This window comes from Ranitomeya variabilis, chromosome 3 (assembly GCF_051348905.1).
Source record: "Ranitomeya variabilis isolate aRanVar5 chromosome 3, aRanVar5.hap1, whole genome shotgun sequence".
Classification (NCBI taxonomy): domain Eukaryota; kingdom Metazoa; phylum Chordata; class Amphibia; order Anura; family Dendrobatidae; genus Ranitomeya; species Ranitomeya variabilis.
This window is the reverse complement of record NC_135234.1, coordinates 722,102,122-722,174,210: the sequence shown is the minus strand read 5'-3', so window position 1 is coordinate 722,174,210 and position 72,089 is coordinate 722,102,122. Positions and strand designations below refer to the sequence as shown.

General features: G+C 44.6%; 1 protein-coding gene across 6 annotated transcripts; it reads right to left on the bottom strand.

Moving 5' to 3' along the window:
• Positions 1-23,845: 23,845 nt before the first annotated feature.
• On the bottom strand, positions 23,846-63,681 carry C3H11orf65 (chromosome 3 C11orf65 homolog). 6 transcript variants are annotated; one of them, XR_013224080.1, is made up of 10 exons: positions 63,609-63,680; positions 62,688-62,830; positions 59,020-59,112; positions 56,900-56,953; positions 43,957-44,166; positions 42,813-42,946; positions 39,470-39,640; positions 30,827-30,882; positions 25,175-25,337; positions 23,846-24,277 (listed from the first exon to the last, which is right to left on the bottom strand). XR_013224080.1 is itself a non-coding variant. In XM_077298344.1 (9 exons), the coding sequence occupies exons 2-9, from the start codon at positions 62,790-62,792 to the stop codon at positions 24,180-24,182; spliced, it is 921 nt and encodes a 306-aa protein (XP_077154459.1). In that variant the 5' UTR covers positions 62,793-62,830; positions 63,609-63,681; the 3' UTR covers positions 23,846-24,179. The 6 variants fall into 6 exon arrangements, 5 of the variants coding, with proteins under 5 accessions (XP_077154459.1, XP_077154456.1, XP_077154458.1 ...); XM_077298344.1 differs by lacking the exon at positions 25,175-25,337 and having other exon boundaries at positions 63,609-63,681; XM_077298341.1 differs by having other exon boundaries at positions 23,846-25,337.
• Between the last annotated feature and the right edge of the window lie 8,408 nt (positions 63,682-72,089).

Sequence of the window (72,089 nt, the reverse complement as noted above, 5' to 3'; positions counted from 1 at the left end):
GATACTGGAGTTTCCGTCTGGAAACACGAGAGTCCAAGATCTTTTCCACAACGTACTCCAACTCACCCTCAACCAACACCGGAGCAGGAGGCTCAACGGAAGGCACAGCTGGTACCTCATACCTGCGCAACAATGACCGATGAAAAACATTATGAATCGAAAAGGATGCAGGGAGGTCCAAACGGAAGGACACAGGGTTAAGAATCTCCAATATCTTGTACGGGCCGATGAACCGAGGCTTAAACTTAGGAGAAGAAACCCTCATAGGGACAAAACGAGAAGACAACCACGCCAAGTCCCCAACACAAAGCCGAGGACCAACACGACGACGGCGGTTGGCAAAAAGCTGAGTCCTCTCCTGGGACAACTCCAAATTGTCCACCACCTGCCCCCAAATCTGATGCAACCCCTCCACCACAGCATCCACTCCAGGACAATCTGAAGATTCCACTTGACCGGAGGAAAATCGAGGATGAAACCCCGAATTACAGAAAAACGGGGACACCAAGGTGGCAGAGCTGGCCCGATTATTGAGGGCGAACTCCGCCAAAGGCAAAAAAGCAACCCAATCATCCTGATCCGCAGACACAAAACACCTCAAATATGTCTCCAAGGTCTGATTAGTCCGCTCGGTCTGGCCATTAGTCTGAGGATGGAAAGCAGACGAAAAAGACAAATCTATGCCCATCCTAGCACAGAATGCCCGCCAAAATCTAGACACGAACTGGGTCCCCCTGTCAGAAACGATATTCTCCGGAATACCATGCAAACGAACAACATTTTGAAAAAACAGAGGAACCAACTCGGAAGAAGAAGGCAACTTAGGCAAGGGAACCAGATGGACCATCTTAGAGAAACGGTCACACACCACCCAGATGACAGACATCTTCTGAGAAACAGGCAGATCCGAAATAAAATCCATCGAGATGTGCGTCCAAGGCCTCTTCGGGATAGGCAAGGGTAACAACAATCCACTAGCCCGAGAACAACAAGGCTTGGCCCGAGCACAAATGTCACAAGACTGCACAAAGCCTCGCACATCTCGTGACAGGGAAGGCCACCAGAAGGACCTTGCCACCAAATCCCTGGTACCAAAGATTCCAGGATGACCTGCCAACGCAGAAGAATGAACCTCAGAGATGACTCTACTGGTCCAATCATCAGGAACAAACAGTCTACCAGGTGGGCAACGATCAGGTCTATCCGCCTGAAACTCCTGCAAGGCCCGCCGCAGGTCTGGAGAAACGGCAGACAATATCACTCCATCTTTAAGGATACCTGTGGGCTCAGAATTACCAGGGGAGTCAGGCTCAAAACTCCTAGAAAGGGCATCCGCCTTAACATTCTTAGAACCCGGTAGGTAAGACACCACAAAATTAAACCGAGAGAAAAACAACGACCAGCGCGCTTGTCTAGGATTCAGGCGCCTGGCAGACTCAAGGTAAATTAAATTTTTGTGGTCAGTCAATACCACCACCTGATGTCTGGCCCCCTCAAGCCAGTGACGCCACTCCTCAAAAGCCCACTTCATGGCCAAAAGCTCCCGATTCCCAATATCATAATTCCGCTCGGCGGGCGAAAATTTACGGGAAAAAAAAGCACAAGGTCTCATCACGGAGCAGTCGGAACTTCTCTGCGACAACACCGCCCCAGCTCCGATTTCAGAAGCGTCGACCTCAACCTGAAAAGGAAGAGCAACATCAGGCTGACGCAACACTGGGGCGGAAGAAAAGCGGCGCTTGAGCTCCCGAAAGGCCTCCACAGCATCAGGGGACCAATCAGCAACATCAGCACCCTTCTTAGTCAAATCAGTCAATGGTTTTACAACATCAGAAAAACCAGCAATAAATCGACGATAAAAGTTAGCAAAGCCCAAAAATTTCTGAAGACTCTTAAGAGAAGAGGGTTGCGTCCAATCACCAATAGCCTGAACCTTGACAGGATCCATCTCGATGGAAGAGGGGGAAAAAATGTATCCCAAGAAGGAAATCTTCTGAACCCCAAAAACACACTTAGAACCCTTCACACACAAGGAATTAGACCGCAAAACCTGAAAAACCCTCCTGACCTGCTGGACATGAGAGTCCCAGTCATCCGAAAAAATCAGAATATCATCCAGATACACAATCATAAATTTATCCAAATAATCGCGGAAAATGTCATGCATAAAGGACTGGAAGACTGAAGGGGCATTTGAAAGACCAAAAGGCATCACCAAATACTCAAAATGGCCCTCGGGCGTATTAAATGCGGTTTTCCACTCATCCCCCTGCTTGATTCGCACCAAATTATACGCCCCACGGAGATCAATCTTAGAGAACCACTTGGCCCCCTTTATACGAGCAAACAAATCAGTAAGCAGTGGTAACGGATATTGATATTTAACCGTGATTTTATTCAAAAGTCGATAATCAATACACGGCCTCAAAGAGCCGTCTTTCTTAGACACAAAGAAAAAACCGGCTCCTAAGGGAGATGACGAAGGACGAATATGTCCCTTTTCCAAGGACTCCTTTATATATTCTCGCATAGCAGCGTGTTCAGGCACAGACAGATTAAATAAACGACCCTTAGGGTATTTACTACCCGGGATCAAGTCTATGGCACAATCGCACTCCCGGTGCGGAGGTAGTGAACCAACCTTGGGTTCTTCAAAAACGTCACGAAAGTCAGACAAGAATTCAGGAATCTCAGAGGGAATAGATGATGAAATGGAAACCAAAGGTACGTCCCCATGAGTTCCTTTACATCCCCAGCTTAACACAGACATAGCTCTCCAGTCGAGGACTGGGTTATGAGATTGCAGCCATGGCAATCCCAGCACCAAAACATCATGTAGATTATACAGCACCAGAAAGCGAATAACCTCCTGGTGATCCGGATTAACACGCATAGTCACTTGTGTCCAGTATTGTGGTTTATTACTAGCCAATGGGGTGGAGTCAATCCCTTTCAGAGGTATCGGAGCCTCCAATGGCTCCAAATCATACCCACAGCGTTTGGCAAAGGACCAATCCATAAGACTCAAAGCAGCGCCAGAGTCGACATAGGCGTCCGCGGTAATAGATGACAAAGAACAAATCAGGGTCACAGATAGAATAAACTTAGACTGTAAAGTGCTAATTGAAACAGACTTGTCAGGCTTCTTAGTACACTTAAAGCATGCTGATATAACATGAGTTGAATCACCACAATAGAAGCACAACCCATTTTTTCGTCTAAAATTCTGCCGCTCGCTTCTGGACAGAATTCTATCACATTGCATATTTTCTGGCGTTTTCTCAGTAGACACCGCCAAATGGTGCACAGGTTTGCGCTCCCGCAGACGCCTATCGATCTGAATAGCCATCGTCATGGACTCATTCAGACTCGCAGGCACAGGGAACCCCACCATAACATCCTTAATGGCATCAGAGAGACCTTCTCTGAAAATCGCCGCCAGGGCGCACTCATTCCACTGAGTAAGCACAGACCATTTGCGGAATTTTTGGCAGTATATTTCAGCTTCATCTTGCCCCTGAGACAAGGACATCAAGGCCTTTTCCGCCTGAAGCTCTAAATGAGGTTCCTCATAAAGCAACCCCAAGGCCAGAAAAAACGCATCCACATTGAGCAACGCAGGATCCCCTGGTGCCAATGCAAAAGCCCAGTCTTGAGGGTCGCCCCGGAGCAAGGAAATTACAATCCTGACCTGCTGTGCAGGGTCTCCGGCAGAGCGAGACTTCAGGGACAAAAACAATTTGCAATTATTTTTAAAATTTTGAAAGTGAGATCTATTCCCCGAGAAGAATTCAGGCAAAGGAATTCTAGGCTCAGACATAGGTGCATGAACAAAATCTTGCAAATTTTGTACCTTTGTGGCGAGATTATTCAAACCTGTAGCTACACTCTGAAGATCCATTTGAAACAGGTGAACACAGAGCCATTCAAGGATTAGAAGGAGAGGAAGAGAGGAAGGCTGCAGTATAGGCAGACTAGCAAGTGATTCAATTAAGAGCACACTCAGAACTAGAGGGGAAAAAAAAAAAAAAAAAAAAAATTGTAGCAGACTTCTTTTTTCTCTCCTTTCTCAGCCAGTAATTTAACCCTTTTTTGGGCCGGTCAAACTGTCATGATTCTCAATGGCGAGAGAACATAGCCCAGCATATATGAGAACTAGCTCTTGGAAGATGGAAACTATACTGACCATGAACTAAACCTGCCGCACAACTAGAAGTGGCCGGGTAGCATGCCTACGTTTTTTTATCCCTAGATGCCCAGCGCCAGCCGGAGAACTACCTAATCCTAGCAGAGGAAAAGACAGTCCTGGCTCACCTCTAGAGAAATTTTCCCAAAAGGCAGACAGAGGCCCCCACATATATTGGCGGTGATTTAAGATGAAATGACAAACGTAGTATGAAAATAGGTTTAGCAAAATCGAGGTCCGCTTACTAGATAGCATGAAGACAGAAAGGGCACTTTCATGGTCAGCAGAAAACCCTATCAAAACACCATCCAGAAATTACTTTAAGACTCTAGCATTAACTCATAACACCAGAGTGGCAATTTCCGCTCACAAGAGCTTTCCAGACACAGTAACGAAACAGCAGCTGTGAACAGGAACAAAATGCAAAAACACACAAGGACAAAAGTCCAACTTAGCTGGGAGTTGTCTAGTAGCAGGAACATGCACAGAAAGGCTACTGATTACATTGTTGACCGGCAAGAAACTGACAGAGGAGCAAGGTTATATAGCGACTCCCACATCCTGATAGGAGCAGGTGAACAGAGGGGATGATGCACACAAGTTAAATTCCACAAGTGGCCACCGGGGGAGCCCAGAATCCAATTTCACAACAGCTTGCCTCTCAGGACCAGAGATGTTAAACATCCTTGCTTTCGGCAATTTGGCCCCTGGTTTAAACCTAATAGTACAGTCATAGGAGCGATGTGGTGGCAATTCTGAGCAACCCTTCTCTGAGAACACATCCGCGAAATCCAGCAGTGACTCAGGAATGCTAGGAGTCACAGCGGACACACATGTGGCCAGACAATTCTCCTGGCAGAATCCGCTCCACTGGATTATGTCCTGAGTTTTCCAGTCAATCACCGGGTTGTGCATAGATAACCATGGAAAACCCAAAACCATTTGTGCAGGAAGATTACTGAGTACCCTACATGTAACCTGCTCGAAATGTAGGACCCCAATATGGAGTTTCACCTCAGCCACAAACTCAGTAATCTCCCCCTGTGGGAGAGGAGCAGAATTGATGGTGACCACCCGGATAGGATGAGGCAGTTTTTCGACTGTGAACTCGGCAGTGCGCGCAAACTCCTCATCAATGAGATTAGTGGCCGAACCACTATCCACAAAAACAGTGATTGGCAGCTCTCTGCCAGCGACCATAACTCTGGCAGGGAGCATACATTAAGAGACCACAATGGAAGATATGCATAAGCTCAGATTAGCCTCTTCCACACCCTCTGAGCTTAGTAGTTTTCCTCCGTTGCGCTTTTCTTAGATAACAGAGGACAAGCATTTACATAATGCCCTTTTTTACCACAGCAAAAACAGGCTCCCTGCTTCCTGAGCGAGGGGGCTCGATGATGTGACACCCCTGCGATTTGCATAGGCTCTGTGGGCTCACCTGCAGCAACCTCACGTGCACCTACGCCCTCCCCCATAGGCGGCGTCTCTTGCACCCCCTGACACAAACGGCGATCAATGCGGACAACAAGACTTATAGCAGACTCTAGAGAAGCAGGAGTCTCATACATCAGGAGGGCTTGTTTAACCCTTCTCGAAACCCCCCCCCAAAAAAAAACTCTCCACTGAGTTAAATGCAGCTGAATCAGATGGTAAAGAAAATGCCCAAACTTGGGGGTCTCCGTTCAGTAAGGACAATACCAGGCCCACACGCTGAGCCTCATTACTGAGCCTCACATGCTGAGCCAATTACATTAATTTGCAAGCTGCATGAAAAACAACAAATTTACTGCATTCCCCAGCAAACCTCTAAGGTAAAGGGATCTTTGGCTCTGCAACTCTACCTGCAGTTTCAACTTGCACATTAGATACTACTAGACCCTGTTGCTGAACCGCCCCCTTCAACTCAGTGACCTGTAAGGACAGCGCCTCCAACTGGTGGGTTATGGAAGTCATGGGATCCATGGAATACAAAATTTTGGGACCGATTATAATGTCGCGGGGGTACTGGTTAGACTAAGGCTGATTACCCGGGCTCCTGCGATATCCCTCAGACTAGGGAAAACCCTGTCTGTCCCTCTCCCAGAATTTACACTAATGGTGTGCTTGTCTGGGCCACCAGGCCTGACCCTGACTCCTGTTTCAGCCCTATGCTGAAACCTCCACCCGCCACCCAGTGATTAGACCACACACCAACCTCAACAGAAAGCACAGACCGGGAAAACTAAAAACGCACCACGCCGCAGACACACAGGAAAACACTATAACGTACACAGGGCAAAACAAATACAAATATAGGAAGGAGAAATATGACAAAGGATAATACACCACCAGATACGATATTTCTACTCCAAGACCACCTCTCCAGACCGGAATCACTAGGCACGAGGCACAAGCTATAATCGGCGACGCCCAAAGTCCAGCAGAACTATTTAAAGGCAGTGGGCATGACCCAGCCTCCAAACCGAGTACCAGCTAAATTAACCCCGGACAACCTAGATAAAATCTAGTCAGCGCCACTGAGCGTGTAGTGGACGAATGCGGAATTACCGGTGTCTGTCGGACGCCCTAGTGTGAATAGCGTCTGACATGACACCTAATGACAGACAAGAAAAACTGATATTTTTCAAAATTCATTTTTTAGTGAAAGACTTTATCATTCTCAATTACAAAAATGCAAAAAAGAATAATAAACAGGACAATATCAGTATCAATTTATCATAGAATATGAGTATAACGTCCAATAATACAACAAGTTATAGGAAGAAATAGAAGGGCAAGGTATCAATATTCCAATTATGAGGTTACTAAAATCAAATGGAAACCATAGACAGTGCAGCCAGGCACGGACCAACGCAGAGCATAGCCAGTAAAGAGAAAACTGATATTTTTTATTAATTACCATAAACTTATTTTCTTATTGCGTTCAATGGGACACACAGAACTTACCCGATTTTTTTTCATCTGTCCTGTGTGGTGTTCACTCTCCTCAGGGGAGTATTGTTCCCAATAGATCTCTGATATTTTGTTGATTTTTAGTGTCGGCAATCATTCTCCTTGCTACAAGGTTATTAGCTCAGTGCCTGCAGAAGGGGTAAACACTTTACTGATTCATGCCAAACTCCAAATAGCAGCAGCTACAACCCATGGTCTTTGTGTCCTCCAATGAACATGACAACAGGAGGATTTTACTGTAATAAAAAAAATCTATTTTTCTTGCACAACCTTAATATTTTCATATGGGGATATTGGGTTATAATTCAGGTGCATGGTGCAAGGTGGCTATGACATTTTCCTTCATAAACAAATATTAAAGATCGTTATCAATGTTGAGTCACAACCCTAATCCCAGTGATGTAAATTATCTTTAAATTAATTGGTTTTAGATCCAACCTTGGGAAGAGAGAACAAAGCATTGACAAAGTATGAAATCTAACCATGCAATGCGTCCATCTTACCCATAACTGCACAACCCTGTGGTCTTATACATAGAATGCATCCATTTCTATTCATAATGTTTCTGCTGCAATATCACACATGAAGTAAAGTCTAGCACATCATCACATCCACTTGCTGACAATGTAGATGACACTTCATATATCTCTTCCTTATGCCACAAGTGTGAATTGGTTATAGGACAGGTGGATGTTTCCTGAGCTTCTCTCCTGTCACATATTCAGGTTGATCCCAGCGGGAAGTATGAAAACTTGGTGACAATTACATCTTTCAAGCCGAAGTTCCGCTTGGCTGGGGGTGTGAGCCTTCCGAAAATAATTGACTGTGTGGGTTCAGACGGGAAGGAGAGACGACAGCTTGTCAAGGTTCTGCTTTTAACCTCGAGTCCCAGCTCCGAGCTCCCAGCATTTTATTAGCAGACTGAAGTCCTGTCTGACTACAGAACATTCATTTGTACAAATTAACAAAAATTGAATAGGATTTAGGAGCTGTCATGATAATCTCTTATCAGTTTTGCATTGGGATTGTAAGTGTATTTGTACAATGGAATCAGAAATGCTCTCGACAATTTTCAGTGGTGTCTATTACCGGGTTCTTTTTGGGTAGTTACCTATTGATTTAGCTCAACTTAGACATGTAGATAACCCTGCATATGAAATGTGGTTGGCAGCACTCTACTTCGGAGGGACAGAGTCCAAAATCCAAGGAACCCACTTGGTAATGACTCAAATGTAAAGATGATAGACAGAGTCCAAAACAGGTAGTCGCTTGTCAAAACTTAATGTTGTCTGCCATGTACAAAAATTGTGACAAATGTTTGACAAAGACCTGTAATAGCAATTTTTGTATATGGCAGAATAAAATAAGGTTTGACAAGCGGTCATCTGTGTTGGACGTTATTATCTCTACATATAGATAACCTTGGTTTGGCTGCAAAAAAAAGTGTTCTCTTCTCATACAGTGCTAGTGGTACCGCGTAGCACTTATCCAACCTTTATGGCAAGACTATGGATGTTTATACCGCCTCTTTACAGCACATGACCCTTAAAATGGCTTCAATTTATGTTCCTCAAATTGATTACTATTCTTATTGTTAAACATGCAATTAAAAGGCTCTTAAAGACTATCATGGTGCAGAGCAAATCGGCAGTGGAGAATAGAATGGAGGTATATCCTCTTTAGCGATGACCCCACTTGTCTCTTGAACGCACTCATAGCTGACAACACCATAAAGAGGCCTTCCAAGCAAATGTCAAATGTCACAGGCCACATGTTGCTTGTACTGCTGTCAGCCGCCTGTGTGGTCTAAACACGCTAGCATGGCCTGCAGTGACTCTGGACTTGTCACTTATCGAGCACATCTGAGACTTCATCGGCCGACATTTGCCAAAAGAGTGGCCAGCAGCAGATCTCGATGATTTTAGTGTCCAAGTGAATTCAGTGCTTTAGAATATCTCTGTCATGGCGGTAACTCACACGCCCCTTCAGGGCCGCCCTACTCACCATGGTCACCGTGCAGCTTCTCCCTGTGTCAGGTCTGTGAGTTTTGCCTTTTGCAGCATTCCTCAGCACTGCTGCAACAGCATGTTGGTTCCATTTGGCCTTAGGGGGCATGGCCGGTCTCTGCAGGAATTTAACCCTGTTCTGTCTTGAAGAGATTTGGTCCCCCGGCCTATCCCATGCCAGCAGGCACCATATTAGACAGCTCCTCCTACCACTACTTGCCCGAACACTGGTTCCTAGTTAGTTTGCCTGCTAGCATCCCGTTTGTGTTTTTGTTTCTCTTGCTATTGACCCGGCTCTTATACCAGTGTAACCTCTTCGTTCCTGACCTCGGCTACTCATTCCGACACTATGCCACCTGCTCTGACCTCAGACCACATCTTTGTCTTCGCCCTCCTGTACCTTGTACACACGCTTCTGACCCTTCGGTTAGCTGTTGCAGTCCTGGGGACTGCCCTGGAATGGTACCTAGTGTCTAGCAGGTGCCCGATCTATCCTTACCACTATAGGCTCTAGTGAAGACCCGGTAGACACCTAGTCATGACCCTCCACTGTAAGACCACCCTATATCGCAGTGGGTGTACACCCACCAGCGTTACAATTCCTCAGTCAACCATTAATAACTTAATTGGGAGAAGCCAAGGCATATTAATCAACATGTTTTGAAGGCTAGAGGGATCCGGCTACCATACATTATGCCACCCCAACGCTATTTTTGAGTATTCCGTAGACCTGCCGCTAACACTCACAAAGGTTATCATGGTGCAGAGCAAGATTGCAATAGAGGCTGGGATGGAGGTCTTTCCTCTTCAGCGAAGAGTCACACTTTTGTCTTGGATGCAATAATAGCTGGAGATTGGTCTGGAGACCACATGAGCACCATTGGACCTACTCATGGGAATATGGTGTGGATTGCTAGTGCTACTGTGAGCAGCCGGCATGCCTAAACATCCTACCATGGCCGCAACTCCTGATTTCTGTCACATTCATCACGTCTGAGATGCCTTCAGTCGGCAATTCTAAAGGGAGCTGCTGATAGCAGATCTTAATGATTTGCCAAAGTACATTCAGTGTGGAAGAACATTCCTCAGACAACCATTAATAACCTCATTGATAGCACCCAAAGCGTGTAATTGTGTGTATTTCTGTATGTGGTACTTGATACCGAATAAATCAAGATATTTATTTTGCTCCCATTTTGTCATCATTTGCATATCTATCCATCTTGTCATTTCCAAAATTACACAAATTTTCCTTCTTGATGTTGCAATTTCAATGTTGAGGAATGTAAAAAAAGTATAAGTGATTTAACAGTCAAGCTTTCTCTTCTTCAGATTCATATTATTGACATAAGGGGGCAGCATTATACTTCATACTACTAGACGATAAGAAAATTCATCCGATTTGGGCCACTTTGCTGAACCAAAAATATGGTTTGAAGCAATTGACATCTCATTTAAAGTGCATTACTCCCTGGGGAAGGAGGAGGGGGAGAACACTGTGCTCAAACACTAAGGCTATGTGCACACGTTCAGGTTTTTTCACGCTAAAAACGCTATAAAAACTCATTAAAAACACATGCATTATGCATTCTATCATTTAGAATGCATTCTGCATGTTTTGTGAACATGGATACGTTTTTTTTCGCGAAAAAAACGCATCGTGGTAAAAAAATTAGCATGTTCATTAATTTTGCGGATTTTCTGCGTTTTTCCCGCAATTCTATGCATCTGGGAAAAAACGCACAAAAACCGCATGCGGATTTCTGGCAGAAATTTCCGTTTTTTTGTCAAGAAAATTTCTGCAAGAAATCCTGACGTGTGCACATACCCTCTAGCCTCAATTCATCCCAGTTGTCACTCCAGTTTTCAGAAGTAATTTACTCTTTTTTAGTGGCTTTAGTATTTGCCCCTCATTCTCTGTAAGTTAACTGAAAAAAATGAACTGTGCTACACCTTGACATGGTGGGATGGCTTTTACGCTTTTTCCCCCCCAAAAACAGGAATTTACTAAGTACCCTACGTTATTTACAGGCACTATTGCTTTTACTTATTTACTTACAGCAGAGTAGAAGTTCATTTTGTTTCTGTCTTTGGTTTAATTCTAAGTTATCTTTCTTTGTTGAGTCTTTTTTTGTCATTGACAACTTTGCTTATTCAGATATTTTTGGACAGATTCATGAAATGCAACTTTTAAAAAATTTGAATACCAACAACAATGAGAACAACTGGGTGTCTATAGTCTCTAAAAAATTAAACTTTAGTGAAAAACATCAATTATTATTTATTATTGTAGCACCATTTATTCCATGGAGCTTTACATGTGAGGAGGGGTATACATAATAAATACAAGTACAGTAATCTTAATCAATACATGTCACGACTGGTACAGGAGGAGAGAGGACCCTGCCCGCGAGGGCTCACAATCTTCAAGGGATGGGTGAGGATACAGTAGGTGAGGATAGAGCTGGTCATGCAGCGGTTTGGTCGATCGGTGGTTACTGCAGGTTGTAGGCTTGTCGGAAGAGGTGGGTCTTCAGGCTCTTTTTGAAGGTTTCGATGGTAGGCGAGAGTCTGATATGTTGTGGTAGAGTTCCAGAGTAGGGGGAATGTGCGGGAGAAATCTTGTATGCGATTGTGGGAAGAGGAGAGAAGAGGGGAGTATAGAAGGAGATCTTGTGAGGATCGGAGGTTGCGTGCAGGTAAGTACCGGGAGACGAGGTCACAGATGTATGGAGGAGACAGGTTGTGGATGGCTTTGTACGTCATGGTTAGGGTTTTGAACTGTCTTTGGGTAATGGGGAGCATGTGCAGGGATTGACAGAGGGGAGAGGCCAGGGAATAGCGGGGGGACAGGTGGAATAGTCGGGCAGCAGAGTTTAGAATAGATTGGAGGGGTGCAAGAGTGTTAGAGGGGAGGCCACAGAGCAGGAAGTTGCAGTAGTCAAGGCGGGAGATGATGAGGGCATGGACTAGGGTTTTTGCAGATTCTTGGTTGAGGAATGTATGGATCCGGGAAATATTTTTGAGTTGAAGTCAGCAGGAAGTGTTAAGGGCTTGGATATGTGGTTTTAAGAGGAGATCAGAGTCAAGGATTACCCCGAGGCAGCGAGCTTGTGGGACTGGGGAGAGTGGGCAGTCGTTTACTGTAATGGGTAGCTTCATTGGGGGGGGTCGCGTGAGATGGGGGAAAGATGATGAATTCTGTTTTGTCCATGTTAAGTTTTAGAAATCTAGCGGAGAAGAAGGATGAAATAGCGGACAGACATTGAGGGATTCTGGTTAGTAGGGTGGTGATATCTGGTCCAGAGAGGTAGATCTGTGTGTTATCAGCATAGAGATGATACTGAAAGCCTTGAGATTCTATGAGCTGTCAATTTAAAATCATATGATATTCTAGAAGAGTAAAACAATGGTTGACCACATAAGCAATAGCATTGTTAGTCACAAATAATTAGAGCTGAAAAAAAAATAGTCTAGAAATTATTTAAATTGTTACATAAAAGACATCAAACACGAAGGCTAGTTGGCCTCATATATGTACTGCATAATGCAGGTTGATAGCCTGTTCATCAATTGTATAAGAAGACTTGTGCATTGGAAAATGACCAAAAATAAACAGGTTACATGATGCTCGTGTGAGATGCAAAAACTTGAAAACTCGTGTGAGATGTGGTCCAGGTGCCCCAGCATGATTTACACCATAGATAGATTGGTTTTTTTTGAATATTCTCCAGAAAAAAAGTACAGTTGTGCTTCAAAGTTTACATACCCCTGCAGAATTTTCGCTTTCTTGGCCTTTTTTAAGAGAATATGAATCATAACACCAAAACGTTTTCTCCACTCATGGTTACTGGTTGGGTGAAGCCATTATTGTCAAACTACTGTGTTTTCTCTTTTTTTTTTTAAAAAAAAAAAATCTGTTTATTAGATTTTCCAAAACAGTACAAATCATACCATTCCAATAATAATACAGTAATATGGCAGTTTTAAATAACAATGTGACCTCAATATCCCTCCCTCCCCCCCAACAAAAAGACTCCCAAACTCTGCTTGCGCTTGACCAAGAAGTGTCTCATGAAACTGGTGAATTGCCACCTATCCTTTGTAATAAATACCATTGGGTATTTTCAAAATGTGCTCTCAGTTTCTCCCTAGTTTCTAGAGGGAGCGAGGGAATAAAAGTAGCCCACGTGGAAAAGAATTTACCCACCTGCTTCTCTCTATTAGTCAGTGCGTCCAGCCACTCCATTCTGAATATAAACTGGATTTTAGTGCGGATGAAAGGAAGTGAAGGGACCAAAGGGCTCAACCACTGGTGTAAGATGCTCTTTCTAGTCGCTGAGGCCCAAATCATAAGTGTTGCCTTAATGTGTTTGGGCAATTTATGAGATGTCTCGTCTAGGATATTAAAAATGGCCCATTGTGGAGTGAGCGTGAAGTTTATTTTACAAATATTCTGTAATTCTTTGTGTACCTCTCTCCATAGTCCCAGAATTTGCGGGCAGCTCCACAGGTGATGGTAAATATCAGTGTTACGAGTCTTGCATTTAGAACACAGGTATACAGTGGATGGGGACATCTTAGATTGCAAGCATGGTGTAATATAGGCTCTGTGTAGTATTAAAAGTGCCATGTCCGTGTAGCTACTGTATGGCAGGGTCTTTCTCTGTGACATAGTAGCCTCAAAGAGATCTCCCACCTCCAAGCATGGCATGTCCCTCAACCACCTCGCCACTCCCGTAGTTTTCCCTTCCCCCACCCCCTTTCTACGTAATAATGAATAGATGTTACTTATAGAAGCCGGGTTAGATTTTGCATTTCGAATAAACCCATCTAGATTAGTTCTCCCCACCTCCCCCCCCCCCACCCCGACTGACATTTCTGTACCAAACTGCGTGCCTGGAGAAATAAGAATGGTCTATTACTAAATAGTGGGAATCGTTGTGACGCCGTTTCAAAGGATAATATTGAGAAATTAGGATCCATGAGATCCACTACCTGCCCACAACCCTGGGAAGCCAGAAACTTATAAAAACCCCGGATTTCCCAAAAAGGACTGGAAAGGGGACAAACCATGCTTTAAATTACAAATTTTCCTGCATTGTTTCCAAGTCTGCAACGTCTGCCATAGTGATGGGTGTTCATGTATCCCCGTTGGGAGATCTTCCCCACTTAGATGTAACAAGGCCGGTAACAAGATATGTGGGAAGAATTGTTGCTCTAATTCAACATTTGCAAAGTGGGAAACACCCCTAATCCAATCAATTGCATATCTAAAATTAGCCGCTAAATTATATCTTCCCAAATCAGGAAAATTAACACCACCCTCCAATCTCGTCGCCTGCAATCTTGCAAGACTTATGCGTGATCTACCTCCAACCCCCCAAATGAATTTACGAAAGTTTAGGTTCAATAAGTCCAGATCTGATCGAGTCAGGAGAAGGGGCAACGTCTGAAAGGTGTATAGCAATTTAGGAAACACTACCATTTTAATTAAATGGCATCTACCAGAAAACGACAGTGTGAAGTGTTTCCATGAATGGAGAAGGTCAACCACGGAGGAGATTAGTGGCTTGTAATTAACTCTATATAAAATAGATGGGTCTGCAGGCAATCGTATCCCCAAGTATTTGATAGAATCCTGGCACCAATGGAACGGGAATGAGGGGTCGCCCAGCCTCCCAGATCTAAAAACCGCCAAGGCCTCAGATTTACCATGGTTAACCTTAAATCCAGAGCATCTGCCGAAGTTCTCCAAAATTTGCATAATGGCCGGGATTGCTTTTTCTGGGTTGGCTATAAATAAAAGAACATCATCAGCAAAGGCCGAGAGCTTTATGGATGTAGCTCCCACCCTCACCCCCTCAAAAGCTGCCTCGTTCTGTAGTGTTCTTAAAAGGGGGTCTAGTGCTATATCAAATAAGAGTGGGGACAAAGGGCAGCCCTGGCGTGTTCCCCGCTGAATCTCAAAGGGTCTAGATAAAACATTATTCACGGACATCCTGGACATTGGCTGTCTGTAAATTGATTTGACAGCTTCACAAAACCATGGACCAAACTCTCGGAATGATAACAGATTGTATAAATAGTCCCATGCTACCCTATCGAACGCCTTGTCAGCGTCAAGGCTGACCACGATAGTTTTCATCCGCTTGTGTGCTCTACTATAAGATATGGCGCTCAAAGCTGTCCTAATGTTGTATGTGATGGATTTTCCGTGGATGAAACCAGTTTGTTGTGGCGAGATCAAATTTGGAATTATTTTCTGTAGTCTATCTGCCAAGATTTTTGTAAAAAGTCCGAATTTAATAATGAGATAGGTCTATATCCTTCAACCTGAGTGTGGTCTTTACCTGGCTTTGGGAGAACAATAACCACCGCCTCGTTGAACCGGTCTGGCAGGTGACCCGATTCAACTATATTGTTAAATAACTCACTTAAATGGGTAGCTATATCTGTTCCTAGGATTTTATAATGTTCATTGCTGAACCCATCTGGGCCTGGTGCTTTGGAAAGTTTAAGTTTAGTTAAAGTCTGTAAAATTTCTGAGGGTGTAATAGGGGAGTTAATGGTTTCCCTCTCTTCTTCCGTGAGCGACGGAGCAAGGTGATTTTTAAGGAATTCCCCACTCCCTCCTCCTCCTCCCTCCTCTGACCTATATAACTCGCCGAAAAAGGAGCGGAATTCATCCACTATCTCTTCGTTATTAGTTAAGGTGTGACCATTGCGATGTTGTATTTTATATATTTTTGTTGCTTTCCTGTATGGCCTTGTAAGAGACGCCAGTACCTTCCCCGGTCTGTTACCCCATTTAAAATATTTTTGTTTTTGATAATCCAGGTTGAACAAAGCCATCTCATGAGCCAGAGTATCCGCCTCCTCCTTTGCCCTCAAAAATTTTTCTTTTGTCAGTGGGGAATTATTCAGTTTAAAATCTTTGTAGGCTTGAGTTACTGATTTTTGTGTTTCCCTTGCTCTTTTCGTAATATCTTTTCTTTTATGGCTGACATAAGAGATAATTTTACCCCTCAGCACGGCCTTAGAGGCCATCCAAAACAGGTGTGCGTTGTCACAGTGAGCTAGATTATCATTTTTATATTCTCCCCAAGACATCTGCAAATATTTTTTAAAATCGTCTGATTGGTATAAGTAAGAGGGAAAGCGCCATCTCCTCTCCTGGTAAATTGGAAATGTTAGTTTAGATTGGAACGTCACCGGGGCATGATCTGAAATATGAATATTTTGTATATTAGACTGTGTTACTAGGGGCACCAATGACTCATGTAATAACCAGCAATCAATCCTGGCGTGTGAATCATGTACGTGGGAGTAGTGGGAATAGTCCCTCTCCAAGGGGTGTTGTAGTCTCCATATGTCAATCAAGTCAAAATGATCTATTAATGATTGAATATTATTCCCCTGCACCGGTCGATGGGTATCTTTAGGGTTGGATCTATCCATGGAGATGTCTGCTACCTCGTTGAAGTCTCCTCCCATGATCACCCTTGACGTGTCCCATCCCGCCAACCTCTCTTTCAGTTTAACCTGAAACTGAACCTCAGGCGTGTTTGGGGCATAGATATTAACTAAACTAAAACACATTCCCTCAATTATAATTTTAACCAAGAGAAATCTGCCCTGAGGGTCTTCTAAAGTATCAAGTATCTCGTAATTGAGGCCATTGTAAATCAGTACAGCTACTCCTCGTTGTTTTTTTGTATAAGAAGCCTCGGCACAAAGTGTATATTTTCTACTTAATAGAGGGGGGTGATTTCCGCTGATCCAATGTGTTTCTTGGAGGAAAATGATGTGAAAGTTTTGTTTTTGTAAAAAATTTAAGATCTTTTTCCTTTTAACTGGAGAATTCAGTCCGTTGACATTCCATGAGCACCATTGTAGGGAGCGGATAGTGGTACCTTTAGTGCCTGCCTGGTCTGTCATTAACCTATCCCTTTTCGGGTGACCACCAGACCCACCTGCAGAAGCTGTAAGTGAGATCCCCACCCATCCCAGCGAGTGAGCGCGAGATCTCCCAGAACCTGAGAATTAAGTATGCGCAAGCAGAGCCCCCCCCCCTCCCAACTCCCCACCCCCCAACTCCCCCCCCCCCAATTAAACTTTATAGCTAGAACAAATGTACTCAACTCAAGAATGAGCATAACATAGAAAATAAACATGCTGCCTAAGGGCGAAAGAGTAATAGCATAAACACGACATCACTTAATAATGACATATTAGAGCAGCCTTTCTTATTCAGGATTTGTCAGAGTTAGAGTGGGCCCGGGGTGTTTCCTGAAGAAATTCCAGAGCCTTTCCTGGGTCACTAAAGGACCAATTTTTACCCTCCATGACAAAGCGCAGAATCGAGGGATATTGCAGACTAAAGCGAATGTTTTTATCCACCAAAATTTTACAAGCAGGGTTGAAGGCTTTACGTTTGGCCGCCATTGCGGCCGAGTAATCTTGGAACAGAAGTAGTTTGTGGTTCTCAAACAGCAAGGTGCGTTGTTTCCTAAATGCTGCCAAGATGCGAGATTTATCTTGAAAATCCAGGATTTTAAAGATGACTGGACGTGGTCTATCGCCCTCTCCTCCCCTCGGTGGTCCCAACCGGTGTGCTCTCTCAACAGCCATTACGCCCGAAGCTGGTAGTACCCCAAGAGCTTTAGGCAACCACTCAGATGTAATTTTAACTAGCTCCGAAGGGGGGATAGACTCTGGGAGGCCTATAAGTCTCAAATTATTGCGACGAGACCGATTTTCAAGGTCATCTACTTTGTCTAGAAGATCCGAAATGACCTTTTCTTTGTCATCTAGTTTGTTTTTGAGGGTCAAGGTAGAATCCTCCAGGTCTGATAGTCTTTGTTCCACTTCTGCTATGCGTGCACCCTGGGTGTTAACTTGTGAAACTATTGTGTCCAATGAAGTTTGAAAAGCTGCTAAGCGATTGTCTATCTCAGGCATCAGCCGTTCTATGATAGCAGTTGCAATGGACTGTGGGTTTTCTGTATTGATATCGTCTTTTTGTGACGCAGGTGATGTGCCTGCTTGGTTACGTGTGGAGCTTCTGCCAGACTTGGCGTTTTTACCCACAAATTTGTCCATGATGAGATGGATGCCTAAGGTAGTTAGTAAAGTTGTCAGTGATATCGTTATACGTAGTAATTACATCTGGAGATGAATTTGGATATCTTTTAGGTTATTGCCCTAAGTGGGCTTTCACTCATGACTTTGCATTAATGATACCAGAAGAATTAAGAGTGCCTTTCATAAAAATGTTGCATATACACTTCAGAGAATATAAAGCTGTGGTTTTAGCCAGTACAGAGCCCCAGATGCGTAGTTATGCAGGGATCCCAGCAGACTGTTACCGATACTAGGTGTGCTTTCTATAAACCGGAAGAAATGTCTCTCCCCACGCTTCACACCCCCGCCGGTGTTAAGATTATCTGGGATCAAGGATGTTACTCTCCTTCTCCTATACTTGTACTATGTCCTCCAAAATGTCTCCAAAGAATTATTGCCTGCAGTGTAGAGGGCTATTCTGGGTCTTGCAGCCGTCTCCTACCTCCCCAGTGCCTGGGTGTTATAAATGTCACCTGTGCCGTTCACCCTGTCACAGCGGCGGCAGTTGCGGTTTGGCTTCCCTCTCCCCTCCAGCGGCGTGTGGCATGTAGTGCGGACCTGCACGCTTTCTGCCAAGATGGCGCTTGCTCACCTCCTCTTCCCGCGCAGATCTTCCTGCACAGCTGTGACGCCGCTTACCGTCCCGGGGTGCCTTGAATCCTCTCCGGTAACTCCCGCTCTCCTCTTCCTGGCGGTGAATAAGACTATTAAGTGCAGGGCGCCTTCACTCCTCCGGTTTCTTCACCGCTTCCGGCCTCTGGTCACCAGAAAGGAGCGGCGCCGCGTGTTGTGAGGAATGTGGTGCAGATTACACCCGGTGACTCCCGGGGAGTCCGGAGAGCCGGGACCTCAGTGAGTATCCCTTGTCCGGTCCCTATCCTGGCCTCAATAAGAGAAACTGGCGTTAGAGTAGGTGTTCTGCGCCTTTGGTCCAGGAGCTCTAGTAAGAAGCGGCCGTTCACAAGCTCCGCCTCCCGGAAGTCCCGTGTTTTCTCTTTTTAAGTCATAATCACAACACAAAACATCCAAATGACCTTGATCAAAAGTTCACAAACCCTGATGATTTTGGTCTGATAACATGCACAGAAGTTGGCTCAAATGGGTTTGAATGACTACTAAAGATAACATCCTCACCTGAGACCTGTTTGCTTGTCAGTGTGTGTGCATAAAAGCTGGGTGAGTTTCTGGGACCCGGACAGACTCTTGCATCTTTCATCCAGCCACTGATGTTTCTGGATTGTGAGTCATGGGGAAAGCAAAAGAATTGTCAACAGATCTATGGGAAAAGGTAGTTGAACTGTATAAAACAGGAAAGGGATACAAAAAGATATCCAAGGAGTTGATAATGGCTGTCAGCAGCGGTTAATCTGTGATTAACAAATGGAAAATCAGAGGCTCTGTAAAAACAAAACCACGGTCAGGTAGATGATTTTCGTACTCAATTGCATTCAGGGTGGCAGAACATTCCTCAGACAACCTGTCATGAATCCCCAATGGCTAGGGATAGCACAGGACAAGCAAAGTGCAAAGAGATAACGGACGAGCTCTAGGGTGATGGAACCTGGGCTGACCGCTGCCCTACGCCTGACAAACGCAACTAGAAATAGCCAGGGAGCGTGCCTACGTTGGTTCTAGACGCCACGCACCAGCCTAAGAGCTAACTAGTACTGCAGAGAAAATAAAGACCTCACTTGCCTCCAGAGGAATGAACCCCAAAAGATATAGTTGCCCCCTCACATGTATTGACGGTGAAATGAGAGGAAGGCACACACATAGAGATGATATATATAGTTTTAGCAAATTGAGGCCCGCTGTAAACTAGAAAGCAGAACGATACAAAAGGGGACTGAGCGGTCAGCAAAAAACCCTAATCAAAAAAACCATCCTGAGATTACAAGAACCCATGTGCCAACTCATGGCACATGGGGAGAACCTCAGTCCACTAGAGCTACCAGCTAGCATAGAGACATAATAAGCAAGCTGGACAAAAAAACCAAACAACTGAAAATCAGCACTTAGCTTATCCTGAAATATCTGGGAGCAGGTAGGCAGGAACCAAACAGAGCACATCTGAATACATTGATAGCCGGCAAGGGAATGACAGAAAGGCCAGGTAAAATAGGAAACACCCAGCCTCTGATGGACAGGTGTAAACCAAAGGCCGCAACCCACCAAAGTCACCCAGTACCAGCAGTAACCACCAGAGGGAGCCCACAAACAGAATCCACAACAGTACCCCCCCCTTGAGGAGGGGTCACCGAACCCTCACGAGAACCCCCAGGGTGATCAGGGTGAGCTCTATGGAAGGCGCGGACCAAATCAGTCGCATGAACATCGGAGGCGACCACCCAGGAATTATCCTCCTGACCATAACCCTTCCACTTAACCAAATACTGGAGTTTGCGTCTGGAAACACGAGAATCCAAGATCTTCTCAACAACATACTCCAACTCTCCCTCCACCAGCACCGGAGCAGGAGGCTCAACCGAAGGAACAACGGGCACCTCATACCTCCGCAACAATGACCGATGGAACACATCATGAATAGCAAACGATGCTGGGAGATCCAAACGAAAAGATACATGGTTAAGAATCTCCGAGATCCTATAAGGACCGATGAACCGAGGCTTGAACTTAGGAGAAGAGACCTTCATAGGGACAAAACGAGAAGACAACCACACCAAATCCCCAACAAGAAGTCGGGGACCCACGCGGCGACGGCGATTAGCAAACTGCTGAGTCTTCTCCTGAGATAACTTCAAATTGTCCACCACCTGATTCCAAATCTGATGTAGCCTGTCCACCACCACGTCCACTCCAGGACAATCCGAAGACTCCACCTGACCAGAGGAAAAACGAGGATGAAACCCCGAATTACAAAAAAAAGGAGAGACCAACGTGGCAGAACTAGCCCGATTATTAAGAGCAAATTCGGCCAGTGGCAAAAAAGCAACCCAGTCATCTTGATCAGCAGAAACAAAACACCTCAAATAAGTTTCCAAGGTCTGATTAGTTCGCTCCGTCTGGCCATTCGTCTGAGGATGGAATGCAGACGAGAAAGACAAATCAATGCCCATCTTGGCACAAAACGTCCACCAAAATCTAGACACAAACTGGGATCCCCTGTCAGAAACGATATTCTCCGGAATCCCATGCAAACGGACCACGTTCTGAAAAAACAAAGGGACCAACTCAGAGGAGGAGGGCAACTTAGGCAAAGGCACCAAATGAACCATCTTAGAAAAGCGGTCACACACAACCCAGATAACGGACATTTTCTGTGAAACCGGAAGATCAGAAATAAAATCCATGGAAATGTGCGTCCAAGGCCTCTTCGGGATGGGCAAGGATAACAACAACCCACTGGCCCGAGAACAGCAAGGCTTAGCTCGAGCACACACTTCACAAGACTGCACAAAGGTACGCACATCCCTAGACAAGGAAGGCCACCAAAAAGACCTGGCCACCAAGTCTCTAGTACCAAATATTCCAGGATGACCAGCCAACACAGAAGAATGGACCTCGGAGATGACTCTACTGGTCCAATCATCCGGAACAAACAGTCTTTCTGGTGGACAACGATCCGGTTTATCCACCTGAAACTCCTGCAATGCACGTCGCAAGTCTGGGGATACGGTGGACAATATTACCCCATCCCTAAGGATACCAGTAGGCCCAGAGTCTCCAGGAGAGTCAGGCACAAAACTCCTGGAAAGAGCATCTGCCTTCACATTCTTTGAACCTGGCAGGTATGAAACCACGAAATTGAAACGAGAAAAAAACAACGACCAACGAGCCTGTCTAGGATTCAAACGCCTGGCAGACTCAAGGTAAATGAGATTCTTGTGATCAGTCAAGACCACCACACGATGTTTAGCACCCTCAAGCCAATGACGCCACTCCTCAAATGCCCACTTCATGGCCTCAGAAAGACCATTTCTGAAGTTTGCAGCCAGGGCGCACTCATTCCACTGAGTAAGCACCGACCATTTCCGAAATTTTTGACAATATATTTCCGCTTCATCATGCCCCTGAGAGAGGGCTAATAAAGCCTTTTCAGCCTGAATCTCTAGGTTAGGTTCCTCATAGAGCAATCCCAATGCCAGAAAAAACACATCCACACTGAGCAACGCAGGATCCCCTGGTGCCAATGCAAATGCCCAATTCTGAGGGTCGCCCCGCAGGAAAGATATTACAATCTTGACCTGTTGAGCAGGGTCTCCAGAGGAGCGAGATTTTAAAGAAAGAAACAATTTACAATTGTTCCTGAAATTCAGGAAGGTAGATCTATCTCCAGAAAAGAACTCTGGAATAGGAATTCTAGGTTCAGACATGGGAGTGTGAACAACAAAATCCTGTATGTTTTGAACTTTTGCCGCGAGATTACTCAGGCTGGAAGCCAAACTCTGGACATCCATGTTAAACAGCAAAGATCAGAGCCATTCAAGGGTTAAGAGGAGGTAAGAAGCAGCTAGACAGCAATTAAGGGCTAGGCAGCAAAACTCTGAAGGGAAAAAAAAAAAAAAAAAAAAAATTTCCCTTAAACACTTCTATTTCTCCTGCTTCAGCCCAAACAATTAACACTTTGTGGGCCGGCTATACTGTCATGAATCCCCAATGGCTAGGGATAGCACAGGACAAGCAAAGTGCAAAGAGATAACGGACGAGCTCTAGGGTGATGGAACCTGGGCTGACCGCTGCCCTACGCCTGACAAACGCAACTAGAAATAGCCAGGGAGCGTGCCTACGTTGGTTCTAGACGCCACGCACCAGCCTAAGAGCTAACTAGTACTGCAGAGAAAATAAAGACCTCACTTGCCTCCAGAGGAATGAACCCCAAAAGATATAGTTGCCCCCTCACATGTATTGACGGTGAAATGAGAGGAAGGCACACACATAGAGATGATATATATAGTTTTAGCAAATTGAGGCCCGCTGTAAACTAGAAAGCAGAACGATACAAAAGGGGACTGAGCGGTCAGCAAAAAACCCTAATCAAAAAAACCATCCTGAGATTACAAGAACCCATGTGCCAACTCATGGCACATGGGGAGAACCTCAGTCCACTAGAGCTACCAGCTAGCATAGAGACATAATAAGCAAGCTGGACAAAAAAACCAAACAACTGAAAATCAGCACTTAGCTTATCCTGAAAGATCTGGGAGCAGGTAGGCAGGAACCAAACAGAGCACATCTGAATACATTGATAGCCGGCAAGGGAATGACAGAAAGGCCAGGTAAAATAGGAAACACCCAGCCTCTGATGGACAGGTGGAAACCAAAGGCCGCAACCCACCAAAGTCACCCAGTACCAGCAGTAACCACCAGAGGGAGCCCACAAACAGAATCCACATCAACAACCATTAATAGTTTCCCTGATAACAGCCCAGGCTGTAAGTGCAGGGATTTCTGCACATGGCGCTCACACTCGATTCTGAATAAATTGAGATCTTTACAAAATTTTGCTTCCATTTTTTAATCATTTGCATATCAGTAACATGTCTACCCATACTGGGATTTTCATAATTCCATGACTTTTGCTTCTTAATGTTGCAATTCTATTATTCAGGAGTGTATTTAACAATCTGTTAAGTTTATTTTTACATAAATGCATAGGTACATTTGTAAAGGAAGGCAATGTAATATTTGCATGCAGCTGAACAGTGGGCCCTTAGAGCCATGTTACAGGTGAGCCCAAGACAATCCAGTCCGATATGGATGCAGAGGTATCACAACACGGGCCCATTTGAGGGAGCAGCTGGGGTCCCAGTAGTTGTGTTACACACCAGTCTCATCTTCATGATTGACGTCCACTTAGGTCAGGGCTGAGGTTTCCCATATGGTCGCTGTCCTTTTCTGTGCTCATCATCGGGTCTTAAAAGTCGTTCTGCGTTTTTTCAGTGATATCATCTCCCAAGACCTTTTAAGCAGGGCTGTGGAGTCAGAGTTGTGGAATCAGAGTCCATTTTAGTGGAGTTGGTATGAAATGGACTGACTCCGACTCCTAAAATATATAATAAATTGGGTATAGTAGTTCAGGGAAGGATGTGTTGAACTGTTTCTATAATAATTTGGGAAAGTTATGAAATGTCCTATAAATGTCTGATCTGTTCCTGATCTAAGGATCTGGGCTTTAAGCTGAGATGAATCTGTGCTGCACTTTATATACATGCTCAGTAGTGAGGCACTGCTGTGGAATCGGAGTCAGGGAAATTGAGGAGTCGGTTTGGCTTACCGACTCCACAGCCCTGCTTTTAATGCCATCTTGTACACACCTCTCTGACTTAGAATTGAGACATTAATGTGTTCAGTTGCTGTTGGTTTGGAGTTTGACACCTTTCTGTGTCTTCTGTTGCATGTATCTTTGCTAATTCTTGAGATTTCTACAGACCCCCAGACCTGCCAATTAACGCATAGATTGCAGCAACCATCACAAGCCGATACCTAGAGACCATTCATATTTAGAGACTATACTGCATTCATCTTTGTTGTAAACTGATGATTAAACCATTGTTTCAAGTGAGAATTACGAACTGATATTTAGAGACTATTCATACTACACTGTACTTCTCTTTGCAAGTACCTATGAGTTCTACAAACCTTCAGACCTGCTGGCTAACCCAAGTAGACAGGGTTTTTTTTAATAGTCTGCTACCTTAGAGACACTTGGGTGTACATAGGAGCTGTAAACACATAACGAATGCATCATTTATCGAGTTAAAGTGGACATACCCTTTACTGTTAATTTTTTTAATGTATTATGAACATCGAAGGTCAAATGTCCGTTCTTCACGTATAAGAAGGAATCGTTTGGTTAGATGGATGTCAGAACTGTAGATCTTGCTTAGAATAAATATAACTGTTGTAAATGAGGTGTGGTCGAAGTATCTGAAATACTGACAACCATGGAGAAGGGGTTTCCACATCTGTTCATGTCACATTCAGGATCCCAGGTCTCTGATATTATTCTGCTTCTTCTACACTGGTGGTCAGCGAAAACAAGGCTGGTGAGGACAGCTGCGAGAACTCATAGACGTCGTAAGGAGAGCGGACAAGTGTTGTTCCTGCAAATTATTAGACATTATACTAATGAAATGTCCCAGAGAAGCACAGACTTGTATGTGTGCACATTACAACATTTACAGTTAGGTCCAAATATATTTGGACAGAGACAACATTTTTCTAATTTTGGTTATAGACATTACCACAATGAATTTTAAACAAAACAATTCAGATGCAGTTGAAGTTCAGACTTTCAGCTTTCATTTGAGGGTATCCACATTAAAATTGGATGAAGGGTTTAGGAGTTTCAGCTCCTTAACATGTGCCACCCTGTTTTTAAAGGGACCAATTTTTAGCACTTGGTTGAAAACCCTTTGTTGGCAATGACTGCCTGAAGTCTTGAACTCATGGACATCACCAGACGCTGTGTTTCCTCCTTTTTGATGCTCTGCCGGGCCTTCATTGCAGTGGTTTTCAGTTGGTGTTTGTTTGTGGGCCTTTCTGTCTGAAGTTTAGTCTTTAACAAGTGAAATGCATGCTCAATTGGGTTGAGATCAGGTGACTGACTTGGCCATTCAAGAATATTCCACTTCTTTGCTTTAATTAACTCCTGGGTTGCTTTGGCTTTATGTTTTGGGTCATTGTCCATCTCTAGTATGAAACGACGACCAATCAGTTTGGCTGCATTTGGCTGGATCTGAGCACACAGTATGGCGGCTCTGAATACCTCAGAATTCATTCGGCTGCATCTGTCCTGTGTCACATCATCAATAAACACTAGTGACCCAGTGCCACTGGCAGCTATGCATGCCCAAGCCATCACACTGCCTCCGCCGTGTTTTACAGATGATGTGGTATGCTTTGGATCAAGAGCTGTACCACGCCTTCACCATACTTTTCTCTTTCCATCATTCTGGTACAAGTTGATCTTGGTTTCATCTGTCCAAAGAATGTTCTTCCAGAACTGTGCTGGCTTTTTTAGATGTTTTTTAGCAAAGTCCAGTCTAGCCTTTTTATTCTTGATTCTTATGAGTGGCTGCACCGTGCAGTGAACCCTCTGTATTTACTTTTATGCAGTCTTCTCTTTATGGTAGATTTGGATATTGATACGCCGACCTCCTGGAGAGTGCTGTTCACTTGGTTGGCTGTTGTGAAGGGGTTTCTCTTCACCATGGAGATTATTCTGCGATCACCCACCACTGTTGTCTTCCGTGGGCGCCCAGGTCTTTTTGCATTGATGAGTTCACCAGTGCTTTCTTTCTTTCTCAGGATGTACCAAACTGTAGATTTTGCCACTCATAATATTGTAGCAAGTTCTCTGATAGGTTTTTTCTGTTTTCGCAGCTTAAGGATGGCTTGTTTCACCTGCATGGAGAGCTCCTTTGACCGCATGTTTACTTCACAGCAAAACCTTCCAAATGCAAGCACCACACCTCAAATCAACTCCAGGCCTTTTATCTGCTTGAGAATGACATAACGAAGGGATTGCCCACACCTGTCCATGAAATAGCCCTGGAGTCAATTGTCCAATTACTTTTGGTCCCTTTAAAAACAGGGTGGCACATGTTAAGGAGCTGAAACTCCTAAACCCTTCATCCAATTTTAATGTGGATACCCTCAAATGAAAGCTGAAAGTCTGAACTTCAACTGCATCTGAATTGTTTTGTTTAAAATTCATTGTGGTAATGTCTATAACCAAAATTAGAAAAATGTTGTCTCTGTCCAAATATATATGGACCTAACTGTACCTTCTTAGCGGAATGTCATCTTGTGGAAGATGTCCCTCTTATGTAGAGAGATCAACAATAAGTAATGGTCAACTTAAGAAAATTGTTAGTGGACCTTCTATTTAAATGTTTCGCTGCTATTTTTCTTTCTCAATATAATCAGCTTGTGGTGTAATCCTAAAAATTATATGTATGTGCGTAGAGGATTAAAATATAACTTTTACTAGATTCTTTAAAAAAAAACAAACACAATACGTCCATAATCATAATCAAAAAGTGCAAGGTGCATATAACAGACAAACATACAACACTAGTGGATTGCGCTATGGATCAATATTAGAAACCAAAATATGACTAAATATGTATTAAGTCCTGGTCTCTAATTGAAAATATTGCACAAAAGTCTCATCTCATCTTACTCATTGAATTACTACCGTAATATACCACTCCAACACACAGGGTGTGGTTAATTCAGTATAGCGCAATAACCACTGAAGTTCAACACACCTCACGTTCTGGGTATGGGAAAACAACGCCTCAAGAACCCTAGTGGGTATGGTTGCTTCTTATTCCGGATTTCATTTCTAACCTAAATAGGTATCAGACCACTATAGGATTTTAACCCCAATGCAAAAATAGGCTTATAACATCAATTATCCAACCTAGGGGTTAACGATGTAAATCAGTGGATTCCTAGATGCAGTCAATATGCAATATTTCCTATAATATTCACAAGATGCATTGACTACACATTACTCATAATATCTACAAGAATCCATCTCCACTATGACTGGCACATGTATATAAAGAACGATCTCACCCGCCTGGAACCATCCTACAGCGTGATGTCTTGTTACAATAATGGCGATGGACCTTTTCCCCCTCCTTTGGTCCCGACGCGTTTCGTTTACTCTCATCAGGGGATACCGTTGGGGCTATTTCATAACTGCTGTCCAGCTGACGCTAACATCCATCAATACAAAGGTGACATCAACCCCACAGGCTGCGGGGGCAATATCCATGGCCCTTACCAGTCTGAGAATACCAGCCCTCAGCTGTCTGCTTTAGCAAGGCTGGTTGTCAAAAATGGGGGGACCCCACATTGTTTTATTTAAATTATTTATTTAAATTATTTATTTAAATAATAAAAAAAAAATGGGGACCCCTCTATTCTTGATAACCAGCCTTGCTAAAGCAGACAGCTGAGGGTTGCATTCCCCAGCTGTCAGTTTTGCCTGGCTGGTTATGAAAATACAGGAGAACCCACGCTATTTTTTTATTTTTTTATTATTTATTTAGAGGGCAAGTGCCGGCTGATAAATACTCCCATCATCCGCTGCCTTATTAGCCAGTGACACCAGTGACCAGAGGTAAACTTTTTACCTCCGATCACAGTTGCGGGCTCACACTGTCATTTGACAACGTGTTAACCGCGGCTGTCTGAGCGGTGGTAATAATTTTTTTTTTCATGCATATGACAGTTTGGCCAATACTGGATGTTCGGGCCCCCCATTCAAGTAAATAGGGTCTGGGTTCGGGTACTGTTCTGGTACCCGAACCCAAACTTTTTTTAAGTGTTCAACTGAACCAAAACATCCAGGGGTCCGCCCATCTATAGTCATGACTGCTTCGTGCTGCGCCCGCACTGATATTTGGTAAGGAGCAGGGAACAGAACAATGTGAAGAACACTATTAGGCCATGTTCACACAGTCAGTATTTGGTCAGTATTTTACATCAGTATTTGTAAACCAAAACCAGGAGTGAGTGAAAAATACAGAAGTGGTGATGTGCTTCTATTATACTTTTCCTCTGATGTTCCATTCCTGAGTTTGGCTTACAAATACTGATGTAAAATACTGACCAAATACTGAACGTGGGAAAATGGCCTTAATGGTGGGCTCTTAAAGTGCTGCCTATTTGTAGCTTCTGCATATTTTCAGGTGTACAGTTTTCTCATTTTCTTTGTCAGTGCTTCGGTTGTCTAGTTACAGAACTTGGATGTATGTTGTGTGCTCAGAAGTCTGGCAGATAAGAAGACTTTCTACAAAGTTATAAATTAGATAAAAATCATGTCTTTTTCCCCTGAGAGCCAGAGATAATAAAACTCCAGTTACCAATCTCATCCACTGCAGGAAACAACTGCAGACTAAGCGCTATGTATCAAAATATCCCGCAGGCTAGAAAAATGCAGATTTATCAAAGAACAAGATCCCAGGGGACAGAATGAGATCTCTGAATGAAGGAATAATCTCCAAAACTAAAGTTATTTTAATGGCAGCTGGTGGAAATATACACGGCCTTCATGTAGACGTCATCATGGTCTTTAGCGTCAGTGACCACATTTATGTAAACCATCTTCTTATCCACCATCTACGCTGTTAAAGCCAGGATTGATGGAAATATTCTGTGCATATATCCACATGTGGAACAATGAGATGGACCGTGGAGGTATTTGTGGTAATGGAGACAGATAGGATGTCCGAGGATGGTGCCGGTAATGAGATCCGTGAGTCATTGGTCTATGGGGCAACATGGGCATAATGATTATGTGCAATGGGAGTCATGCTATATGATAAAATGTAACGTATAGGACAGATTCATCTGTTTAATGTGAACTGATGTGGAACTATAACAACTATACTACACACGCACTAGAGCTTTAACGACCTCCCATGCTAAACCCACACACAACAATATGGAGTTCCTCGCCCTTTGCGCCTATAACAACTTCTAATTTTTTGGAAAGACTTTCGACCAAATTTTGGAGGTCTCTGCGAATTTTTGGCCATTCATCCAGAAGAACATTTGTGACATTGATAATAAAGGAGAGGTCGGGCACACAATCTCCATTCTAGTTTATCCCAAAAGTAGCTACCCTCCTTTACCAAACTTACAGTAGCAGTTGGCTCATTGAAGTCAGATGGGGAATGATCTCCTGGCATTCACCAAACCCAAAAGCCAGAGAGAAGAGTGATCCTTCACTCTACAGAACGTTTCCTCTGCTCCAGAGTCCAGTGTCGGCAGCTTTACACCATTCTATCTGACACTTTTCATTGTGCTTGGTGATGTAAGGCTGCATGCAGCTTCTTGGCCATGGAAACCCACATTATGAAGCTCACAGTTTTTGTGCTGATGTTAATACCAGAGGAGGTCTGAACTCTGCAGTTATGGAGTCAGCAGAGCGTTGGTGACTTTTCTGCCTCTGCTCCTCAGCACTCGGTTACCCGGTGTAACCTTACATGGTCTCCACATTGGGGCTGAGTTACTGTGGTTCTTTCAACTTTTCAGTATCACTCACAGGTGATGAAGCAAGATTTAGGTGGAAGAAATGTCAAAAATGAACTTGTTACCCCAGTGGCTCCTATTACAAGCTTATGCTGGTATCAGTGAGCAGTTTACCACCAGCCATTCTGTCACAAGTTAATAAAGGCAGACGGCATGGCGAGGGAATGGAGATTATACACCGGGGGCGATGGGACTGAGTGAAAATCCTGAATTCAGTGATTGAAACGTGTGATCCAATAAGTTCTTCATAAAGTGTAGATAGCCATCTATGTCTATTTGTCATCTTGTTGCTCTACCTTATGTATTTCTGTGAAAAGCCCCTTGTTATGTATGGATGTATCTGCCAGGATGCTTTGTGCTGAGAATGCAATCCTTGCTCACAATCTGGGGCTACGATTTGAGGGCCGTCCTCCCCCGCAGTTGCTGCCATGACGCATTTTACTGATTATTTTGTCGGGTTATAATGACCACAAATCATGCGGTATAAAGAGCTTCCCAGTTGCACTGGCACCGATAGATTCGGAGGTCAGACGCTTACCTTTGAATGCGCAGGATGATTTACTTGTTCCTATTGCTTTCCAGCCGCTAATATACCTTCAAAGGAAATAGACAAAATTACACCGATGATAAAATCCCTGTTCTCAGCTGCAGATCAGGACTAGAATGCATCATCGCTTCGCAAGAGTAATGGTGGCACCAAAAGCTGCCCAGTGGTTGTCCTCTGCTGTTTAACCCTTCATCATACCTAGACATGACATAAAGGCTTCCTTCAAACACACCCCTTTTAGAGTGAAACACATAACATTCTAAAACTTTGATTCATCATTTGCATTTTTTCAAAGGGAATCTCAATGCAGGTTTTTGCTATGTAATCTGACAGCAGCATGATGTAGGGATTCCAGTGATGTGTCACTTAGTTTACTGTGTGCCGCAATTGTGATAGAATCAGTTTTCTCTGCTGCAGATCTAGCAGAGCTCGGAATGCTGAGCTGTGTATAACCCCGCCCACATCACTGATTGGCTGCTACACCAAAAGTAACAATGTTACTCACTTGGAGCGGGATGAGGTATCACAAGAAATTTTTCTACTTAAAAGTCCGGCTGGATTTTATTGAACTCCACATAAAGAGCATCACAGCAAAACATAACTACAGCCCTTGTCTGGCATAAAGTAAAGCATAAAGTAAAGAGTCCATACAATAGTGCTGGTTTGCCCGCTTGGGTTACAGTCCAACCATGCCCAGGGGTGGAGATATGTCCCGCCAACTGTTCAGATGCTCACATTAAGGGCTGTCCCACACGTCCAGATAATTCCAGTACTGGAAAAAATCGGTACCGGAGTTATCCGTGTCCGTGAGCTCACGTAGGCCATACGTGCGGCACACGTGTGCCACCCGTGTGCCGAGTGGGTACCACACGGAGCGTGTGGTACCCACGCGTGTGGTACACTGCATCGTGCTGAAGCCGCGATTCATATCTTCTGTGCAGCAGCGTTTCCTGCATAGAAGATATGAATAATAGTGTTTAAAATAAAGATCTATCTGTCCGCCGCCCTCCCACCCCTTGTGCGCCCCCCCCCGCTGTTCTGAAAATACTCACCGCTCCCTCGTTGGCTGTCGCTGCTTCCTGGTCTGGCCCCATCTTCTCCTGTATGCGGTCACGTGGGGCCGCTCATTTACAGTCATGAATAGACTCCCTATGGGAGGTGGAGCCACATATTCATGACTCTAATCTGCGGCCCCACGTGACCGCATACAGTAGAAGGGGCGGCCAGACCAGGAAGCATCGACAGCCAACGAGGGAAGCGGGTGAGTATTTTCAGAACAGCGGGGGGGCGCACAGGGGGTGGGAGGGCGGCGGACAGATAGATCTTTATTTTAAACACTATTATTCATATCTTCTATGCAGCAAACGCTGCTGCAGGGAAGATATGAATCGCGGCTTCAGCACCATGTGGGGGGACAGCGCTTACTGTAGCGCTGTCTCCTGCATGCCACACGGACTGCACACGGAGAAGGTCCGTGTGTGGTCCGTGTTTTACACGGACCCATTGACTTTAATGGGTCCGTGTAATACGATCGCTCCCACGAACACTGACATGTCTCCGTGTTTGGCACACGGAGACACGGTCCGCAAAAAATCAATGACATCTGCACAGATGCATTGATTTTTATGGGTCTACGTGTGTCAGTGGCTCCGGTACGTGAGGAAACTGTCACCTCACGTACCGGAGCCACTGACGTGTGAAACCGGCCTAAAACCCAGCATTGACATTGCAGGTTGACCCCCCTTAGTACTATGTGTACTTATAAATGCAGCCTAAAGGAAATTATATTCTGTATTTAGAGGGAAACTTCAGAAGTTGCTGGTCCGTTATGAACAGGTGCGTGCTGTAAACACATCCATGTGCGGGTGTAAAGCAGGGACCCTGCACGAGGCATGACATATGAGAGTCTGCAATATTTGCAGGATTTAGTGTAACGCTAAGACGCAGAATTTGCTTTCAGGCCCATAACTGGGTAATGTCGGATCCTGTACAGAGTAAACACAGATGTTCTCATGGGTTTTTCCTTTGCTAACAAGCTTTTCTAAGAGTATATTCTGTTTATTGCCGCAGCGCCGACTCCCAGGGCTCCGATTATTTCTCGCTTTCTGGCACAGCAACTTAAATTCTCAACTCATTGTCAGCTGTTAAAGTGAATTACAAACATCATACAGAGGGGGGCTACAGTAATAGGGGGCCGCACTACCGGAGAGCTAATATGCAGCAGTCTACAGGGTGAGATCTATATGCCAGGGGGATACTGCAGCCTGAGAACCACAGGGATACTCCCAGCAACATAAACGCCACATTAGTATATATTCTATCATTTTTTTACATCTATTCTCCTACATCCTGTATATTTTCATTGTCAATTGTAATAGAAAACCATAAAATATGATAAAGCAGACGCTGACGTGTATGGTGATGACGAATAGATGAAGAATCACAGATCTTCTTGTCCGGGCTGACACTGGGCTGAGGACTGGCGCCTCTTTCCTTTAGCAGTATTGGCACGAGGTAAGAGCCAGTTCTTACATAGAAAACATCAGCAGTCGTTCATTTTCCTGGTCACACGTATTACTACAGGCTTCTGGCAACATTAACTGTTTGTCGGAGGTCTCCGGACCAAGACATGAAGCTTTCATATTAATTATATATCCACAGGAGACATACAGGGGAAATAATTCTACCAAGATTTTGCAAAGAATCTGTGGATTCATAATTCATATGTAGATTTGTCATAGATATTGCTGCAGATGTCACTGTATGCATTGCAATGATAAGATCTGCAGCGTATATATTGACTTCCTACAGATTTCTCCTTGCAGCTATGGATGAGATTTGGTAAACTCCATTTTGCTGGTTCTGTCTCATGCTGGAGTTTCCAGACAGAGAATCTGGATTGGAAAATCTGCAGTGTATCCATCCAGTGTAAAACCTGTAAAAGCATTGGGTCACTTACAGGGCTGCTTGCTGTAGTTTTGATACAATCACAGCTTTATCTGCTGCAGATCTCTCAGTCCTATCAATGATGCGATGGCTGTAACCATACCCATACTATTGATCGGCAGTTTTCTGCTTACACTGAGCATATGAAGAAAGCTGCCAATCAGCGGTGGGGGCAGGTTGGACGCAGCTCATAAATGAGAAGACTTGCAGAGTCACAGCAGCTAAAACTACAGCAAGAAGCCTAGTAAGTGACACAGCACTGAAATAAAGGCCAGTGTCACGACTTAGTGGTGCCCTCATATTGATAGGTGCAGCCAATTTAAAACCTGCCTATATCAGTCTCTCAAACTGACTGACTTATGGGAAAGTCCGCACAGTCTGATAGCTGCATGCAGCATTAACCCTGCCCATCCGTTGTGGTGCAATTTTACAGTACATCATACAGCCATTAACCAATGCAGGTAGTCATGGCTGAGTACGGCAGCTGGACCATGTGGTTATGTCCTAAGAAAAGTGTGGGAGGGTGTGAGCAATGGCAATACATTGGAACTAGGCAGTCCTAAAAGGGTTGTTGAAAACGTAAATTATATTGAACAAGAGGGTTTGCGGGGAGGGAAGACCATAATTTCATTTACTCTAAAGCAGGGGTCTCATAACATTCTTTGCAGGATGAGATGACATTTTTAGTGATACCTGTCATGATCCATTGTTGGATTCATGGCAGCTCTGGTTCCACTATAGTTTAAATGTAGCTTTTTTCCTTTCAGGCCAGCAGGGGTTAATGTCATTTTTCCTTGCTGGCAGTACTGCAGCTTGCTGAGTTTCTAGGTCAGCTGATGTGGGTGGTGACCACTCCCACCATCTTTTAAATAGTCACCTGATGCATCAGCTGTTGGTGATAGAGTTATTTTATGGAGACCAGCTGTGCCTTTGCAGCTGTCAGGTGTCAGCGCTGTATCAGCTACTTCTGGAGTGTGGGGTTCTGTTTCCATGTCCTCTGTGGTGTGAAGCTTGGCAGCAGAGTCTGGAAGCTAAGTTTTGTATTTTTTACCTTGTCTGTCTCGTGCTTGTCACCACCCCTTGTGTTTTTACCATCTACAGTGGTGAGGCTAGAGGCCTTGCCGGCCAGTGCACTAGCCAGAGCAATGCGAGGTGACAGTGAGGGACGATGTTTGTGATGGCGGCGGGGGGAAGGACCCACTTACGGCATTAGGGGATTGCAGGGACAAGCTCAAGTTGTAGCTCAGGAGGTGTCCCAGCCCTCATTCCTTATCGGTACGGCCTTCCTCTCCCCTTTATCATCCCGTTGGGATCGTGACAATACCATTTTTTTTTCTATACACCTTTAGAGCATTTTTTTTAACACTTTTGACTTGCTCATTTGTTTTAAATGACATTAAGTGTATGGATTAGGCCTCCTTCACAGATCACTGAGTCCAGTACGTGTGGTGACAGTTTCCACACGTACCAGAGACACACACATATAGACCTATTCAATTGTATGTGCACGTCAGTGTGTTTCCACGAACGGTGTGTCCGTGGGCAAAACACGCTGACACATCTGGTTTTTAACAGCAGCACGGGCCGCAAAAAGTCCCGCACACGTGCACACTGATGACATCAGTGTATCATCAGTGTGACATGTACCGGCGCCTGGGAGGAAGTGGTATAGTTTGCACTGCTCCTAGGCACCGGATGCTGAAGACAGCTCTCATCACTGTTGCCTGGTCTCCCCAAGATCAGTGTGACCATGATGGGAGTTGCGCCATTTCTAGGGCGGCTGAGGGGTGATGTTCTTAGCCTTGGAAGGGGGCTAATATCCCTGGCCCCTTCCCCAGCTATTTATATCAGCCCACAGCTGTCTGTTTAAACGTTGCTGGTTAGAAATTATAAGGGGATCCTACGTCATTTTTTTTCTGGGGTCCCTCCAACTAACCAGTAAAGGCTAAGCAAACAGCTGTGAGCTGTTATTAATAGCCTGGGAACCTTTTGGGATATTGGCCCATTTCCCAGATTATTAAAATCAGCCTCCAGCGGTCGGCATTCCCTCTGCTGGCTATGAAAATTACATGGGAGTCCACACAGTGTTTTTTAAATTTATACATGATGTACACGGTGGGTGTTGAATACAAGCTGAATGAAGCACTGGTGTCAGTGACCCCTGGACCAGGCCACATCATTATAGCAGCTCACGTGCATGCAAGCTGCACAAAACAGCCTGAGGGTCCACATGAGGCCACGGGCCATGTGTTTGAGACCCCTGCTCTAGAGGATCCCACACGCTTATTGCGTAGACAGACTATTGATTTACAGTGGGGAAAAAAAGTATTTAGTTAGCCACCAATTGTGCAAGTTCTCCCACTTAAAAGATAAGAGAGGCCTGTAATTGACATCATAGGTAGACCACAACTGTAAGGCTAAGTTCACACGTTGCAGAATTGCCGCGGAAATTTCCGTGGCAATTCTGCGCCTCCTGCCGCGGGTATATCGCATGCAGAATTAGCATGCATATACCCGCAGAAAACTAGCGTTTTGCAAGCATAATTAGCTTACAGAATGCTAGAGTTTTCCAAGTGATCTGTAGCATCGCTTGGAAAACTGACTGACAGGTTGGTCACACTTGTCAAACATAGCGTTTGACAAGTGTGACCATCTTTTTACTATAGATGCTGCCTATGCCGCATCTATAGTAAAAGATAGAATGTTTAAAAATAATAAAAAAAATAAAAAACATGGTTATACTCACCTGCAGACCTCAGCGGCGTCCGTTCCTATAGCTGTTGTGTGGTGAAGGGCCTGTGATGACGTCACGGTTGTGAATGGTCATGTGACCGGTCACATGCGGTCTTGCGACCAATCACAAGACCGTGACGTCATCGCAGGTCCTTCACCGCCCAGCAGCTATAGGAACCAAAGCGGCAGCGTGCAGGGGAGAGGCCGGAAGACTGCGGGGGACATCGAAGGTGAGTATATCGCTATTTTTTATTTTAATTCTTTTATTTTTGACCAATTATATGGTGCCCAGTGCGTGGAGGAGAGTCTCCTCTCCTCCACCCTGGGTACCAACCGCATATAATCTGCTTGCTTCCCGCATGGTGTGCACAGCCCCGTGCGGGAAGTAAGCAGATCAATGCACTCCTATGGCTGCAGAATCGCCGCGATTCCGCAATTTTAATGAACATGCTGCGTTTTTTTCTGGATTGCGATTCCGCTCAGGAAAAAAATGCAGCATGTGCACAAAAAATGCGGAATGCATTCTGTTACATAGGATGCTTAATGGTAGCGTTTTTTTCGCGGTTTTATAGCGTTTTTATAGCGAAAAAAAACGCGAAAAATATGCTACGTGTGCACACAGCCTGAGAGTCAAAATGAGAAAACAAATCCAGAAAATCACCTTGTCTGATTTGGCAAGATTTATTTTGCAAATTATGGTGGAAAATAAGTATTTGGTCACCTAAAAACATGCAAGATTTCTGGCTCTCACAGACCTATAACAAAAACATAATTTGGGGGGTTTATTTTTTTTTCTCGTACAGCCATTTACCAATTGGATTAATTCTTTTTATATTATGGTAGATCGGGCGTTTCCGAATGCAGCGATGCCAAATGTGTATTTTTTAAAATAGTTTTACTTTCTATTGAATGGGGCAAAAGGGGGGTGATTTGAACTTTGACATTTTTTAAATATTTTTTAACCCCTTTATCAAAGTCTGTTTGCACCTTCCTGGCCTGGGCAAATTTTATAATTCTGACCAGTGGAATGCTTCAATGGATCCCACTGATTCTGAGACTGTTCTTTCGTGACATATTGTACTTCACGATAGTGGTAAAATTTATTTGATATGGTTGCAGTGTCGCATGAAAGATATGACGTACCCATATGTCCAAGGTCGTTAAGTACAAGGTTGTATAGGGGTTAAAACGTTTTTTTTTTGTACACTTTTTACTGACTTCAATAGTCTCCATAGTCTTCAACCCTGAACCTCAAGAAATCATCATCTACATATGAGATCTGCAATGACAGTCACTTGGGCCTTCTGCAGACCCCCGCCTGTTATGCTAACCCATCGGCGCCCAGTGATCATGTGACAGGGGCGCTGATCGGTGGTTTTTTTTGACACGCATCCGTTAAGCTTGCGTTAAATGACCCGTTGAAGCTTAGGAGGTGCAAAATGGCCGTAATCCAGAGAGTTTCTCGTGAGTACCTTCCCGTGGTCATGTTTTAATTAAGTGTACCAATAAAGGAAGTTGTCATTTAATACCAGTGAGTGCAACCTTTTATCTTTTTTGGACATTATTTGCATAGCTTTCCTCATGGTCTGCACCCGGTCATCCAGGGGCATGGTGGAATCACTGTCAGCTAAACTACATAGCCACAGGTGTCAAAGTGGTGCTGGTTTGTCTTCTGTTACTGCGATGTGAGTTAAATGCTGCTGTCAGAGATTGACAGCAGCATTAACATGTAAACAGACGTGGGTGGATCGCAATTCCACCCTCGGGTGTTAGGGGTACATGACAAGTGATCAAGTCAGCTGTCATATGTCAGAAAAGATGCAGGCTCAGTGCCAGAGCCCTCATCAAGGGAGGGAGGTGACCTATGTTATATGTTGGAAAGAGGCTAATGACATTGGCTGTGAATTTGGGGTCATTGTCCTTCTGTAGAATAAATTTGAAGCCAATCAGACGCCTCCATGATGTATAAGTATCTTCTTGTATATCTCAGCTTCGAGGACACCATTAATCCTGACCAAATCGCCAACTCCATTTGCTGAAATTCATTCCCCAAACTTGTAAGGACCCTACCCAATGGTTCACTGCTGCCTGCAGACCCTCATTATTATACCACTCTCCAGCTCTTTCGAGACAAACTGCTTTGTGTTACAGCAAAATATTTCACATTTTGGCTCAATCCAGAGCTCCTGATGCCATTTTTCTTTCTCCCAGTTCCTATATTTCAAGGTATAGTTGAAACACTTGGATTTTTTTCCATGCTGAAGGAATGGCTGCAATTCTTCCTTGAAGACAACTTCAGGCCAGACATCTGAGAACAGTAGATGGGTGTAGCTAGGTCCCACTGGTTGCTTCCAGTTCTGAGCTGATGGCACTGCTGGACATCTTCCAATTTTAAAGGGAAGAAAGCGTGATGTTTCTCTCATCTGCTGCACTAGGTTTCCATGGCCGACCACTGCGTCTACAGTCCTGAACGTTGCCATTTCTTGGTGCTTCTTCAATAGAACTTGGAAATCTTTACTTAGGAGAGACTTTGCTGATGCAGTATAACAACATTAATGTCTTGCCACTGTGCTCAGTCACGCCGTAATATACAACATAAAACTCTCTTCTAGAATCTTCACCTTTGTAGTAAAGTTTGGCTGTTACTCACCCAGTTTTAGGAATCCCACACAACTATTTCTGTTTCAGTTAATGACTGTTACAACCTACATATGAAACCGATGATAATTATCACCTGTCAGGTACAATTATTTACACTGGACTATAATCCTACAATATCCATGACTTTATGCAAGCGTTCCTAAAAGAATTGAAGCTGTTTTGAAGGTAAAGGACGGTGACACCAAATATTGATTTTATACTTTTGCTCATTCACTTTGCATTTTGTTAATTTATTGTTTTAAAAAAACCTCACTTTTATTTTTTAAAACATTCCTACTTTTAAGCTTTACTTACTCATCATAGTTCAGGGCATTAGTCCAGTTGAGTAGTTCGTCCACCTCCCAGTCCAGGACAGCCTGAGCTCCGTGCTGCTCCACAGACTTCAGGACTCCTTCCGTGGCTCGTTGGACCAGTACAGCTGTGTTGGGCTCTGTAGTCTGTGCATGCAAACTTCCTTCATAATACCTGATGAGGCCATATCAGAGAGAGAAAACACTAAGCATACCGCCATTTATAAATTATTACAGCACTGGAATATCAGCGTTTCATACTGGGAGGAGAACGTCCAGCAGATAGTATATCTGAAAAAGCTATGATCACACTATCACCAGGATCAAGTCAGGGAGGCAGCAGTGCCTGCTGGATGGGACAAGAAGTCTCCATAGATCAGCCAGTCAGGACAGGACAGTACAGTGCAGTGCAGCGCTGCCGCAGATTAATTTAACGCAGAAGTTTTTTTGCAAACCAGCCATTTTGCTTTTCCAAAGCCTTTGTGCAACCAGTAACGTGGAAGCCCCCTATATTTCCATTAACAGCTGACGGACCTGCGTGGGGGCTTTTATTGTGGACTGAGATTAAGCTTTTGTTGGGAACATTTGACATAATATTTAGGATCACATTTATCCGGCACTCTACACTGAGCACTTACATCGGGGTTTCCATCTAAATCTCTAAGTAATGTGACAGATGAAACCTCCAACGGATCCATTCACTATAATGAGGCAGCAGAGTTACTCTGGACTCCGTCTGGCCTCTGTTCAGCGGTGTCCTTTTCAGAAGTGCACAAAACTATGGTCGACTGCACTTTTAGGCAATCCTAAAAAGACGGACACCGCTGGATCACAGGTCAGAAGGCGTCCACGGTGCCTCCATCTGCCTCATTATAGGGAATCTTCCGCAGGGGGTTCCGTCTGAATCACGTATTTCAGAGATTTACATGGAAACCCTGGTGTAAGTGCTCAGCGTAGAGCGCAGGATAAATGTGAGCCAGGCCTTACTGCGATCTTTTCGAGGCAGAATAAAAAAAATCAACAGCAGGTGAAGAATTGGTTTTATTTATTTTTTACATCGTTCCGCATGCCGTATAAGTGATTAGACTACTTTATTCTTCGGGTTGATGCGATTACAGCGATACCAGATTTATATTTTTTATTGTTTGGCTGCTGTCACACACTAAGAAACGTTTTGTATCGCTATATTTTGAGAGCTATAATTTTTCCATATTTTGGCTGACAGTCATGAGAGAGCTTGTTTTTTGCAGGACGAGTTGATGTTTTTATTATACCTTTTTGGGCACGTAACATCTTTGATCGCTTTCTATTCTGACTTTTGTGAGTCAGAATGAACTAAAACCAGCAATTCTGTAATTTCTTTTCTTTTCTTTTTTTTTAATGCCATTCTGCGTGTGGTAAAACTGATTAACCTACGCTGTTAGGAAAGGTAAGAATAGAGCCTAATAGGGGCAATTAGGTATAGCTTTGAGAAAGTACTCTATTTGATATCTGAATTAGGCTGGTTTCACATTTGCGTTTTTTTGCCGCTGCGTTTTAGCGCAAAAAAACGCATGCGGTTTTTTCCCTATATTTAACATTAAAAAGGCATGCGTTTTTTTTATGCATTTGCCGCGTTTGACGACGCATGCGTCGTTTCTATGCTTGCGTTTTGTTGCAGAAATGCAACATGTAGTAACTTCTAGAGGCGTTTTTTTGCCGCAAAAAACGTATTGCTGTCTATGTAAACGCATGCGTTTTTAAGCACATGCGTTTGGTTGCGTTTTAAACGCATGCGTTTCAATAGAAAAAAACAAGAATACACACTGATAAGCCAACCCCCACCATCAAGGTGATAAAGGGATCCAAACCCTAACCCTACCCTTACCCCTAACCCTAGGGATCCTAACCCGGATCCTAACCCTGGGGATCCTAACCCTAACCCTACCCCTAACCCCAACCCTAGCCATTTCTATTTATAGTGGGTTTTCTAGATGATTTTGATGATTGGCAGCTGTCACACACTTCTCAGCATGCGTTTCAAAAACGCAAACGCAGGAAAAAACGCATGTAAACGCGTCAAAACGCCACGTTTTCTTACCGCATGAGAAAACACATGCGTCTAAAAAACGCAGCGTTTGCACGCGTTTACATGCGTTTTTTTCACCACCTGCGTTTGCGTTGTAAACGCTGCGTCTTTAAATGCAAATGTGAAACTAGCCTTACCATATAGTTACACACTTGTATCATTGAGGGGTTAATATGGGCCCTGTTGGCCCTACACGTTATTGAATAGACTTATGCGTCTTTTAATACAGCTTCAACACACAGTGTGCTTTTTCATGTTTTTCAGTATGTCCATTTCTCTTCATCTGTAAATATTATCTATGGTTGAATTTTATTCACAGAATTTAATAAAAGTTATATTTTTAGAGCGTAAAATATTTTTTTCTGTGGTCTGTGAGTTTTTTTTTAATTGATAAGGCAGTTTTAGTATTCAAGTCACTACGATTACAGAGATACCATAGTTATATCATTTTTTTTATGTTTTGGCGCTTTTACACAAAAAATATTTTATAAAAAATATATATATTTGTGCATCACTTTATTCTGAGAGCTATAACTTTATTTGTCTGCTGATGGAGCTGTATGGCAGCTTGTTTTTTGCGGGACAAGATGACGTATTCAGCAATACCATTTTTATTTACATTCGACTTTTTGATCGCGTTTTATTCCACTTTTTTGGGTGGTATGATGAAAGAGCATCTTTTTTTTTTTTTTGCAAAATTCTTTATTTATCTTTTACGTAATTCAGTGAAGGGGTTAACTATTGTGACAGTTTTATAGGTCTGTTCGTTCAGACGCGGCGATACCAAATATGTATACTGATTTTGTTTATATTTTTGTAATTATTTTTTGTTTATATATTTTATAATTTTCTTTAAATATTTTTAAAACTTTTTATTAGCCTCTCTATACGACTTTAACTTTTATTAGTCTGATCCGTTAGATCAGACTAATGGTCTAACAGGCTTGCCGTACCTGGCAGACCCAACCTCTGGTTTCCATAGTAACTATGGGGCCCTCGCGATCGGGCTCCCTCTCCCAGCCTCCTAAGTATCATGATCAATATCGATAGCAGAATTTAGGGCGTTAAATGGCCCGGGGGTTCATGGGCTGCTCCTGGCCATGACAGTCGAGTCTTGGCTATAACTTAAGCCGAGCTCCCAGCGGCGATCGCGTGGGTACTGCTTTTGTGCCTGCATGACGTAAATCATTTGCGGGAATCCCTTTCCGACCATGACGTAAACTTACGTCAAATGTCGTGAAGGGATTAAGACAATGTTAATGCTCGGCTATCTACTTACATCTTTCTCATCCATTCAATTTTCCTTTTCTTCTGCTTTTCTAGAACCTCCTGTTTTCTCCGCAGTTTGCTGTGGCTGAACGGTATCCTCCTCTTATTATCCGCCAGAGTCACGTCATCTAAACTGTTAGAGAGCTGAGGAGATAGGATAGAGGACATAGTGACAATGTGTTGATGGAGATCAGCCGTAACCTGTCTCCTCCATATATCTCTGAGCTAATCTCCCGATATCTTCCCTCATGTAATCTCCGGTCCTCCCAAGACCTCCTCTTCTCCTCCACACTTATTTGCTCCTCACCCAACTGCCACCAAGACTTCTCCTAAATATCCCCCATCCTTTGGAATTCTTTGCCCCAACAAGTCCGACTATCAGCCACATTTGGATCCTTCAGACGGAACCTGAAAACCCACAGCCTGCACTGACCGCGCTGCCTCCCCACCAATAGCGGAGCTACCGCCTCACCAAACCGGAGCTCCTGCAACCCCCGACCTACTGCCTCCTTCCCCACCACTCTGCAGAATGTAAGCCGGCAAGGGCAGGGTCCTCGCCCCCTGTATCAGTCTGTAATTGTTAGTTTGCTTACTGTAAGTGATATCTGTAATTTGTATGTAACCCCTTCTCATGTACCATGGAATCAATGGTGCTATATAAATAAGTAATAATAATAATATTACTAAAAAAATCTATAAAAAGTGCTTTGACACATACAGAGTGCAATAATGTTTTTTTTATTTTTCCATCAATATAGTTTAATGAGAGCTTCATTTTTCTTTTAATACACGCCATATGCATGTTCAGCTGAACATATGTGTCCTCAATGGAGAGAAGGGAGTAAACTGCTGCCCGACACCTTACAGTAGCTAATCTCTTATGAGAACAAAGGATCAGGCATGTTTGGATCCAACATGCTTGATCCTTCTTTCCTCCGATGTCTGTCAGTAATGAAATATTTGGGACGTTTCTAGACACATTAGGATGCACAGACCTAACGGAATTGGTTGATTTGGACAACATTCATCTAATGTGTAGCGGTTTCCTAGGCTATGTCCACACAGAGGTGGAACTGACGGCCAGTCCATGCATTGTGGTCAGATCACAGCCTGAAACCTCCCTAAGAAAGCACGATCCCACTCTAGTCACTGACCCTGAGTGTCAGGAGTCTCCACCCGTTGTTCTCCACTCTGGCGTACCACCCACTGTGGTCTTGTTCGAGGATCGCCCCGTGACGGTGGATTTGTCCAGGCAGCAGTCGTTTCACCGATTGCTTGGTGTAATCCTTGGGGCTATTGGCGCACATATCCACAATTGGCCGGTGAGTAAACAACTTGTAATATATGTTGGGTGGAAATCTTGTCTGCAAATAGAAAGAAGAGATTTTTCTAATCAGATCTTTCTGTTTAAATAGAAAGGATGGAAGTGATTTTTGGAGCTTGTAGAACATAGATTCCTGTATGTGACCTACAACACCAATTACTGATCATTTACCAGTGAGATTTATCTTTGTGATTTGTATGAATGTCATGGGCTGATTTTATCCAGACCTGTGAAGCATATTACATCGGTATTTATGGTATGCTGTACAGTCCCGCTCCTTGGGCTTGGCCACAACAATAAAAATATGCGAGATCGTACGTTGGTAGTGATTACCTGGGACTGCATGACAAGAGGTGCAGATGTGTCTCACGCGTGGTGAAAACAATGGTGGGTGGTGGTGGATTGTCACACAGGGGTGTAGGTGTACATAGGGGTCAGGAAAAGGGCTGGGCGGCGGAGGCAGCTGCCTAAAGTGCTACTGATGGGATGGCGAGTTTGTACTTAATAAAAAAAAAAATCTTGAACTGGCAATTGGATACGAAGTCTAAAACCTGAGAGTACGAGACGGAAGGTTGAGCGACATAGCGATTTAAAACTTCCCAGCAAAGGGAATCAGCAGATACTAGCGCGAAAGCAGCAGGGGAGAGGACATATTCTGAAATCCTCGCTTTGGGCACCAAGTGCGTTAGACCAGCCTCTAACTACACAATATACAATTGCAATCAAAATTAAGCAACCCCCATTGCAAATTCTGTTTCTTAGCAAAGTTTACAGCCATATTTTCTGCTTGTAATAAACCAAGGCAACAAGGACCATATGAAAAACTCAACACAACTAATATAACAGGATTTTTTTCCAAACTACTGCAGTCTCACAATTATTCACCCCCACTGAATAGAAGAGCACACTTTTGTAAATCCGGTGTTGTCTATGCATGTCTGATGTAACTGATGAAGGGTTTCATTAGATCCATCAGGTGTGATCGAGAACAACAAAATCAAATACCTGGACTGGCTAGGGCGGGATGTTGTGCAGCCTGAGGAGCTGTCCGCGAGACGCCGCACCCATCTTCCTATACTCAAATGTATTCACGAAAGAAGCAAATACATTTCAACATTGTGGAGCGGAACTGGGGTCTAGGAGCACTCGTCAGCTCCGGTGGGTAGCGGCGTGATACGGTCAGCACAACGGTGCCGAAGCAGCAAAGGCAGCTGAGACCGCAGGCCACGGTGAGGGCTCCAAGGAGTAGCGGAAGATGAAATGTGTACTCCTTCTAGATGAGGGGGGGAGGGGAGGTGTATCTGTTTCAAAGCAAGAGAAAGGGGTGGGGGATGATTGTGAAAGGAGGCACACTATAGCAAGGTGCAGTGGAATGGGGGGACTATTATAAACAGGGCAGTTTGCAGGGATATTTTGGAGAGGGTTTGTGTGTGGGGGGGATTATTATGGAGAGACACTGTGGAGGATAATATGTTGAGGCTCAATGTGGGAGAACAATTATTTAGAGAGACAGTGTGGGGGGGATTTTGGAGAAGGACAGTGGGGGACGTTATGGACAGGGTTAGATTATGGAAAGGGGCAGTGTGGGGGGAAATATTTTGGGGAAGGACTGTGTGGGGGACATTATGGAGAGGGGCAGTGTGGGGGGGTATTTTGGAGGACTGTGTAGGGGATATTATGGAGAGGGGCAGTGTGGGGGGATATTTTGGAGAAGGACTGTGTGGGGGACATTATGAGAGGGGCATTTTGGGGAAGGACTGTGTGAGGGGCAGTGTGGGGGGGTATTTTGGAGAAGGACTGTGTGGGGGACATTATGAGAGGGGCATTTTGGGGAAGGACTGTGTGGGGGATATTATGGAGAGGGGCAGTGTGGGGGGGTATTTTGGAGTAGGACTGTGTGGGGGACATTATGGAGAGGGGCAGTGTGGCGGGATATTTTGGAGAAGGACTGTGTGGGGGACATTATGGAGAGGGGCAGTGTGGGGGGGTATTTTGGGGAAGGACTGTGTGGGGAACATTATGGTGAGGGGCAGTGTGGGGGGTATTTTGGGGAAGGACTGTGTGGGGAACATTATGGTGAGGGGCAGTGTGGGGGGGTATTTTGGGGAAGGACTGTGTGGGGAACATTATGGTGAGGGGCAGTGTGGGGGGTATTTTGGAGAAGGACTGTGTGGGGGACATTATGGAGAGGGGCAGTGTGGGGGGGATATTTTGTGCAGGTAGCACAATGAGAGACAATTATTCAGGAACGCAGCTTGGGAAATATTTTTATTTATGGGGCAGGATAATGATACTTTTATTTTTAAGGGCACTATGTCTTCTGAAGATGGAAAAAAGGGAACTCTGCAGATATGAGCTATGGGCATGGAATCTCCTCATGGCATGTGTACTACATGGAGACAAAAGGAATGGGAATGACTCCAAGCAGAGAAGATGTCACCTATAAGGTAGCTGGGTGTAAAAGCTTATTTGTGATACTGACTGCGTGTCATCAGTACTGTGGTTCCTGTAGGGTCCACAGTCTGACAATGGCTGTTAACAGCTTCCAGTATCTCCTTACCATTATTAGGGAGATACTGGGAATTGTAGGTTTATGCAATATATTATATCTGTGGCTGACCTGACATTACATTTAATTGCTGCACTATGCTTGGTGCTGTACACATGTACTGACCGTGGTTCTGGTGCTGCATTCATGTAATGACGGTGGTTCTGGCACCACATTCATATACTGACGGTGGTTCTGATGCTCTACACATGTAGCAATCAATAATGTGCTTCATGGCTATGTTAAATCTTAATCTCAAATCACTTAGTTTTTAGAAATTTTTATAAAGGAGATTTGGTGAGTTTCTGCTCCAAAAAAGAGTTTAAAGGGATATTCCCATCTCCAAGATCCTATCCCAATATGCAGCTGGTGTAATAATGATAATATCAGCAAATACCTCTAATTAAAAATGTAGTTGTTTTTCTGATTTGCTATATCTCTTTCCTCATGTGCAGGCTGTGCAGGCATTGCATGACCCTGGGTATCCATGGTTACAACCACTAGCAACTAGCTAACTGTCACTATATCAGTAGTTGTAACCATGGATACCTAAGGTCCTGCAATGCCCTGCACATGAGGAAAGAGACATAGTGAATCAGAAAAACTACTACAATTTTAATTGGATGTATTTGCTATTATTATTTTTATTATTATTATTATTATTACACCAACTACATATTGGAATAGGATCTTGGAGATGGGAATACCCCTTTAAGTTAGCATGTGTTCACACTGATTTTTTTTATCCCTAAGGCATACTTGACAATTGGATAATTGTCAAGTATGCCTAAGGCCGGCGTCACACTAGCGAGTTTTACGGACGTTTAAGAGGTGCAGAAAATACACATTGCACACGGTACAATGATTCTCTATGGCCCAGCTCCTATCTGCCGTATTTTACTGATCCGTATTATACGGTCTTGTATGGCCGTAGAAAATCGCAGGATGCTGTGTTTGTCACCGTATTGAGCAAAAAATCCGCCAATGAAAGTCTATGGGGGCGAGAAAATTACGGATTACACACGGACCATGCGTGTGACTTGCGAGAAATACGCAGCGGTGTTCTCTAGAAAAGTCGGCAATTCAGTGCGGTGTACAGTAAATCACACTGACAGGATAGAATAGAATAGGTAGAATAAATGTCTACACGTAGAATAGGTATATATATCTACTATATAATTGTCTAAGGGTTACTTCCGTCTGTCCTTCTGTCTGTCTGTCACGGATATTCATTGGTCGTGGCCTCTGTCTGTCATGGAATCCAATTCGCTGATTGGTCTCGGCAGCTGCCTGTCATGGCTGCCGCGACCAATCAAAGATGGCCACAGTCCGATTAGTCCCTCCCTCCTCCCCTGCAGTCACTGACCAGCGCCCGCTCCATACTCCCCACAGTCACCGCTCACACAGGGTTAATGCCGGCGGTAACGGACCGCGTTATGCCGCGGGTAATTCACTCCATTACCGCCGCTATTAACCCTGTGTGACCAAGTTTTTACTATTGATGCTGCCTATGCAGCGTCAATTATAAAAACATCTAATGGTAAAAATAATTTAAAAAAATAAAAAATCATTATATACTCACTTTTCCAGCTCCTCGCGACGCTCCAGGCAGGTTCCGGTGGAAGGATGGTCTGCGAACAGGACCTGCCACGACGTCACGGTCATGTGACCGCGACGTCATCACAGGTCTTGCGCGCCTGCGCGAGAAGGACCTGCCGTGACTTCACGGTCATGTGACCGCAACGTCATCACAGGTCCTGCACGCCTGCGCGAGAAGGACCTGCCGTGACGACACGGGCATGTGACCGCGACACGGTCATGTGACCGCGACATCATCACAGCTGCGGTAACATGGGACAGCGTCTGGAGCAGGTGAGTATTTCATATTCACCTGTCCACGCTCCATCCGCCGGGCGCCGCTCCGTCTTCCCGTCCTCTTGCACTGACTGTGCAGGTCAGAGGGCGTGATGACGTATTAGTGTGCGCGCCGCCCTCTGCCTGAACAGTCAGTGCGGAGAGACGGGACGCTGAGGAGCAGCGACGAGAGGTGAGTATGTGATTTTTTTATTTTTTTATTGCAGCAGCAGCAGCACCAGCATTACATGTGGCACAATGCTGTATGGAGCGTCTATGGGGACATAAAGAACTACATAGAGCATTATATGGGGCATCTATGGGGTCATAACTGCATGGAGCATTATACTACGTGGCTGGGCAATATACTACTTGGCTGGCCAATATGCAACGTGACTGGGCAATATACTACGTGGACATGCATATACCAGAATACCCAATGCGTTAGAATCGGGCCACTATATATATATATATATATATATATATATATATATATATATATATATATATATATATATATATGTATGTATGTCAGTGAGACACATATATATATATATATTTATATTTCATTCAGCGCTAGATAGCAGAAAAGCCGGTAATCCAATTGCCGGCTTTTCCTATCTCCTTCACAAACCCGACAGGATATGAGACATGGTTTACATACAGTAAACCATCTCATAGCCCTTTTTTATTACATATTCCTCGTTACTAATGTAACAAGTGTCTGTGTGTAAAATTTCGAAGCTCTAGCTATTAAAGGGTTAAATCCCGGAAAAAATTGGCGTGGGCTCCCGCGCACTTTTCTCTGCCAGAGTGGTAAAGCCAGTGACTGAGGGCAGATATTAATAGCCTAGAGAGGGTCCATGGTTATTAGCCCCCCTGGTTAAAACATCTGCCCCCAGCCACCCCAGAAAAGGCATATCTGGAAGATGCGCCTATTCTGGCACTTGGCCTCTCTCTTCCCACTCCCGTGTAGCGGTGGGATATGGGGTAATGAAGGGTTAATGTCACCTTGCTATTGTAAGGTGACATTAAGCCAGATTAATAATGGAGAGGCGTCAATTATGACACCTATCCATTATTAATCCAATAGTATGAAATGGTTAATAAAACACACACACATTATTACAAAGTATTTTAATGAAATAAAGACACAGGATGTTTTAATATTTTATTATACTCTTAATCCACCTGAAGACCCTTGTCACCTGAAATAAATGTAAACAAAACAAACAACAATATCCCATACCTTCCGTCGTTCAGTCTTGTCCCACACTGTAAATCCATCTGAAGGGGTTAAATCATTTTACACCCAGGAGCTCTGCTAAAGCAGCTGTGCTCCTGTCTGTAAAACTTGGTGAATGAATGGAATGCAGGGGAATGTCCTGTAGTTACCTCGAGTCGCGGTGATGCGCCCTCTGCTGGATGAACTCATATGAACTTGAGCGTGGGAACTCCCACGGGAGTGGGAAGAGAGAGGCTAAGTGCCAGAATAGGCGCATCTTCCAGATGTGCCTTTTGTGGGGTGGCTGGGAGCAGATGTTTTTAGCCGGGGGGGGGTCCTATAATCATGGACCCTCTCTAGGCTATTAATTTCTGCCCTCTGTCTCTGGCTTTCCCACTCTGGCGGAGAAAATTGCGCGGGAGCCCACGCCAATTTTTTTCCGGGATTTAACCCTTTAATTTAATAGAGCTTCAAAATTTTACACACAGACACTTGTTACATTAGTAAAGAGGAATATGTAATAAAAAAAGGGACATTAGATGGTTTACTGTATGTAAACCATGTCTCGTATCATGTCGGGTTTAGGAAGGAGATACCAAAAGCCGGCAATTGAATTACCGGCTTTTATGCTATCTTGCGCTGAATCAAATATAATTATATATATATATATATATATATATATATATATATATATATATATATATATATATATATATATATATATATATATATATATATATATCTCACTGACATATATATATATATATATATATATATATATATATACTGTATATGTTTTTAGGAATATTTTAGCCGATGGATCCATGATTTGTTCATTTTGCAAGCCTGCGCAAAAAAAATCGCCGTATGGAAGTCATACGGATAAATTTGTCCGTAAAAATCGCATCCTCGCATTGAATACGGAACAGTGTTTTGGGAAAATTACTACGCATTACGGCCGTTAAATACGGACCGTATATCCCTACGCTGAGTGTGACGCCGGCCTTAGGGGTTGCAGTGGTATCAGTCATACCCAGCCCTGGGGGTCCATAGTGCTCTATTGTATTTGGGACTCTTTTGCATTGGCGACTGGACACACTTACAAATTTAGAAGGCAACCATATGAAATTATTTTGGTAAATATGACTCATAAATCTAAGGGGATGCTTGGTACAGATAAGCTGTTCTGTGTGATAACGGGAGGCTGAGAAACTCCGCTCAAGTCAAATCTCATAGTGGAAGACACAGAGCATCTAATGGTATCTGCAGGATATGGTCAGCACCAACAGAGGAAGCGCTCACCCAACGGAGGTCATCCTCGCACATAGACTGGTATACCAGTGGCATGAGATAAAGGGTCACAGGAAATATTATCTTATCTGAGCTTTACACTGTCACATTAATACACCGTTCTGCTGATCTTTAATCCTGGAAAAAACTGGAAAAAAATACAGAGTAAAGTTATACTGTTAAAAGCGGTTGTTATCACCAGAAATGTCCAGGTGACAATTTTATGTTCAATATTCTGCGTAAATGTATTTTTGGTATTTAATGGGGATTAGAGCTCTGTTTTCCTAATACAGAGCTACATTCTGAGTGCTTGGTGCCACCACTAGGGGAGCTGATGAGCTCACTGTCATTAGCCACCACTAGGGGAGCTGATGAGCTCACTGTTATTAGCCACCACTAGGGGAGCTGATGAGCTCACTGTCATTAGCCACCACTAGGGGAGCTGATGAGCTCACTGTTATTAGCCACCACTAGGGGAGCTGATGAGCTCACTGTCATTAGCCACCACTAGGGGAGCTGATGAGCTCACTGTTATTAGCCACCACTAGGGGAGCTGATGAGCTCACTGTCATTAGCCACCACTAGGGGAGCTGATGAGCTCACTGTTATTAGCCACCACTAGGGGAGCTGATGAGCTCACTGTTATTAGCCACCACTAGGGGAGCTGATGAGCTCACTGTTATTAGCCACCACTAGGGGAGCTGATGAGCTCACTGTCATTAGCCACCACTAGGGGAGCTGATGAGCTCACTGTTATTAGCCACCACTAGGGGAGCTGATGAGCTCACTGTCATTAGCCACCACTAGGGGAGCTGATGAGCTCACTGTTATTAGCCACCACTACCACTAGGGGAGCTGATGAGCTCACTGTCATTAACCACTAGGGGAGCTGATGAGCTCACTGTTATTAGCCACCACTAGGGGAGCTGATGAGCTCACTGTCATTAGCCACCACTAGGGGAGCTGATGAGCTCACTGTCATTAGCCACCACTAGGGGAGCTGATGAGCTCACTGTTATTAGCCACCACTAGGGGAGCTGATGAGCTCACTGTCATTAGCCACCACTAGGGGAGCTGATGAGCTCACTGTTATTAGCCACCACTAGGGGAGCTGATGAGCTCACTGTCATTAGCCACCACTAGGGGAGCTGATGAGCTCACTGTTATTAGCCACCACTAGGGGAGCTGATGAGCTCACTGTTATTAGCCACCACTAGGGGAGCTGATGAGCTCACTGTTATTAGCCACCACTAGGGGAGCTGATGAGCTCACTGTCATTAGCCACCACTAGGGGAGCTGATGAGCTCACTGTTATTAGCCACCACTAGGGGAGCTGATGAGCTCACTGTCATTAGCCACCACTAGGGGAGCTGATGAGCTCACTGTTATTAGCCACCACTACCACTAGGGGAGCTGATGAGCTCACTGTCATTAACCACTAGGGGAGCTGATAAGCTCACTGTTATTAGCCACCACTAGGGGAGCTGATGAGCTCACTGTCATTAGCCACCACTAGGGGAGCTGATGAGCTCACTGTCATTAACCACTAGGGGAGCTGATGAGCTCACTGTTATTAGCCACCACTAGGGGAGCTGATGAGCTCACTGTCATTAACCACTAGGGGAGCTGATGAGCTCACTGTTATTAGCCACCACTAGGGGAGCTGATGAGCTCACTGTCATTAGCCACCACTAGGGGAGCTGATGAGCTCACTGTTATTAGCCACCACTAGGGGAGCTGATGAGCTCACTGTCATTAGCCACCACTAGGGGAGCTGATGAGCTCACTGTCATTAGCCACCACTAGGGGAGCTGATGAGCTCACTGTCATTAGCCACCACTAGGGGAGCTGATGAGCTCACTGTTATTAGCCACCACTAGGGGAGCTGATGAGCTCACTGTTATTAGCCACCACTAGGGGAGCTGATGAGCTCACTGTCATTAGCCACCACTAGGGGAGCTGATGAGCTCACTGTCATTAGCCACCACTAGGGGAGCTGATGAGCTCACTGTTATTAGCCACCACTAGGGGAGCTGATGAGCTCACTGTCATTAACCACTAGGGGAGCTGATGAGCTCACTGTTATTAGCCACTACTAGGGGAGCTGATGAGCTCACTGTCATTAGCCACCACTAGGGGAGCTGATGAGCTCACTGTGATTAGCCACCACTAGGGGAGCTGATGAGCTCACTGTCATTAGCCACCACTAGGGGAGCTGATGAGCTCACTGTCATTAGCCACCACTAGGGGAGCTGATGAGCTCACTGTCATTAGCCACCACTAGTGGAGCTGATGAGCTCACTGTCATTAGCCACCACTAGGGGAGCTGATGAGCTCACTGTCATTAGCCACCACTAGGGGAGCTGATGAGCTCACTGTCATTAGCCACCACTAGGGGAGCTGATGAGCTCACTGTCATTAGCCACCACTAGGGGAGCTGATGAGCTCACTGTCATTAGCCACCACTAGGGGAGCTGATGAGCTCACTGTTATTAGCCACCACTAGGGGAGCTGATGAGCTCACTGTCATTAGCCACCACTAGGGGAGCTGATGAGCTCACTGTTATTAGCCACCACTAGGGGAGCTGATGAGCTCACTGTTATTAGCCACCACTAGTGGAGCTGATGAGCTCACTGTTATTAGCCACCACTAGGGGAGCTGATGAGCTCACTGTTATTAGCCACCACTAGTGGAGCTGATGAGCTCACTGTTATTAGCCACCACTAGGGGAGCTGATGAGCTCACTGTCATTAGCCACCACTAGGGGAGCTGATGAGCTCACTGTCATTAGCCACCACTAGGGGAGCTGATGAGCTCACTGTCATTAGCCACCACTAGGGGAGCTGATGAGCTCACTGTTATTAGCCACCACTAGGGGAGCTGATGAGCTCACTGTTATTAGCCACCACTAGGGGAGCTGATGAGCTCACTGTTATTAGCCACCACTAGGGGAGCTGATGAGCTCACTGTTATTTAAAGGGGTTGAACAGAACCTAGGAACAGAATAGGTGACGATCGCTTGGGTTTCCTACTACTGGGACCAAGAGCATATCACAAAACTCTTGCCCATTTGACTGGAGCATTGGTTGAGCTTGCACACATTCGATCCAATCACCGTCTAAGAAAATGACAGAGATAGCAGAATATGGAGCGCGGCTACATCCAGAAGACAATGAATAGATTGGTGGTGCCCATCCATGATTGTTGCTCCATTGAAATTGGACAATACAGAGCTCCCTTCTCCAGAGTGATGAAAGTCCCAGACGTAGGACCCCAGAAATCAGCAGGTTATCACCGATTCCATGTAGATATATTAAAGGAATAAATCCTTTAAACCATTCACGACCTTTGATATATAGGTATGTCAGAGCCCGCATATTTCCCTGCACATGATCTGATCAGCTGCCATGTGCCTCTTAACAGCTGTGAGATCCAAGATCAAGTTTGAAAAAATATATATAAATCATCCCACTTATGCCCCATTGAAACTGAAACAATAAAAATACACACATTTGCTATCGCTGCGTTCAGAAATGTCCGATCTATACAACTATAAAGTAAATTAATCCATTCAGTAAATGGCGTAACGAGAAAAAAAATAAAATCGAAATTCCAGAATTACCTTTCTTTAGGTCGCCGCAGCATTGCAATAAAATGCAATAACAGGCAATCAAAAGAACATAGCTGCACCAAAGTGGTATTAATAAAAAAGTGATCTAAGGGCACAAAATATAAGCCATTACTCAGCCCCTGATGCAGAAAAATGGAGACCCTAAGGGTCTCGGAAAATGGTGACATAAGCAAATGTTTTTTTCTTACAAATTTCGGATTTTTTTTCACCACTTAAATAAAAAAAAAAGCACTTATACATGTTTGTTAACTGCGTACTCGTAAAGACCTGGGGAGTCATATTGGCAGGTCAGTTTTAGCATTTAGTGGAAAAGGTAAATAAAAAACCCAAAAATAATTGTGGAATTGCACTTTTTTTGCAATTTCACCGGGAATTTTTTTCCTGTTTTTCAGTACACTATATGGTTAAATCAAAGGTGTTGTTCAAAAGTACAACTCGTCTCACAAAAAAAAAAAAAAAGCCTTCACGCGGATATATTGACGGAAAATGTAAAAAAGTTATGACTCTGGGAAGATGGGGAATAAAAAACGAAAGTGCAAAAATGGAAAATCACGAGATCATGAAGGGGTTAATAACATAGCCCCCTCCCAGAAAAAGAAAACATGGCCAAAGAGACTGAGTACGACATAACTCAATCGAAGGCCTCATTCACACGTCCGTGTTTAATCGCGTATATGAATAATTATCACCGGTCTCACCCGTGTGTCGGCTTTTACCATCAGTGGTTTTTTACAGATGGATAAATAAATAAATGACAATTCTTGTACATTGGACAGGATGACATCAGTGCGCTGTACGTGTTTTCCCGGACCCATAGACTTATATCGGCCCTTTTCGCCCGTGCTGCTGGAAAAAACGGACATGTGCGTAGGATCCGCTGTATCCATGAAAGAAACTGGATGCAACACATAGGAGCAACATGGACACCTGAATGAGGCCTGAGACCAATGTTCGGGCTGGCTGCGGGTCTCATATACGCCTGGATTGGGGCTGGTCCAGACGTCGTGGTCCGCACTCGGACTGTCCATGTTGGACGTTTAATACTGACTAGAAGGGGTGTTTAGGCTTCAGAGCAGGTCAGGTGACAAAAATGTAAAAGGACTTCCCATTAAAGACCCCAAAAACCAAGTTGTCCAGGTGGGAATGTGGTGATGTTTAATACTAAGGGCTGTCCCACACGTCCAGATAATTCCAGTACCGGAAAAATCGGTACCGGAGTTATCCGTGTCCGTGTGCCCGTGAGCTCACGTAGGCCATACGTGCGGCACACGTGTGCCGCCCGTGTGCCGAGTGGGTACCACACGGAGCGTGTGGTACCCACTCTGCATCGTGCTGAAGCCGCGATTCATATATTCTGTGCAACAGCGTTTGCTGCATAGAAGATATGAATAATAGTGTTTAAAATAAAGATCTATGTGTCCGCCGCCCTCCCACCCCCTGTGCGCCCCCCCCGCTGTTCAGAAAATACTCACCCGCTCCCACGTTGGCTGTCGGTGCTTCCTGGTCTGGCCGCGGCTTCCACTGTATGCGGTCACGTGGGGCCGCTCATTTACAGTCATGAATAGGCGGCTCCACCCCTATGGGAGGTGGAGCCACATATTCATGACTCTAATCGTCGGCCCCACGTGACCGCATACAGTAGAAGGGGCGGCCAGGACAGGACACTGCGAGGGAGGCGGGTGAGTATTTTCAGAACAGCGGGGGGGCGTACAGGTTGACACATAGATCTTTATTTTAAACACTATTATTCATATTTTCTCTGCAGCAAACGCTGCTGCAGGGAACATATGAATCGCGGCTTCAGCACCAGTGGGGGGGGACAGCGCTTACTGTAGCGCTGTCTCCTGCACGCCACACGGACTGCAAACGGAGAAGGTCCGTGTGTGGTCCGTGTTTTACACGGACCCATTGACTTTAATGGGTCCGTGTAATACGTGCGCTCCCACGAACACTGACATGTCTCCGTGTTTGGCACACGGAGACACGGTCCGCAAAAAATCAATGACATCTGCACAGATGCATTGATTTTTATGGGTCTACGTGTGTCAGTGGCTCCGGTACGTGAGGAAACTGTCACCTCACGTACCGGAGCCACTGACGTGTGAAACCGGCCTAATGAATAGACAGTCGGGCATTTTGTGGGGGCACTTACCAATATGTATAGTGATACATCTATACTGTACATGTCCGTATGTGGCAGATAATAAATGAAGATTATAGTTACCCCTCCGAGTCTGAACCTGACATGTACGCCAGCGGCCGCGTCGATAAGTCCTGCCTGTAAAATAAAGACAATAATACCTTTAGATGGACATATTCCAGTGCTCTCCAACCTGTGACTGTCCAACTATTGCAAAGCTCCTGTCTGCAGCTGTCAGGACATCCATGAGATGGAAAGTCACAGATTTGACACTGCAGCTGTATTACCAACCGTTAGAGACTCAGTGTTCTAGTTCTGCCAGGCTGTGGCTACAAGAGCATCCTGGGAGATATAGTTTACCTGAGAGCATTTAATGGGAATCTGTCAGCAGCTTTTGGCTACGTAATCTGAGATTAATATGATGTAGGGGCAGAGACCCTCATTCCAGCAATGTGTCACTTACTGGGCTGTGTTTTTGTTTCAATACAATCAGTGTTTTATCAGCAGGAGATTATCACTAGAGGACTAGGTTCTCGTGCCACCTGGTCCAACCTCCGCCTCCACCTTGCTGTCAATATACAGTGCACACAGAAGGCAGCCAATCGTGTGACCCCCACCATATTCACTGTCTATTGGGGCGGTGGTCACACATGTGCTCTACTACTCCTATAGTTTCATAGAAGTGAACATGCAGACAAACTCTTCACAGAGGGCTTTAGGACCCCCATTCTCAGGATTTCTGAGGCCCCAGTGGTCACATCCCCAGGATTCATACTTTTATCACCCATCCTATTGTTTGCTGGTCCTTGGCATAGGCACCTACTACACTGTATACTGGAAACACGGAGTAAATGTCCAAAAAGTATGGTATATAAAAATATGAATTTATTGAACATACAGAAGAACATATACTGTACCTGCATATAACAGGTAAATCCGCTCCAGAATGTAAATAGAGCAAAGATCAGGTAGGTAACGGCATGTACATATGCGGGCATATTAACTAGTGGTGCCCAGTGATCACTTTGTGGGGCAAAGATGGGAGCGTCAAAATGGTTCTGAGCAGCAACAACAGCTCAGCTCTCAGGACTAGTAATCATCAGAACCTGGAGCCTGTGTCTCCAGCCTGAAAAACCATTGTTCATTGGGTGGCTCACATCCTTCTGTGTAAACAGGACTCGTGCTGCAGACAACTAATGCAATCTATGCTCACTGGGCGATCTAGTATATGTGCTTGGTGCGCATTGTTTACTTTGGTCTGCCTGTGTAAACAGGTCTCATGCTGCAAATAACTACTGCAGTCTATGATTACTGGGCGATCTAGTATATGTGCTTGGTGCGCATTGTTTACTTTGGTCTGCCTGTGTAAACAGGTCTCATGCTGCAGACAACTATTGCAGTCTATGATCACTGAGCAATCTAGTATATGTGCTTGGTGCGCATTGTTTACTTTGGTCTGCCTGTGTAAACAGGTCTCATGCTGCAAATAACTACTGCAGTCTATGATTACTGGGCGATCTAGTATATGTGCTTGATGCGCATTGTTTACTTTGGTCTGCCTGTGTAAACAGGCATTTACACGACCACCAGATGGAAAAAGTTCATGTAAATAGACCCGCAGTGAGTGCCCCTGGCCAGTCCAAAGCACTAAAGCAGCTCCAGTGATTTGGAGCATTTTCTGCTTCAACCAAAATGAAGAAATAAAAGCATTTATAATTAGTTTATTCTTTTAAGGAAACCTATCATTTCACTGGAAGGTGTAAGTCAGGCCATTGTACCTCCATCGTAATGCAAAGCTGTAAAGCAAGACTTTGCCGTGAGATCCACAAGGAACACCATTGCACGTGACCATAAAATCAGTAGAAATAACAGTATAAGTGAATTAGCATGTGGAACTATCTAAGGATGACAACCCGAGGAGAAAAGGGGTTTTGTTCTTCTGGTGTTTGGCAGACGCATAGCCGCGAAAACTCCGCCAACTCCCTGACTATAATGGTTCTTATATCTGAGGACACTACAAGAACCCTTAGCATCTGTGGTTCCTGGCATCCGCCATTAATAGCCAATGCCAAAAACAGCTGCATATGTCAGTGGGCTCAATGCAGAGTTCCTTAGAGGTGATGTCTTCTAGCGTAAGTGCACAACAAAACACATCCTAACATTACAACGAAGTCTATGGAAAGAGGCGGTAATCATGTCCTCACCTCTCCGGGATTGATGCACTTGAGTAAAAGTCTCGGATCCCCTTGGGCTTTGAAGCTGAGAAGATTTTTAATGTATTTGAAAACATTCGTGTCCTGATAAAAAGAGAAAATGTAAAGTTTATGTTGTTTTCAGACCCACTGTGTTATCTTAATTATAGGGGGTCTCTATCACACAATGTACGCCTCTCCATTATTAATCTGGCTTAATGTCACCTTACAATAGCAAGGTGACATTAACCCTTCATTACCCCATATCCCACCGCTACAGGGAGTGGGAAGAGAGTGGCCAAGTGCCAGAATAGGCGCATCTTCCAGATGTGCCTTTTCTGGGGTGGCTGGGGGCAGATGTTTGTAGCCACAGGGGGGCCAATAACCATGGACCCTCTCCTGGCTATTAATATCTGCCCTCAGTCACTGGCTTTACCATTCTGGCGGAGAAAATTGCGCGGGAGCCCACGCCAATTTTTTCCACCATTTAACCCTTTATTTTAGCAGCTACAGCGGCCAAATTTTGCACATACACACTACTAACATTAGTAGTGTGGAATATGCAAAAAAAAGGGGGATATGAGATGGTTTACTGTATGTAAACCGTGTCTCATATCATGTCGGGTTTGTGCAGGAGAAATGAAAAGCCGGCAATTGAATTAGCGACTTTTATGCTATCTAGCGCTGCATTAAATATAAATATACATATAGAGGAGTCTCACTGACATATATATATATATATATATGTATACATACACATTCTATGTGTATATATCTATTCTATTCTAACCTGTCAGTGTGATTTTACTGTACACCGCGCTGAATTACCGGCTTTTCAAAGGACACCGGTGCGTAAAAATCGGACAGTACTCGCATGGTGTGAGTGCTGTGCGATTTTTTTCTCGCACCCATTGACTTGCATTGGCGAGTCTCGTCCGAGAGTCGCAGCAATACGCAGCATGCTGCGATTTTTTTCTCAGCCGATCCAGATTTTTCTCAGTCCGATTTCGGCTGAGAAAAAAAATCGCAAATGAAAAGACACCTATTAACTAACATTGGTCCGAGTGCAATCCGATTTTTTATCGGATTGCACTCGTCCGTTTTCCTCGCAAGTGGAAAGGGACCCTTAAACATATAATATTACACGGTGCCCATAATTGAAATTAATAGGTGACCTTGTAATACACAGCTGGTAGCTCCGCTACCTCTAGCATTCCTGTAGAAGATGAATGAGCGGACAGAGCACACATCACTCCATTCAAACAGGACATTTGATAGCCCCATTCTCAAAATTGGTGGTGGTTCCAGAGATCAGCAAGTGATCACCAATCCTGGAAATACAGTGCCTGATTATGTTGGTTCACTACTAGAGTTGGGTAGATGTATTTGTGGGACTCTGGTCCATCAGCCAGGTCAGTAGTCTGTGGCCGTAGGCCGGGAGGCTTGCCAATCTCTTACCTTTTGGCGCACCTTTTCTTTAGCCAGGCTGGCGCAACGTCATCATTGTAACACACAGAAGACGTCACATTAGCCCGGCTAGTCAAGGCCGCACTGGGGATCCCGGAAGATCTGCGAGCCTCCTGCCCAATGGCAAGAGACTACTGACCAGGCCGACAGACCAGAATCCCATAAATTCATCCTCCCAACTCTATTCACTACCTTGCAACAGAAAGCGGGTGACAAACATAGGGTGTCCAAAACTCCTTTACACCTATTAAAGAACTTGGACAACCACATCTTAAATTATGTAGTTCCTCTTGGAAAAACAAGAATACTCACCTTCTGCGCCAGCGCTCACGTGACTTTGTTAGGTCATGTGAGCGCTGCAGGCTATCAGCTCATGCACATATTTGGGGACTGTGCTAGATTTGGACCCTTCTGGACTAAGGTCTCATATCTTGTCCATAAGGTGCATGGTGCTATTGGGGTACCTGGATGACAATGTGGCAGAGGCAGATGTTACAATGGGTATTAAGAAATGCTGGAAATGAAAACCTAGTTTATGGACACTCCCGTAACCTCCTACAATCAATGAATATATATGCAAGACATTCTGGGGGCACAGTGTATAAAATAAATGAATCAATAAAGAACTAAAATAACATTAAAAAAAAAAGGAAATTACAAAAACAAATAAATGCAACATTATTCGTCTAAATCTCAGATTCCAGCTGTGCCCCATTAGAAAAATATGTTCTATATACAAAAATAATTTCTGTAGAAAGGGGAACACAATTTAAAATGTTTTTAGCGGTCCTTTGGGGTAGTAAAAAATACTTTAAAAAATGTGAAAAATAGCTAAGTACCGTATTTTCGATTTTCCCTTACATGTTCCCAGGATATCAGCAAACAATATATATATAAAAATGAGATAATGAGATTTTTGTGCAGTAAAAAACAAGAAGCAAAAATCATTTGAATATCTGAATGAGAAAAAAATATAGAGCGTTAAAAGCGCATGTACGATAAAACCCAAAAATGTCCCTGGTAGGAAGGAAAGGTAAATGGCCTGGTCATGAACTGGTTAAAATTGACGCAATGTACGTACAATGGGAAAAAAAAACTAACAACATTGCGTAAAGGGGTTATCCAGGCTTGGGGGCTCAAGTCTGCAGTCCGTCTGTGTGATTGAAGACTTGTGAATCCTCACAGCGCGAATACTCTGGAGACGGTGCTGTTACTGCAAGAATGGGATTTGTATGCTTCCAGCCACATTCAGACTAGACGTGTCTAGCCTCACTCTATTCACTTGCATAGATCGAGGCCACGGATGTCTAGTTGGTACATGACCACATTTATGCAAATCGCATACTTGAGCCCGAATCCTGGTCAACACCTTAAAATACAAAAAAAGATCGGTGGATGAATAGGTCAAAAAGTCTAAAATAGCGATATTATTGAGGGAGCTGTCAGCCAATCTCCCATCTCTCGGCTCAGCCGGGCATGTGTGTTTATGTCAGAGGGAAGGAAGGATCCGGTGGTGGCCGATCTTCAGCAGGAACAAAGGATGTCCAACAACCAGCAGGTCACTATATACATGACGTTACTGGCTGATCCTATGGAAATTGCTGGATTCTGAGACTTTTATTACAAACCCATGGCCACCATTAGTCCTGTGTGTCCAGCAGACTTTTTCTTATTTCACATTATTTTAAGACAGAATTTGGGACTGGCAGGATGACTTATTTATCGGATTTGTCTTAGCCACTGGAGGAAAAGGGATGATTTAAATCGGCATGACCATCCAGGTAAAACATACGTTTATTAGATCATGCTAAAATAAACTGGATGGTCATGCCGAATTGAATCCTCCCTTTTCCTCCATTATGGCTGTGCTCACCAGCTGGATATGCTGCTACCTCAGGCCAGTCTAGGACGCTATGTGGAGGCTCCCAGCTCTCTCTGCCGCCTTAGCCACCATCTTTATCGGCACCAAGGACATAAAATGCTGCATCAGACACTATGGTCTACAAGAAAAGTGTATTAATTGTGGACTCAAACATCAGATTTCCACAAAAGTGGTGATGTCTGGTCACCCACAAGACGGTCATACTGTATGTTGCTTGCATATATTTGGACTGATTCTTAGCGTGCAGCCATTCTGAAATACAATCCATAAAGGCGCATGGTGGGTAAGAGTCCCATGACCGATACTATCCAGCCCTGCAGGGGACACGTACCAGAATCCGGCGGAAAGCTTTCTGGATCACTCGTGCGGCTCTGTCTTCTTCCATGGTGTAAACATCTGGATCACTTGTCACCAGATCACTCTCATCTTCCATCATTACCTCTATGGCGATGCAGAAGAACGGCCACAAGCCAACTAGACATGAGCACAATAGAAGTCGCAGTGTGAGGATTCACAGGTCACATAGAGTGACTCCAAACTTTTGTGATGAACTTGGACTACTCATCTAAAGTAAGTGATGCTGCTGCCATGTTGGTACTCCGTGGTGGGGAATTATATAGAAAATAAACAGATGATCAGTCCCTAAGGGCTCCTGCAGACGTCGGCCCGAGCACAAGGACTGGCCGCAGCTCTCCTGACCTCGCTCATATATGTCTATGGAGGCCAGTCTGTGCACAGACGTCTCATGGGCCCTAAAGGGACTAAGAATAAAGTAAAGACTTAAAAAATAACTTTTAAAAAATATAAAAAAAACATTAAAACATTAAAATTTGATTCACACCCTTTTCCTCATTTCAATATATAAAAATACACATATTTGGTGACGTCGCATTCAGAATATAAAATCATGTCACTCTGTATGATAAGCGGCTTTAAGCAATTACAAAAAAACCCTGAAAACACCACAATAGCGTCACCTCCTCAAAAAAATACAACAAAAGTGCGTAAATGAAAAATCGTCTGTCCTGAAAGAGTTAAATAACACGTTCCTATATCGTTCCATAGGTCTGGGCGCCCCCATATGTGTAACCCCACTGATCGCATGCCGCTAAGGCTGGCGCTGTGGGCACCCATAATAATGCCAGGCTGCGGACCAGCAGACATTAGACAGTGGTCTTCTCCTTCCCTGGACCCTCCAGCAGCCCCCAGCTATGGCATTATGCCGCATGCCCCCTTACACCCATCTTCACACCTTGCGTCTAAGAAATCAGCTGTCCCAAACTTGGAGAGTCTCGTCGTTATGGCAACAAATCTCTAACCGGAAGTGACGCCGCCTACAGCTATTCCACATGGCTGCGCTTCTGTTGTCCGGCCAGCAGATGGCGCTTAGGAGTCATTATGCCTGGCTCCTGTAATGAGAGGCTCAAACTTGCAGGCAGCCCCATAGATTTTCTGTGTACATGCCAGAGTCTTCATTCAATACATTCCAGCTTTATAGAAAAGAACAAAACCACATTGACATTGTAAAACAGTGATAAAATCCCAGAGCTCACAGCAACCAATTACAACTCGGCTTTCATTGCTTAACTAGCTTTGGTGGAATGAAAGCGGCGCTATGATTGGTTACTATGGACAACAAGGGTAGAGAGGGTTTTTTTTCTTTTTGTTTTTTAGACATTTTTGATAACGCCGTCTCCACATGGAAAAGTAAATACCTTAGGTTGTTAACCCCTTAGTGACAGAGCCAATTTGGTACTTAATGACCGAGCCAATTTTTACAATTCTGACCACTGTCACTTTAAGAGGTTATAACTCTGGAACGCTTTATCGGATCCCGCTGATTCTGAGATTGTTTTTTCGTGACATGTTGTACTTCAAGTTAGTGGTAACATTTCTTCGATATTACTTGCGATTATTTATGAAAAAAATGGAAATATGGCGAAAATTTTTAAAATTTTGCAATTTTCAAACTTTGTATTTTTATGCCCTTAAATCAGAGAGATATGTCACGAAAAATAGTTAATAAATAACATTTCCCACATGTCTACTTTACATCAGCACAATTTTGGAAACAATTTTTTTTTTGTTAGGGAGTTATAAGGGTTAAAAGTTGACCAGCAATTTCTCATTTTTACAACACCATGTTTTTTTTAGGGACCACATCACCTTTGAAGTGATTTTGAGGGGTCTATATGATAGAAAATAACCAAGTGTGACACCATTCTAAAAACTGCACCCCTCAAGCTGCTCAAAACCACATTCAAGAAGTTTATTAACCCTTTACGTACTTCACAGGAACTGAAACAATGTGGAAGAAAAAAATGAACATTTAACTTTTTTTTGCAAACATTTTACTTCAGAACCATTTTTTTTAATTTTCACAAGTGTAAAAACAGAAATTTAACCACAAATTTTGTTGTGCAATTTCTCCTGAGTACGCCGATACCCCATATGTGGAGGTAAACCACTGTTTGGGCGCACCGGAGAGCTTGGAAGTGAAGGAGTGCCGTTTGACTGTTTCAATGTAGAATTGGCTGGAATTGAGATCGGATGCCATGTCGCGTTTGGAGAGCCCCTAATGTGCCTAAACAGTGGAAACCCCCCACAAGTGACACCATTTTGGAAACTAGACCCCCCAAGGAACTTATCTAGATGTGTGGTGAGCACTTTGAACCCCCAAGTGCTTCACAGAAGTTTATAACGTAGAGCCGTGAAAATAAAAAATCGCATTTGTTTTCACAAAAATGATTTTTTCGCCCACAAATTTTTATTTTCACAAGGGTAACAGGAGAAATTATACCACAAAAGTTGTTGTACAATTTCTCCTGAGTATGTCGATACCCCATATGTGGGGGTAAACCACTGTTTGGGCGCACTGCAGAGCTTGGAAGAGAAGGAGTGTCGTTTTACTTTTTCAATGTAGAATTGGCTGGAATTGAGATCGGACGCCATGTCACGTTTGGAGAGCCCCTGATGTGCCTAAACAGTGGAAACCCCCCACAAATGACACCATTTTGGAAACTAGACCCCTTAAGGAACTAATCTAGATGTGTGGTGAGCACTTTAAACCCCCAGGTGCTTCACAGAAGTTTATAACGTAGAGCCGTGAAAATAAAAAAATCGCATTTTTTCTACAAAAATGATCTTTTTGCCTCCAAATTTTTATTTTACCAAGGGTAACAGGAGAAAATGGACCCCAGAAGTTGTTGTACAATTTGTCCTGAGTACGCCGACACCCCATATGTGGGGGTAAACCACTGTTTGGGTGCATGGCTGAGCTCGGAAGCAAAGGAGCGCCATTTGACTTTTCAATGCAAAATTGACTGGAATTGAGATCGGACGCCATGTCGCGTTTGGAGAGCCCCTGATGTGCCTAAACAGTAGAAACCCCCCAAAAGTAACCCCATTTTGGAAACTAGACCCCCCATGGAACTTATCTAGATGTGTAGTGAGAACTTTGAATGCCCAAGTGCATCACAGAAGTTTATAATGCAGAGTCGTGAAAATAATTTTTTTTTTTTTTTACAAGATTTTTTAGCCCCCAAATTTTTATTTTCACAAGGGTAACAAGAGAAATTGGACCCCAAAAGTTGTTGTCCAATTTGTCCTGAGTATGCTGGTACCCCATATGTGGGGGTAAACCACTGTTTGGGCGCATGGCTGAGCTCGGAAGGGAAGGAGCGCCGTTTTGGAATGCAGACTTTGATAGAATTGTCTGCTGGCGTTATGTTGCGTTTGCAGACCCCTAATGTACCTAAACAGTAGAAACCCCCAACAAGTGACCCCATTTTGGAAAGTAGACCCCCCCAAGGAACTTATCTAGATATGTGGTGAGAACTTTGAATGCCCAAGTGCTTCACAGAAGTTTATAATGCAGAGTAGTGAAAATAAAAAATATATTTTTTTCCCACAAAAAAAGATTTTTTAGCCCCCAAATTTTTATTTTCACAAGGGTAACAAGAGAAATTGGACACCAATATTTGTTCTCCTATTTGTCCTGAGTATGCTGGTACCCCATATATGGGGGTAAACCACTGTTTAGGCACACGGCAGAGCTCGGAAGAGAAGTAGCGCCATTTTGGAATTCAGACTTTGATAGAATTGTCTGTGGGTGTTATGTTGCGTTTGCAGAGCCCCTGATGTACCTAAACAGTAGAAACCCCCCACAAGTGACCAAATTTTGGAAACTAGACCCCCTAAGGAACTTATCTAGATATGTGGTGAGAACTTTGAATGCTTAAGTGCTTCACAGAAGTTTATAATGCAGAGTAGTGAAAATAAAAAATATTTTTTTTTCCCACAAAAAAGATTTTTAGCCCCCAAGTTTTTATTTTCACAAGGGTAACAGGAGAAATTGGACCCCAAAAGTTGTTGTCCAATTTATCCCGAGTACGCTGATGCCCCATATGTGGGGGTAAACCACTGTTTGGGCGCACGGCAGAGCTCAGAAGGGAGGGAGCACCATTTGACTTTTTTAGCGCAAAATTGTCTGTCGTGTTTGGAGACCCCCTGATGTACCTAAACAGTGGAAACCCCCCAACTCTAACTCCAACCCTAACTCCAACACACCCCTAACCCTAATCTCAACCCGATCCATAATCCTAATCACAACTCTAACGATAATCACAACCCTAACCCCAAAACAGCCCTAATCTCAACTCTAACCATAACCCTAATCAAAACCCTAAATCCAACACACCCCTAACCCTAATCTCAACCCTAACCTCAAACCTAACCCTAATCCCAATACACCCCTAACCCTAATCCCAACCCTAACCTTAACCCTAATCCCAACCCTAACCCTAATCCCAACCCTAATCCCAAATGTAACCCTAATCCCAACCGTAACCCTAATACCAACCCTAATCCAAACCCTAACCCTAATCCCAACTCTATCCCTAACTTTAGCCCCAACCCTAACCCTAACCCTAATTTTAGCCCCAACCCTAGCCCTAACCCTAAATTTAGCCCCAATCCTAACCCTAAATTTAACCCTAGCCCTAACTTTAGCCCCAACCCTAAGGCTACTTTCACACTAGCGTCGTAGTCGGCCCATCACAGTGTGTCGGGCCGACGTACCGACGCTAGCGTTGTAAGCGCCGCACAACGGGTGCAGAGGATGCTGTTTTTTCAACGCATCCGCTGCCCCATTGTGAGGTGCGGGGAGGCGGGGGCGGAGTTCTGGCCGCGCATGCGCGGTAGGAAATGGCGGACACGTCACACAAAAAAAGTTACATGTAGCGTTTTTTTGTGCCGACGGTCCGCCAAAGCACGACGCATCCGTCGCACGACGGATGCGACGTGTGGCAATCTGTCGCAATGTGTTGCTAATGCAAGTCAATGGAGAAAAAAACGCATCCTGCAAGCACTTTTGCAGGATGCGTTTTTTCTCCAACGACGCATTGCGACGGAAGCCAAAAAACGCTAGTGTGAAAGTAGCCTAACCCTAACCCTAGCCCTAACCCTAAATTTAGCCCCAACCCTAGCCCTAACCCTAGCCCTAACCCTAGCCCTAACCCTAGCCCTAACCCTAGCCCTAACCCTAACCCTAGCCCTAACCCTAATTTTAGCCCCAACTCGTCTCTCCTGCCGGCCGGCAGATGGCAGCAGATGGCGGGCGCACTGCGCATGCGCCCGCCATTTTCTTTGCAGAGGAAGAAGCCAGCCGGCAAGAGGAGAAGCAGGGGGACCCGGGGACACCGGGTGAGTATGATAGGGTCCCCGAATCCCCCTATTTCTCTGTCCTCTGATGTGCGATCACATCAGAGGACAGAGAATTACAGATCGCTTTTTCTTTTTTTTTTTTGCGGTCGCCGGTAAACAGTTAATTACCGGCGATCGCAAAACAGGGGTCGGTAAAAACCGACCCCGATCATGTTCTTTGGGGTCTCGGCTACCCCCAGCAGCCGAGACCCCAAAGATCTTCCGGGTGTCGGGCGGCGGGCGCACTGCGCATGCGCCCGCCATTTTTTCCCGGAAAAAAGATGGCGGCGCCCATCGGGAGACACGAGGAGCACCGGGGGAGATAGGTGAGTATTGGGGGGCTATTGGGGGCCATCGGGGACACTATTTCTCTGTCCTCCGATGTGCGATCACATTGGAGGACAGAGAAATTAAATGGCAAATCGCGTTGTTTTTTTTTTGTTGCGACCGCCGGTAAACGGTTAATTACCGGCGATCGCAACTCGGGGGTCGGTAAAAACCCCCCGAATCATGTTCTCTGGGGTCTCGGCTACCCTCGGCAACCGAGACCCCAGAGAAAATCCGACTCTGGGGGGCGCTATTCACTTTTTCCACAGCGCCGTTAATTAACGGCGCTGTGGTTTAAGTACCCTTAGCGGCCGCCGTTAAAAGGCGTATCGGCGTTCGTTAAGGGGTTAAGGAAATTTTAACCTCTTCCTGCCACAGATAGTTTTCATTTTTTGGGGCCCTTGTTTTTTTCTCCCCTGTCTTCCTATAGCCATGATATTTTTATGTTTGAGTTCCACTTTGCTTTTTATTTTGCAGGACGAGTTGTAGTTGTGGAAGACACCATTTATTTTATTATATAACATGCTAAAATTGGTGAAAAATAAATCCTAGTGGTAAAAAAAACAATTCCGTCATTGCTTTTTGGGTTTTGTTTTTGCGGCGTTATTTGTGCAGTAAAATTGACCTGTCAGCACAATTCCCCGGGTCGGTGCGGTTGCAGCGGTACCAAAGTTATATAGGTTTTTATTATTATTAGCTTATTGGATTAAAAAAAATTCTGAACTTTGTGAAATAAAAAATTCTAGTGTCGCAATTCTCCAAGACACATAATAGCTTGGGACCGTTAGGAGAGATTGTGTTTTTACGTTTTGTACATCGAGCTGTTTTTACCGGTTACATTTTTAGGAACATTTGGGACTTTTTTTTTATTGCAGTTTTAGGGGAGGTGCAGCATCTGGAAAATGGGTGATAAATGCAGACGTGGTGACGTGTTTCTATTAGGCCGGGATCACACATACACGGGATACGGCCGAGTCTCGCAGGTGAAAACCCAGCTCTGGCTCCAACACTCCGGAGAGGAGCGTGCGGCTCCATGTATTGCTGTGCGGCTGCACGCTCCGCTCCGGAGTGCCGGCGCCAGAGCTGGGTTTTCACCTGAGAGACTCGGCCGTATCTTGCGTATGTGTGATCCCGGCCTTATACTTTTCCTCTGATTGCTCCACTCCTGGTTTTGGCTTACAAATACTGAGGTAAAATACTGACGTAAAATACTGACCAAATACTGAATGTGTGACGGCAGCCTTTGGGTCCTGGAAAAACACTAAGGCTTCTTTCACACTAGCGTCGGGCTCGGCCCATCGCAGTGCGTCAGGCCGAGGTTACCGACGCTAGCGTTGTATACGCCGCACAACGGGGGCAGCGGATGCATTTTTCCAGCGCATCCGCTGCCCCATTGTGAGGTGCGGGGAAATGCGGGGAGGTGGGGGCGGAGCATGTAGCCTTTTTTTGTGCCGACGGTCCGCCAGAACACGGCGCAACCGTCGCACGACGGTTGCGACGTGTGTCAATCCGTTGCAATACGTCGCTTAATGTTAGTCTATGGGGAAAAAACGCATCCTGCAAACACTTTTGCAGGATGCGTTTTTTCGGCCAAACGACGCATTGCGATGGATTGCAAAAAACGCTAGTGTGAAAGTAGCCTAACAGCACAGGGACTGCATCCACGTGCCTACTGTGTGCTGTGTTTAAAATTGCAAATTATAGGAGAAGCTTTCATTCTTTCTTTATCCACATCAGAAAAACATTGATGGCACACTGATCCAAAACGCTGATGACACCGGTACTGTTTTTTCTTGTTACCGATTTTATATAGATGTGTGAAGGGGGCCTTACACAAATTTCAAGACATTATACTCTACAAGTCTACAGGCTCAATAAATAGCATTATTTCTGCATGACTGACTCCCGGACACTACAGTTAATTAAATTTGCTTCTGGTGTGCGGGAATTTAATTAATTGAGTTTATTTCAGAATGTGTGATGAATACCAAAAATGAGTCCCAAGGTGACCAGCTCTTTATGGTGCCCTTTACATGGCATCAGTTTGTGAACTCTGCTGCATAAATACTTGCAGTTTTACCACATATGGCAGTGTTTTTCCAATATTATTTTTGGCTGCACAACATGTACAAATGAAGCCCATGCAATCCATATGTCCCCACCCTGGTCCTCATCCAGAAGCAATATCCTCATCCTGGTCTTGAAGTTGCAATACTGTCCCCCATCCTGGTTCCCATCTTTTAGCCATGGTCCCATCCTGGTCTTGATCTTGTAGTACTCTCCTACATCCTGGTCCCCATCTTGTAGCAATGTCCTCATCCTTGTCCCTATGCTGTAGTAATATCTCTCCCTCTTTGTCCCCATTTGTAGCAACGTCCCTATCCTGGTCCCATTCTTGTTGTAACGTTTCACTTTACTGGTCCCAGTCTTGTAGTAATGTCCCAAATCCTGGTCCCTATCTTGTAATGTCCCCATCTTGTAGTAATGTGCTCACACTGGTCCTCATCTTGTCGTAATTTTCCATCATCCTGGTCCACTTGCAGCACCCGCTATGGCCGTGGGGTACTCCGAACCGGGTCGCATGGCTCTTAAAGGGGTAGTCACGGAGGCGGTGACCCGGTTCGTGGCCCTGGGTGCGCAATAAAAATAAGAAAGGGGAAGTTCATAAGGGATTGTAGGTGACGCCACATGTGGTGTTCGACCATAAATGGCCGACGCTGCTTAAGGGGACCGCTGGGGCCGATGGTGATGCTGCTAGGATGGTTCTGCTCCCACAGGTGGAGCGGGGCCCCAGGGTTACCGGTACAGTTTTGTAAGGTACTTGTGATGTTGGGGTGCAGGACTGAGGGTCCAGGAATAACTAGAAGACACAAGGGTTGCAGTTTTCTTTACCTTTAATCAGAGGTTGCAGGTGCAGTCCGGGGTACAAGTCACAGCTGGTGGTGGAGATCCAGGCAGCCTGAAAGCAATTTAGAGCCCACCTAGCTAGGTGGGGCTGGAGGCCTTCCTGCTGAGCTATTCTCTGGGTGCTTGTTGCTTTTAGTTTAGTGAAACACTACCCGCATGGCAGACAGCTTGACCCTGTTCCAGGTGTCACTCCATCGTGGTGACTCCGGGCTCTATTATGCTGCTGTGCCTCCAGATGTTGGCTGGGGCCAGGAGATCTGCAATCTCCTGTCCGGATTTGGTTGCCAGGCCTGCAGTTCCCACACAACCATGGACTCCGGTGTCCAATCTTTGTGCTCAGTCCTGGGGTGAGCTCAGTCGCAGTTCCAATCCCTCAGGTTCTCCTCACTTCTTGCCTCTTCACTGTCTGCTCTCTCACACACACTAAGACTCACTAACTCCGCCTCCAGACCAGAACTTATGGGGGAAGCTCCCCTGAAAACCCGGGTTTGAGATCCCCCTTCTGGTCTGGAGTCAGAAAAGGTGTTGGATGCTGACATCAGCTGGCAAGGGAACCCCTCTTTGCTTCCAGGCATGGCATGACCCTCTGTGAGGAAAGCAATGCCACTGTGGCAACCGTACTCCTGGGGTACCACACACTCCTTGTAGTAATATCCCCAGTGCTGTTGCTTTTCACATACACGGTTCTGCCGTTGTCAGCGGCTGGCCTCTGATTGGCCTGTGGCTGGTATTGGAATTGCGGCACAGAGAGCTTGTTTCTGTGCACAATACAAGGATGTGCGTGACGTCAGCGGGC

What these genes read in the sequence shown, in the direction of transcription:
- C3H11orf65 (XM_077298341.1), bottom strand. Translation starts at nt 62,792, where the DNA reads ATGATGGAAGATGAGAGTGATCTGGTGACAAGTGATCCAGATGTTTAC. An exon ending in AAGCTTTCCGCCGGATTCTG is followed by an intron (nt 59,113 to 62,687) that starts GTACGTGTCCCC and finishes TCTTTTTATCAG; the next exon opens with GACACGAATGTTTTCAAATA. An exon ending in AATGCCCTGAACTATGATGA is followed by an intron (nt 30,883 to 39,469) that starts GTAAGTAAAGCT and finishes TTTCCTTTGAAG; the next exon opens with GTATATTAGCGGCTGGAAAG.